The 72,089-nt window shown below is 37.5% G+C and overlaps 1 protein-coding gene and 1 pseudogene across 1 annotated transcript; both read left to right on the top strand.

Moving 5' to 3' along the window:
* The first annotated feature begins 7,681 nt into the window (after positions 1-7,681).
* LOC125197855 (uncharacterized) lies at positions 7,682-47,134 on the top strand (annotated as a pseudogene).
* Positions 26,587-37,334, top strand: LOC148927523 (uncharacterized). Its single transcript, XM_089070139.1, has 6 exons — positions 26,587-26,717; positions 32,956-33,260; positions 33,811-34,312; positions 34,442-35,082; positions 35,160-35,266; positions 37,096-37,334. Exons 1-4 carry the CDS (start codon positions 26,587-26,589, stop codon positions 34,512-34,514), a joined length of 1,011 nt encoding a protein of 336 aa, XP_088926265.1. The 3' UTR covers positions 34,515-35,082; positions 35,160-35,266; positions 37,096-37,334.
* Positions 47,135-72,089: the final 24,955 nt, after the last annotated feature.

The raw sequence follows: 72,089 nt of genomic DNA on the forward strand, positions 1-72,089 counted from the left end.
GCTATACATAAGCACAACTAATATCAAACTTAGTACACATTATAGCATACATGAGACAACTATCTCCGAAACTAGTCTCATAATTCTTGATCTCACTAAGCGTCAAACGACACTTGACTAGAGATAAGACAATTCCATCTTGAGAGGTATAAACCTTTTCATGGAATTTCTAATGCTTAAATGTTCCAAGCAATGTGTAGATATAGGATTCCTAAGAGAATCTCAACATTCTTTCTAGCAATCTTAAAAGGACTTAGATGCTAAGAATGTAATTAGTTTCTCTTAAATCATCTATCTTAAACTGGGTAGACAACCGGTTTCCTACGCCAGATGCCAATCTTAGTTGTTTGCAACTTTTGTAGTTTTCATCATCGTACAGTACCAATAATACCATACGTAATGCACTTTCAACTTCCTTGTGCTTACAGCACTGTTAAGGACACAAGTCAAATTCCAAATATTTGACAATTTTGATAAAACACATATACTCTGATTTAGATGCTTGCCTAAGACCACGAAGGTCTATATAAGCTTCCAATCATGCGTTTCTTGCCCTTAATTACATATCCCATTAGAATGTTCTAGTAGATGATTTCCTCAAGACTTCTATTTATAGAAGACTGTCTTGACAATCATAATACATACATTATAATTTATGTAAGTTCTAATAGACAATAGGATCGAATAAATCCTAGCACAATGATAGCGAGAAGATAATTCTCTTTGGGCATAACCCATTGTCATTGTCTAGCCTTTTAAGATCCATATTTACACTTGCAAATATACTAGCTCCCACTGACTGACACAGCCTATAGGTAGTTTTGCAAGTCTTGTAAAACATGTTGTCTATCTTAGATTGCAGTTTGGAATCTATCACATTTTCTAGGATGAATATCCAAATGAACCAATACTACATTGTAGTTAAAGGGATTATGTTCAAGTTGATCTAAGACTGAGTCTTTCGACACTCTTAGACCCATGAACTTGTTATGTTCCTAAGAACGCTCCCACTACGACCTGGTTCTTACAATCGTAGGTACTGAAGTTGATTTTATTAGTGCAAAAGTTTCTAATGATATGACTTCTTGGTAATGTGGAAAATCTGATAGCTCTCTCTATATTTTGAGAGTTATCACGTTGTTAGGCTTGTAGTTCATCTCTTGATCTTCATACAAGAATTATATCTTTGAAGATTACAGAACTTATAACCTTACCTCATTTAGGACAAACCTTAAAACATGCCTCAGTACACAACTCCAATTTCTTGGACACTTTTCCAACACGTGTTGGAACAACATTACACCTTGAGATGTGCTAGACTGGAGACGCTCTAGTCCACAACTCGTGTTTTGTAGAAGGTACTGATGTTGGTAGTTTCTTTAATGTTTATCCCATCAATGATAAGATTTTAATGAGTACAACTCATCACATAATCAAACTTGTCTTTGAAAGACTTCGATTCCTTCTTACATAACTATCCCATTCATTAGATGAATACTTGGATTCGTTAATGGAGATTAGACTCCCACTACTGATCATAACCCTTTGCTCGTCTCCTTATGTTGTAAACCATTGAGACTTGCTAGTCTTTCTATGTTGCACTTCTATAAGTATTCTGAATCTCTTGAAAAATCAAATGATTCTAACTCATAGTGCATCAAATAGACTTTCTCGACTCTCAAGCTATTTAACGAAATGTTAAAATCTTGATAGTCTAGATCAGTTCGAACAATTGCTAAGTATTTTCTTGGCCTTAAGAATAAGAGCCATAAATACTTTATCATTCAATGATTAAGAAGTTGATGTGTTTTTGAATACTCAACCTTGTCGCACATATATTATTTTAATACTATGATGCCTTAAGCATACCCCATAAAACAACAGTTGAGCATTAATAGCTCCCACTGCAACAAAAACCTAACTGGATCAAGATCTCTTACTTAGAAATTGCATTATCATGGAAGTCATTGTCCTCTTATAAATTAGGTCAATCCAACTCACAAAGCATCTTTTCTCGCTTTAAACAAACTTCGATGACAATCCAGACTCTCCCATTTCCATATCTAGTCTTTTGTTCAAATGAACTAGGACTTAAGAAAAATGCAGCCTTTATGAATTCGCCATCTATCATGTTACTTTCCTCTAATAGTAATACAACGACTATTATTTTGAAGATTTTCTACTTTCCAGTTAAACCTTCTTATAGTCATTTCTTGTTACTTTAGGCGATGACTTGTGTCAGAAACTATTTGAGTGATCAAAAGATCCTCAAAACATTCTGTCACTCTAGGATATTCCAATCGAATCATCTTGACAGATTCTATTGATATCCATCTTTCATCGTCATTAACCAAGACTTGTCGAGCTACTTAACGAAGTCTAGAAGAACAAAAAAAAATTGTGGAGTTGGTTGGGTTTATAAATAAGTGGGGATCGGATGAGAAGAAGAAGTTCGACAAAGTCTTACTTATCTGAGATTTGTATTGGGAAATGGTCTTTTGTTGGGAGTTGTAGTATGTGGGTACTTGTGCTTCTTATACTTTTTCAGCCACTTAAGCCTAAATTTTCCCTACCATCCAAAAAGTCACATTACAACCTTAATAATGTCCTTTTCTGATTTTAAATTCACTTTCACCATCTAGTAGAGGAGATATTTGATTTTGAGCAAGCCTATGGTAAGCACTACTTGTATTTTGATTTGAGAGTATTATTTCTATACATACAATTTTGAGAGTGAGATACACATACACATATCTCCAGAGAAGCATTAATCCAAGGTGATATACGAGTTAGTAGTACAAATGCACTCAATGGCTTGACTTGATAGAATTTGTATTTTGATATGGTCTTTTGTTCCATACTCTTTGAAACAATGATGATGTCTAAACCCCTTTAAATCCAAGTCTTCTTTTAGTTATTTTTTTTCATTGCTCGCGGACTAGCAATTAAAACAATAGCTCCCACTGCAACAAAAACCTAACTGGATCAAGATCTCTTACTTAGAAATTGCATTATCATGGAAGTCATTGTCCCCTTATAAATTAGGTCAATCCAACTCACAAAGCATCTTTTCTCGCTTTAAACAAACTTCGATGACAATCCAGACTCTCCCATTTCCATATCTAGTCTTTTGTTCAAATGAACTAGGACTTAAGAAAAATGCAGCCTTTATGAATTCGCCATCTATCATGTTACTTTCCTCTAATAGTAATACAACGACTATTATTTTGAAGATTTTCTACTTTCCAGTTAAACCTTCTTATAGTCATTTCTTGTTACTTTAGGCGATGACTTGTGTCAGAAACTATTTGAGTGATCAAAAGATCCTCAAAACATTCTGTCACTCTAGGATATTCCAATCGAATCATCTTGACAGATTCTATTGATATCCATCTTTCATCGTCATTAACCAAGACTTGTCGAGCTACTTAAAGGAAAATAGCTTGACCTTATTCCTCAAAGAGCTTGTCAAGTACATGCATAATGTATTCTCGAACATTCTTCGTGGAATTATGTCGAGGAAATGGAGGACATGAATCATTGAGTATAAACTCCAAGCTTTCAGCGATGAGAATTTTATCCATTTTCATTTCCGGTCTACATAACTTAGGCATTCGAGTTTTCTTTCTTTAAGGATCGCAGACAAATATTAAATGACATAATGACGATTTGGCAAAGAAACTTATTATCACATACTCATGCTCAATACATAATCACAAATAACCACAAAAACAATTATGTATCTTACAACAGCAAAATTAATAAATTGTATCCTCCTTTGGAGGTTAATACGCATTAAAATTTTAACAATTTTACTGGTCACAACACCGACGCATTAAATTGTATCCTCCTTTGGAGGTTAATACGCCTAATGTTGCCTAAGCACGACCATCAGATTTAGCATTACAGAATTTTATTTCTAGAACACACTCCCATAACAATGTTCATGTGCTGATAACAAAACCAAGTTATCTCATAAATTCTGATTGAACCCTGAAACTCGCAGTTCCTTAGGATTATTGTCCCTACTTTGCAGGTGGCAATAACATTGGGAACCACTTTCTAGTTCATTCTATTTATTATGTGAGAAGTCCGCCCTTATGAACTTACTGTTTTCGTAGGATTATTGTCCCTACTTTGCAGGTGGCAATAATATTAGAAAATCAGCTTCACAAAATTTGGCAGTCCAACCGATGGAGACCATATACAACGCACTTGTTGTAATCATCACTTAGATATTTTGTATGGTTTTTGCATAATTATCACATAAGTAGATAAAGCAGATAATCCACTTAACAATAGATAAACACCAAATAAACAGATAAATCCATTTAATGCATGGCATTTAAACACACGGGATAATTATCGACAATTATTTAATCTAGTCAAGGGAGAATCAATTAAATAATTAAGTTTTATATTGGATCATAATTATCCAAATTTATTTAGGATTTATGAAGATAGAGTTAACTATCTAAATCCATTTAGGATTATTCAAGATTTTATTTCGATAAAATCAAATCCTACAATTCAAGATAACGTTGATCTAAGATTATCATTATTTAAAACGTATTAGGATATTACTAGATAGAAACATTTCCATCATAATCCATAACATAAATAAAATCCATTCAACCAAGATTTATACAAATCTTATATCTATTTAGATTAGACATCATGAATATATCTAACATTACTTAGGATTTCTTAGATAAACAAATTTATCTAAATCCAATTAAATAAGGATTTTCTTATATATCATTAACATCCTAATCTATCTAGGACATACATCCAAAAGATAAGGATAACTTGGATTAATACTTATTTAATCCATCTAAGATTTGTCTTAATAGAATTAAATCTATTCAAATCCATAGGATAAAATAAATTAATATAAATGTTTATCCTAATTCATCTAAGATTTATCTTGGATTAAATCCATATAAATCCATAGAATACGATAATATTATATTATAATTGTTCAAATCTATCCAAGATTTATCTAGGAACAAATCCATACAAATCTATAAGATAAGAATAAAATATTATATTATCACTATCCAAATCCATCTAGAATTTATCTATGAATAAATTCATATTAACTCATAGGATAGGAATAAAATAATATTTTTATTATCTAAATCCAACTAAGATTTGTCTAGGAATAAATCCATACAAATCCATAGAATATAGATAAAAATTAGATTGTCATTGTCCAAATTTAACTAGGATTCATCTAGGAATTAAATCCATACAAATCCATAAAATAAGGATAAAATCTATAATTAATCCATGATTTAATACAAAATCAAATCTTATATAATATATAAAATCCACAAAAGATATATTCAAATCTTATTTCCAAATTAATATTGAATACTTTCCAAAAATAATTCTAAGGGTTAGGAAACCCTAATTTAAATTTGGAAAGCGAAGTCACGAGATAGACGATTCTTCGTGGCACATAGGGAAAACCCTAATCTAGCGCTATCGTTCTCCCACTCGAAATTCTCCGCTACTGCCTGCGTGACGATGTCGCTGCTGCGTCGTTCTCGTCACCGCTGCACGCGCCCGACCCTTGGGCTCCCACTCGAACAAAAACTGCTGTTGCTCGGAGACGTCGCTGCTGTCACAAAATCGTGCCCAACCCAGCCATCTCCGTCGACGTTCGAGCCCGGGAAACCCTCTCCGTCCAGGTTTGCTGCTGTGACGCTGCCCGCGCAGCGGCTGCCGCACATGTCGCCGCCAGCCCGCCGCTGCTGATGCGCAGCCACCTTCACGGTGCTGCTTCTAACGCGTACAGCCGTCGGGGATGACTCCAAATTGCCTCCGAATAAATTCGATTCAAGGTTCACGCAAAAGAAAAATATTTGCATACATGTGAAGTCATCAGCAATTTGATTCATGTGAAATCATTACGTAATTGGAGTTATCAAAGGAATGTAATCATTACTCAATTATTATATAGAAACTAGATTTACATTCCTCCGTCAAAGTTGTTTTCGTTCTTTTATGTACGGACTTTGTTTCCATATGAAATATCATATATACAACGAACATAAAACGAAAAATAATTGCATTCAAGCAATTCATGGAACATGAAATTAATCCACATAATTAGAGCAAAAAATTGGCTCTGATACCAATTGCTGGGGTTTATTGCCCCTTGCACAGCTGAAGACATGTACAAAACAAATAAATCAGACGTAGGATCTATTTGACCGATTATGCGATTAATCAATTCACATGTTAAACAGATAATTGCATGCTAGAACGCAAATAATTCATGCTCAAAGAAAGTAAATCCTAAAACATGAATTCTACGGTTTAGAGTTACCGATTTGATTCTCCAAAGAATCGTCGATTGCTCGCGCCTTCTCCACGTGATGATCTTCAATACTAGACCACGGATCTTCTCTTTGGTTCCCGAACTGTATCTCGATATCAGGGTGGACTGATCTTATCAAAATACTAGGACTCGAATAAAGAAGACAGAAGAAATCCTTATCCAATTAGGAGAGAAATTCGAACTCCTCTAGTTAGAGGGGGACGAAAATTATGAGTAATGATAATAATGAATGAATGATTTCTGTCTCCTTTATTCTCCTATTTATATTAAGTTCCTTTTGGGCCCAGACAGGGATCTATGGAAGGTTTTTACTAATTAAATTGAACCCACAATTTAATACAAGCTTATATTGGAATATTACGAGCAGCCACTACAGAAGTAATATTGAACTCTCCCCATCCAAATCCGAAATTACAAGTAATCCGGGTTTCCACTTTGTTTATTATTTATTTCCCGCGCTTAAGATATAAATGTCCATTAATTAATTAATGTCTGCTATGGACTTAATTAATTAACATCTTATTAATTCCAAGAGTAGACTTAGCAAGAAACATTTATTTATTATTCATAGAGCAATAAAACTCCCACTGGCCAGTTTTCCGAATAATAAAACCTTGTTCGAGCTCCTCTTGAGGACATTATCAAACGAGACTCACCTTGCACACGTTTCAACATAATAGCAATCCTAGCACCACTAGATATTAATCACCATTACCCAATATATCAGGATTATTGGGTTGCGAAAAACCCGCACCATTTGATAAGTCAAAGTAGTGCATAATCAATACCGTATGCTCAATGCTAACATATGTAGATTAAGAAATAGTATTTTATCAAGACCTAGTCTTTCAGTAGATAGCATAAAGACACGTCTTGCTGTTAGATCCGTTCAGTGGTATACCACACCAATGTCATCTTATTTCAGTAAGGCTTAGAAATATGCGGACTGACATTGCAACCTTTCACAATAGGTAGCCAAAGCCTATCTAGGTTGTGAAATTCTTCTTTTTCTTTTGCAAAGCATTGCATAGATCTGACCGTGTTACCTTAAAGTGGACGACGCCCACAACCGGTCTACTAAGCAAAAGACTTAGACTTTGTTTACTTCTTATGCATTTAAATGTTTGTAAAACATCTTATAAATGCACAAACAAACACAATGTAATAATAATAGTGATTCTATTCATGCGAGACTGCTCGAATCATACTGAATAGAGTTAAAAGTGGATTGTAGAGTTTTACGTATACAAGCAAGATTCTATTCGCGCGAAACTTGCTCGAAACATGCTTTTCAGTATACCAAACCTAACAGATCAAGACATCAACAACTTCATGAATGATGCTCTTGATCATCATCATTGTGATGACATAGTCAGCCATGAGAATGTTCCATTTCGTGTAGTTGGAAGAGGTGTGCCTAAGACCAACGACTCCACAAAGAAGAAACTTAGTTGGTTGCGCTCTCAAATTATTGGCGCCACGGCCGAATTCGAAACTACCTTTGGTCGGCGCCACGTCACTTACGCCGATCACACTGCTTCCGGTCGCCCCCTCCACTACATTGAGAACTATGTTACAACCAAATTACTTCCCTTCTATGGTAAGTACATCAATAATCATGGATAGATCATAAAACCTTAATTAATCAATGAGAGTGAATTCTTTTTGGTTGCAAATACAAGATTAGGGTAGATAAGTAGGGTTCACTAACACAAAGTTAGAGTATATAATTTTAAAATACTATCTTAGTGATAGATGATAGATAGTAACTATTTATGCAAATTTGTAAATTCAATAGTCGGAGATGATTTTTAATTGTTATCTTAGCGATATACTTATATAGTAACTAGTTGTACAAAATTGTAAATATAGGAAACTTTAAAATCCATGGTGGAATTCCTTTATATCACATCATGAGATAATATTACTATATTAATATGATATGATAATATTACATTCATCTATAAAAAAATACTTTATATTAGCATAGTGGATCAAACGAGTTTTAACATATTAGTAGTGGAAATTGGAACATAGACTGATAATAAAAAAATAGAAACTAATTTTAATAGCCATCTTAAAAAACGAAAATATAACTATTTTTCATAGGAAGTCGTATACGTATTTGAAAGCAAAATGAGTTGTTTTTACGATTAGGCAACACTCACACGAGCGACAGCTATGTCGGATACAACACCACAAAGATGGTGCACAACGCGAAAAGCTACGTGAAGAGATGCTTAGGAGGCGGAGAAGAAGACACCATAATATTCTGCGGGTCGGGCTCCACGGCTGCGATCAAACGCCTCCAAGAAGTCATGGGAATCGCCGTTCCTTCCATTCTAAGGGAGAGTGTTTTAAAATGCTTAAGCGACAAAGAGATATGGGTGGTCTTCGTAGGGCCCTATGAGCTCCATTCCAACCTTCTCTCCTGGCGGCAAAGCCTCACCGAGGTGGTGGAGATCGGCTTCGACCGCCATGGACACATCGACATGGAGGCTCTGACCAACAACCTTAGTCTCTTCAAGAATCAAAATCGCCAAATGCTCAGGTCTTTCTCCGCTTGTAGCAATGTCACAGGAATCGTAACCGACACCCGCGCCATCGCCCGCCTCCTCCACCAATACGGAGTGTTCGCATGTTTCGACTTTGCTGCCAGGTCAATAATTCATCTTTTATGGAATACTATAATTTTAAAGGTGGATTGCATCGTACATTAATCACTCTTCCACTAGACTGTGGTTACTATGTATTTATTTTATTTATGAATTATGTATCTTTGATGCAGTGGACCGTATACAAAGATTGAGATTAGATCGAGCAAAACAGATGGAGACGATGCAATATTCTTGATCCCATATAAGTTTTGAGCTTCAAAAATTGTGCCTGGCGGATAATACTTGTCGAGGATAATACGGTTAACCGAATCCATTTTTTCCCAAATTCAAGAACCGGAACCGAACCTTTTGCCGGTTCGGTTCCTCAAGGAACCGATCGGTTCGGTCTTCGGTTCCACCGAATGAACCGAACTAAGTGCAATACATTCAGTTCAAAGTATATTACGAAAAATTCCTACTGTATTTCCTACTGCAAATCTGCATGACTATATGTTAAAATTTAAATCATATTCATAGTATTCTTATTCCATAATTTTGCAAGTCAGATACGTTAGAATTTCAAAATAATTATAATCCAAAAGTAAACTATTATAGTTACAGTTTAAAACCACAATTCAACCGTGTACATATTACATGCGTACCTTTAAAGTTCGACCAACGGCGTCGAGAGAAGAGAATGGAAACGGAGTCGTTGCCTCCTCGATGAGAGCAGGCTAGCAGGGGTGTCGAGTGAAGAGAACGATTCCAGTGAGAGAGAGAGGTGTATGCAGCTGCGATTTTACCATGTATTACGATAGGGTTTTTAGCCTTTTACGATTTTCCATTTTACTCTTCTAAATCAATGTATAAAAAATATATAATCAAATAGTATTAAAATTAAGCGGTTATTCGGTTCTAACCTGTCGGTTCTCGGTTAGAACCGAGAACCGAGAATTGTGTAATCCCCCTAATCAAAACCGAACCCGGACCTTCTTTTTTCGGTTCTCGGTTAACCAAGAACCGACAAAATAAGGTTTGGTTCTCGGTTAACCGAGAACCGAGAACCGTTTTCCCATCCCTAGTTAGGGCGACACCACTCTTAAAGTGCCAATTTGACAACGTAGCATGCAATCTGTGATACATGATCAGGCTGGTTTCATGCATGTGTTATATGATAGAAATACACCCAATTTTGTATCTAAAGTGCAAATGTGAGCCAGGTGTGTGTGAAGTCTGCCATATTCAGAGAATGAACGGATCAGTTGGGCGGACGAACGAATTAAGGAATGAAGTCAAAAACTGCGGTGCTGATTTGATCAAGTCAGAATCAAACGGAACCAGCAGGAGTTATCTACATAGAAGATGGAGCTAAAAACCCCACCCCAAAAGCCAAGGGTGGGAATGACATTTCAAGAGGACGGTACTGATACGCTCAGATTTTGCACGGTTTTAAGGCCATTATTTGGCCCGTTTTTAAGGTCAAAGTTGCATTACATGTCCATTTATTGCATATTTTATCTATTTTGGTATTTTGACATGTTTTGTGAGAAATGTGCATATTTGAGCCTAAAAAGGGAGTCAAAACGCGAAAGTAGGAAATCTGGAGCTTCAGGTGGTGTCCGGCGACCGCCGTAACACTTTCAGCGACCGCCGTAGCTCATAGGCTGACAAAGACACGCCCGGAGACCGCCGGGAAGTGCGTGGCGACAGACAAAAAGAGTCAGAAGCTTCTAGACTACGCGCGGCGACCGTCGGCCAAGGTGCGGCGGCCCGCCACAAAAACGCGGCGCGCGACAGCTGTCTTTAAACTCAATTCTCCGGCGATCCTGAAGTCCGATCAGGGCTTTCTACTCACCATTTTCTTCGTCTTGAAACTATCTTGAAGATGGTAGAATCACCTCAATCCGAGTTCTGTGGAGAGAGTTATGGTCGTTTTACCAAAATCGCGCAAAGCTGCCAGCTGCAGTCTAGGCGGAAATTTGAAAAAGGAAAGAAGATATTACCTTGTAAAGCCAAATCTTTTCCTTCTACTATGGAGAACGACAATTACATCTTTCCTAATGCTTGGAGGAAACTTATTACCAAATTTAAATCATTCTCAAGAGTCAAGCCTATATATACCACATAACCTCATTCATAGAATTCCACCCTTTCATAGCCCCAAGGCTCCCCCCTCCATTCTCCAATCCTAATTCCTTCCTCCATCATTCCATCACCATTCTCGGAGATTGAAGCAAGGCAAGAGGAGCATGGAGACTTCAAGATTCATCCTTGGGTTTTGTTTGTTTATTTTATGTCTCGTACTTTAATTATTGTTTTAGTTCATCTGTCTATGGATTGCTAAACAATGTAATTTTTTGGTTTGATAGTATTTGACTTTTATGTAGTTCTTTTTATGTTTAATGTTTAGAACTCGTTTCTACTTGATTTTTCTTGAACTTTTGTTCGACTAATTGGTCGTTACCTTGATTATTGTCAATCTTTGATCGATGATAGCTTTGATTTGTTTATCTTATATGTTCATACAATAATTGTGACATGAGTATTGATTCATGATAGGGAGAGATCGTGGTAAAACTTGAGTCGGATGAACGTAGAACTAATTAGAATAACTAAAGAGTTAGTGAAATCATTATCCTTGAAATTCCTCTATTTGCCTAATTCTATCTTCTTTGCCCTTATTATTTTACTTTATTTAATTTTTTTTAGTTTAAAACCCAAAACTTTTGTTTCTCTAGATAGTATTTGACGCTTAGTACATGATAGCCAGTTGCAATTATATTCCCCGTGTTCGATATCCCGGTACTGACATTTAGTTGTACTAGATCTACCCTGTATATTTGCATGTATTTTTAGTGCTAATAAAAAGTGTATCAAGTTTTTGGCGTTGTTGCCGGGGAATATTCTTGCTTTAAGCCAATATTGTAGAAAGGTTGATAATATTAATTTAGAGTGTAATATTATTTAATTTTGGTTTTCTTTGTTTTGATTTTTTTGAGGTACATGGAGAGAAAGGAGCGCAACAATGGAGGTGTTCCAATATTAATTTATTTTTTTATTTTTTTTAGGTTTTAATTTTTATTTTCGTTTTTGAACAAAAAAAGTAACTTTTTCGTTTATTTTCGTTTTGCTTTAAAAAAATCTTATTTTTTCGATTTTTCGTTTTTCTTTAAAAAAAAAAAAACTAACTGGAACAGGGTTTGCGGTCGCCGCCTTAATTGCGGCGTCCCACCGAAAGAAGAACAGTAAGGACAAACCATCCACGGCGGTCCGCTAAACTGCAGTCAGTGACCGCCGCAGCGTTTCAGACGCGAGATTTTCACATAAGGTATGTTTCTTCCTTCCTTCTTTCATTCTTTTTCTTTCTAACCCTAGCATCCATTTTCTCCCTTCTCTTTAAATTCTATTTCTCCACATTATTCATACACACGCACTCCAAATTCACATCACTCAATTAAATTCTTTGGATTCTACCGAATTGTTCTTGTGCTCAATTGTCAACCAACGCAAGGTACGTCCTTCTTGTAATTTTTGAGCTTTGATCTTGAATACTTTCATTGGATGACTTTGTTGTTGGTATATATTTTGGTAGTTTACCATGGAGTTTGATGGGGGATGATATTCTTTTGATAATTTTTTGGTGAATTTGTGAGTTGGATTTATTGGAATTAATTATTGTTGGGTGTGCTTGAGTTAGATTTTTTATTTTTGTGGATGAAATTTGAATACCCCATTGACTTGATTGTTGATACGCATAGTTCATGTTCATAGCATTGTAAGGTTATTTTATCTTGCATGACTTGCGTAGATTTTTGAGATTATATTGTTTTGCATGTTCTAGGTCTTTTGTTGAAAATTCTTGCAAATTATTGGGGGATTGAGATCATGATGGGGGATGATTTTTGAATCAAGGTAGATTACTTGGTCTTGCATGTGATTATTTTTACACCTTGATTTGGTTTAAGTTTGGGGGATTGCCAGGTATTATGTGTTGTATCCTACTACAATTTTCTTCATTCTATGCGCACATTGCTAATTTGTAGGTACAAAGGCATCCCAAAGGAATTCCCACGATGGGGGATGAGTCATGAACTTCAAAGAACGTCAAGCTAAAGACGAAAATCATACGCTTGTTGGGAGGCAACCCAACCATTTATTTCCAGTTTTTAAAGTTGCTTTTTGAGTACTTTTTATTTTTTGTTTAGTTTTCATATTTTTGAAAAGTTTTCTAATAGTTTAACTTCCTGCTCCTGGGTCAGAAGGCTGTTGATTATGACAGACAGAGATTCGCCTTCTCCTAGGTAAGCATACTTCAGACCCGGAGGAAGATTCTTCAATTCCTTCTTTGGAGGGGGTACTTCAGGGGGTAATGGATTTTTCTCCATACCTTTCTTGACCAGCTTGTCCAACTCTGGCAACTTTTCCATACTGGCCAGTTGAACTGATTCCTTGGACCCAGGGGATCTTGCCTCGCCACAGAAATCCATTATTGCCTTTGTGATTTCTCCGTCAGATAGCCCTTGTCCCATAATTGCTTCACACCATCCTGCAACTTCTTTCCTCATGGATTCAGTCATTTCCGAGGTGTCCACCTGTTCCTGCAATAGTTTGGTCTCAAGAAACTCTTGGACCAGGGGGTTAATGACATCAACAAAATGGAGGTTTTCCACGTCTAGTGGTTTCCTCATAGCTTCATCAATGCTGAAAGTGAATTTCTCTCCGTTGTAATCCAAACAGATGGTGCCATCAAAAACATCGATTATAGTCTTAGCGGTCCTCATAAATGGTCTCCCTAAAAGAACGCCACTAGACTCAGCTGTTTCATTGTCACTCATGTTTATCACATGAAAGTCAGCAGGGTATAAAAAATTATGAACTTTTACTATCACATTTTCTAACACTCCTTCAGGGCTAATGCATGATCTATCAGCTAGTTGGATTACCACTTTCGTATCAGTCATTCTCGCTCCTACCAGTTTTTTGTATATGGAAAGCGGTAACACATTAATAGATGCACCTAAATCACACATTGCATGCTCGATTCTGACACCTCCTATAGTGATAGGTAAGGTAAACATACCTGGGTCAGTTTGCTTCGAATGCATTATCCTTTTCTGAATTACTGCAGATACATTCTCCCCGATCACGATCTTCCCGTCAGATTTTGCCTTGCCTGCAACGAATTCCTTAATGAATTTGCTGAACGGGGGGAGCTTCAAAGCCTCCAGGAACGGGAGGTTGATCTCCAGCTTTCCAAAGATCTCCATGAAATCCACGGGGTTGTCCTTTTTCTTCTTGGCATCTCCTCTGTAGGGAAAAGGTTTCACCCTCTTTATCGTGTTGATAGGATCTTCCTTAGAGGGTTCTTCCGCCTCTCCTTCTTCCTTTTTTTCAATTTCTTCCTCAGGCTCTGGGTCTAAGAAAAATGGGTCTGCCATCCGAGGTAACGATCCTCCCAAGTCACCGGCTTGAAGGTCATCCTCTGCTTCAACTTCTTCTTTTTGCTGGACCGGGTGGATAACATCCTCGCTCCTTGGCACTGACATTTCATCATTTTCCTTCAGCTTGGGTCCTTCATATGCTTTCCCAGATCTCAGGGTAACCTGGCTGATGTTTGCCCTTTCTGGTGGCTTCACTGAGGCTGGAATCCTTCCCTCATTCCCTCGCATGTCGCTCAGGGACGTTGCGATCTGAGATAATTGCTTCGACATCAAATCCATCGCGGCCTTGTGTTCCTGCTGGGCATCCTGGAGTTTGTGAACCACGTCATTGTTTGCCACCAAGTTGTTTTGCATGTGTTGTTGAGAATTCACTAGGTCATGGACCATATCATCCAGATTCCTCTAGGTCCGAGTGTTCTGTTGACTTCCACTTGGCCCTTGACCATGATTTGGTCCACCCCCTTGATGCGGGCGAAAGTTTCCTTGACCTCCTTGGTTATTGTTGTACTGATTCCCTGGCCCCTGATAGTTGTTGTTCCTCTGGTGTGGGGGTACATATGAGCTTCCCTGGTTATTTTGGTTCCTATTGTTCCAGCTGGATTGATTTCCTTGACCTCCTTGGCTCCAATTACCTTGTACTCCTTGATTCCAGTTGCCTTGCCCCTCTTAACTCCTTCCGGACCAGTTGGGTTGGTTCCCTTGGTTCCCTTGGTTTCCTTCCGAGTTAGTAATCTGGAGTTGAGGGTTTTGATTCCCCTCGGACCACCTGAAGCATGGATTGTCCCTCCATGGAGCTTCTTTGATTCTCCACTGGTTCCAATTGTTGCCTTGATTATTTTGGTTCCAATTTCCTACTGCATTTATATGGGCTGGACAATCCATCCCTCCTTGAGATCCGCAATAATTGTAACCATCCTCTGGACCCAGAGCTTGTTTTTCTTTCTCTGTTGGACCCGGTGAATCGTTCTTCCCTAGGGCAGTTAGGATAGTTTTCTTGAGCTGCTCCATTCTGACATCCATCCTTGCATCCACTCGGGCATCCACCCTTTCTTCATTGTGCACTGTGACTGCATCCGCATTCCCTCTCCTTAGAATGGTACGAGGTGAATCGTATGCCTTTTTTGCATCAATTAATCTTCCCAGTATCTCTCGGGCCTCGCTCACCTTCCTCTTGGTGAAATTTCCTCCACTAGCGCTGTTCATCAGATCTTTGGACTCAGGTTTCGCCCCTTCATAGAATAGATAGTAGGTTTCGGCTTCCATCATCCTGTGGTTTGGGCAAGCGTCGAGCAACCCCTTGAACCTGGACCAATACTGACTCAACGATTCATCATATTCTTGCTTACATTCTTGGATCTCCTTCTTGAGAGCATTCGTTTTGTTAGAAGGGAAGAAGTAATCCAAGAACTCCAACTTGAAGTCTTTCCACGTATTGATTGAGTCGGGTGGCAGCCTTAACAACCACGTGTTAGCCTCCCCCTTTAGCGCGAACGGGATCACGCGTAATCGATAATCCTCCTCTGTTGTATCGTTGGGTCTCTTCTGAATGCTGCAAAGCTTACTGAATTCATTGAGGAACTCATAGGGGCACTCATTCCTCCGACCCGAGAAAGTGGGGAGAATGCCCAGCACATTAGTTTTGATGTCGATCGCCCTCTGGCACTGGGTAGAGACGATGGCCTGGGCAGGCTCGCCATCTAAATGGGCAGTGAGCCAGCCGATCTCTGGGTCGTCGTCGCCTGCGTTGGCCATGCTCTCAACGCTTTCCTCCTCTGTTTCTGAGATTGACTTTGGTTCCTTCTTAACTGACGAAGTTGACTCCTCGTCGCTCTCCGAACTCAGGTGAACTGGATCCCCTGTTGTAAGCCCCGATCTGGTGGTAACTGGGAATATAGTTTCCTTGACCCGCCAACTAGTCTGGGCGCTTCTCCAACCAGGTGAGTTGTTCCAGTGTCCGAACCGGTAGCTCTTGTTCATAAACTGAAAAAAGAAACAAAAGAAAACATGTTAAATAAATTATTTACACCAAAACATTCGCAAGCACACTAATAACACCATGCATCCCCGGCAACGGCGCCATTTTGACAAGTCCCAGAAGTGCAGTGCAGGTTTGTGCTGTGTGTGATTTCACTCGATCTAACAGGTCCAGAGGATTCGACTAGACTTCAGAGGCTAGAAAACCGTGGAACTATCAGAAAGGGGTCGTTGGATGCACTCTGTCCCTTCAAAAACCTCAACCCACTATACTACAACTAGTACAGGGAAGTAAGGGATCGATCCCACGAGGAAGTAGGTGTTACGAAACTGCATTTGAGGATGTTTTGGAAAAGAAAGGGGTTGGCTGCTGCCACGCAATTTTTGTGGGTCGAGATCTTAAAACTACTGGGTCTGAGAGATAAGCGAAACTTTACTCTACCTATTGGGTCAAATAGATCAGGAGAACTTTACTCTACCTACTCGGTCTAAAGGATCAGAAGAACTTTACTCTACCTACTCGGTCTAAGAAACGAAAGCGTACGAAACATACATGACTCAGAAAAAATGAGATATTTTTAAGTTCTAAGACAGCTGGGGTAAACTTAACTAGACAGACTTTCCTAATTTGGGCAAACAAGCATAAAGCGAAAAGCAAGAAAAATTTCCTTAAACAACCAGGGTCTGGAAAAGCATGCAGAAAAGTAAAAGAGACAAAGTAGATCGTACTGACAGGTCTAGCAGATATGCAGAAAAAGTAAAGTACATGCAGAAAAGTACTGACATAAAGCAGATCTGGTTCTAACTACCAACAACTTCATCTTCTTCGGGAATCAAACGAGAATAGCAGATAAAACAGAGTTTTAAACACCATGAAAACAGAGCAAACTTTAGATCTAGACTTAAAACGAGAAATTAAAGCCTAAACTAACAGATCTACGCTACTGGACCTAAAGGATGCAAAAACAGAAAGTAAATAGCCATAATCATGCATAACGTAAACATCAAGCACCAAATATGCGAAACTCCAACTCCGAAACACCAAGATTCAACAAATCCAAACATCTTCATATGCAAATTCCCAACCTCCAACAACAAACAAGATCGAAAGCTAAAAACAAGAGATGAACATAAACTCAGAAATCAACAAGGTACTAAACGAAAGCAAATAAAATTGTTTCTTCGCCTCCACAAGGCGGTGTTACACAACAAAATAACAACGATGACGATGAGAACCACGGTGGCCAGAATCCTCCATGTCCAAGTGCGCAGCAGTCGAAGATGAAAATTTGAAGTAGAGAACTAGAACTAGAGCTAGGAGAGCGTAGCAGTGGCTGTTCACCGATTCTCTTCTTCTTCAAGGTTGAGCTCTTTATATATGTGAGGCTCTGATCCCTAGGGTATCCTCTCTGGTGATTTTACGCTCCTGCCCTTGAGTAAGAATCTTTAAAATAATTTGCTCTCGCTCCATTCTGCTCCTGTCGCCAACTTTTGATTCTCCCAGGTCTGAACGACGACTTCTGATTTTTGCTTCAATTTCATCTCTTTTGCATCTGCCAGGTCAGGTAACAACAACTCCTGGGTCCGACAGATTTACTACCCACCTGAACTCAATAACGCACATTAGCGCCCCAAATGCACAGAATTTTAACCCTAAACCGATGCATGAAACGAGCCTTATCAGTATGTTTTCTCTTTAGTAGTTCACTCACGTCCCTACCGACTCTACAAACTTATCTTACACTTTATTGTAAATAAGTTTGGGGGGGATGAAGTGGTGGACCGTGAGTTTAGGTTTTTGTTTTAGGGTTTTCTTTTTGTTTTAAAGTTTTTGCTTTTGTTTTTCAAAACCCAGTAGGAGAATTTTGTGTTCTAAAAATGTTTTCTTGAATCCATATCGTGAACTTAGCATGAAGAACTTAGAAACACGCATGCTTAGGGACACACTTTAGACCGAGTTGTCAATGATATTACATTCCATCTATGTTTAAGTGTGGCTTAACGTTTTGATTTGATGGTTTGGTGAAAAGGTGCATAATTAGTGAATTGCTTGTTCGCCTTGAATCATGCTTATACCTTGTGAGGATTTGAGCCTAATTTCTTTCTTGTGTGATTTATCTGCATTCATGTATATGTTTCTAGAACTTGCTCCTAGTCTGCCTAAGTTTACATAGTGTTTAAGTTGATTTAGGAGGATGATTGGCCGTCTTTTCTAGCCTACTTTTATACTCAAAATTTCCGATCCTCTCAAAATTTTAAAAAAATTTCCCATTGGAGCCGATTTTGAGCCTTTAAGCCTATTCTTTGGAAGCCAAAATAAGGGGGACAATTCCTTGGGTTAGTTAGCTTTTGTTATCTTCTTTTGTAAAGGAATAGGAGAGAAAATTAAAAAAAGTAGTGTGCTTAATTGTAAAGGAAAGTACAAGTTGTGAAATAGAAAAATTCCAAATATGTGCTTAATCTTAGAAAGGATGCTTATGAAAGAGGAAAAAAAGAAAGAAATAAAAAATATAAAAGGTTGTGAAAAGAAAAGAAAAAATAAAGGATTGGAAAGTGAGTTGAAGGGGAAAATAAAGTGTTGAAAGTGTCTTGGGTTATTAGAAAAGTGGAGTCACTTTAACTCTACTTGGGATATTTTACTTTTAGTCACTTTTTAGCCAAATATTCATCACCTACCAAAGAGCCTACATTACAACCAAAGATAAAGACCTTTTGGACTTTTGATGCTTAATCACATCTAGTAGATGAGGGATTAAACTTTGAGCAAGCCTATGGTAAACTTTGCATGATGCATGATTTGAGTGCTTATACACATTACCTTTATACACTTTGAGAGTGAGAGAACACTTCCCATCTTTGGAAGTTTGCCACATGTGAGTGCATGAATTCAAGGTCTTCCACGAGTTAGTAATGAAAGTGCACTAATAAGCCTTGCTTGATTTGATTGCGTTAATTCATACTTAATCTATTCTTTCATCTTTTGAGGCAATGACGACGTATAGTCCTTGTGCATTCCGTGCATCTATTCTTGTGTCTTTATTGTTTTGTTCGAGGACAAACAAAAATGTAAGTTTGGGGGAGTTGATACGCTCGGATTTTGCACGGTTTTAAGGCCATTATTTGGCCCGTTTTTAAGGTCAAAGTTGCATTACATGTCCATTATTCGCATATTTTATCTATTTTGGTATTTTGACATGTTTTGTGAGAAATGTGCATATTTGAGTATAAAAAGGGAGTCAAAACGCGAAGGTAGGAAATCTGGAGCTTCAGGTGGCATCCGGTGACCGCCGCAACACTTCCGGCGACCGCCGGAGCTCATAGGCTGACAAAGACATGCCCGAGACCGCCGGGAAGTGCGTGGCGACTGCCACAAAGAGAGCTTCTGGACTACACGCGGCGACCGCCGGCCAATGTGCGGCGGCCCGCCACAAAAACGCGGCGCGCGATAGCTATCTTTAAACTCAATTTTCTGGCGATCCTTAAGTCCGATCAGGGCGTTCTACTCACCATTCTCTTCATCTTGAAAATATCTTCGAGATGGTACAAGAATAACCTCAATCCGAGTTCTGTGGAGAGAGTTATGGTCATTCTACCAAAGTCGCGCAAAGCTGCCAGCTGCCGTCTAGGCGGAAATTTGAAGAAGGAAAGAAGATATTACCTTGTGAAGCCAAATCTTTTCCTTCTACTATAGGGAACGAAAATACATCTTTCCTAATGCTTGGAGGAAACTTATTACCAAATTTAAATCCTTCTCAGGCCTATATATACCACATAACCTCATTCATCCATCATCCATCATTCCATCACCATTCTTGGAGATTGAAGCAAGGCAAAAGGAGCATGGATACTTCAAGATTCATCCTTGGGTTTTGTTTGTTTATTTCATGTCTCGTACTTTAATTATTGTTTTAGTTCATCTGTCTATGGATTGCTAAACTATAGAATTTTGAGGTTTGATAGTATTTGACTTTAATGTAGTTCATTTTATGTTTAATGTTCAGAACTCGTTTCTACTTGATTTTTCTTGAACTTTTGTTCGACTAATTGGTCGTTACCTTGATTATTGTCAATCTTTGATCGATGCTAGCTTTGATTTGTTTATCTTATATGTTCATACAATAATTGTGACATGAGTATTGATTCATGATAGGGAGAGATCGTGGTAAAACTTGAGTCGGATGAACGTAGAACTAATTAAAATAACTAAAGAGTTAGTGAAATCATTATCCTTGAAATTCCTCTATTTGCCTAATTCTATCTTCTTTGCCCTTACTATTTTACTTTATTTAATTTTGTTTAGTTTAAAACCCAAAACTTTTGTTTCTCTAGATAGTATTTGATGCTTAGTACATGCTAGCCAGTTGCAATTATATTCTCCGTGTTCGATATCTCGGTACTGACCTTTAGCTATACTAGATCTAGTAATGTATACTTGCAGGTATTTTTAGTGTTAATAAAAAGTGCATCAGGTACCCTAGGGATCAGAGCCCTACGCCTCTCTATAAATAGGAAGCCAAGTGCGAGTAGGAGTGGGGGGGACACACACTTACACAGAGACACATTTAGAAATTCAGCTCTCTTCTAGGGCTGAAATGGTAGCTCATTTTATTTCATATTCCTGAATTCTGTCACGCACGCACTTGGGTTTTAGTTTAGTTTTGGTTGGGTAGTAGTTTTATCAAAATCTTAACTGTGTAACACCGTTCCGAGAAGGAACGAAAATACAATCTTTTCTTTCGTGTGTTTTTTATCCGTTCCGAGAAGGAACAAAAATACAATCTTTTATTTCATGTGTTTTTTATGCTACGATTTACTTTTGGTTGTCGTTGTTTATCGACTTGGATACTTTTGGAAGCTTTTAAAGTTATGATTTCAGTTTACCCAGCGTGTTAAGTTTCTTGACGCATGATCTTGCTTATTTTGAATCTTAGTAGTTGTTTACGATCTGCTCTTTGATTACTGAGAATTTCTGATTGGAAAGTTTGAGGATGTTTAGATCTGGTCGTTTGCAGTATGGTAGAGTAGATCTGAGTATGTTTATGTTGATGGAATGTTTGATAATATCTTATTTAACTTCGGAAGTTGTAGATCTGATAGTTAAATTGTGATTTCTGCATGATTATGGCTTATTTATTTGTTTACGTAGATGCAGTTTAATGTTTAGGGTAGATTTTAAATTACAAGTTTGTTAAGTTAAATTTTTTGAGCCACAAGTGCTCGGAAATGTTCAGATCTAATTATACTTTGTTTCATTTTGAATCTGTGAAGAAGATTTGGTTTTTAGAAAAATTTTACTTTACCGTACGTTTTGCAGGAGACTGACACTCGTTCACTTTATTCTGTTTGGCCATTTTCGGAAATTTTTGTATGAGTCGATCAAGTAGTTTTTAATTCCATTTAGCGAGTGGATCAGTCTAGGTAGCGTAGTCTCACAGTTCATTCAAATCGAGTAGTTAACTTAACCCACCCTGCGAAGCATGGCAGCAGTCATTCTCATTTTGTTCTCAACGAATGTAGAACACATCGTCTCTGTGGGATCGATCCTTACTTCCCTTTACTAATCTATAGTATTGTGGGTTAAGGTTTTGAAAGTCCTGAGTTCCTCCATTTGCGCACGAGATAAGTTGGAATTAACTTAAGTTGATAAGTTTGAATGTTCACCGGATCCTTTCACAGGTATCTGCAGGTGAAGACATACATCGATCAGCTGGATCAGTTTGACCTTCCGATTTGATCAGTCCACAATGACAGGAGAACTCATAAAACAACAACAAGGGATCGAACAATAATCACACTCATTCCACGAGCTTTCACATAGGTAAGCAATTTACAATACATAGGCGAGCAACATAAGGTTCCATGCAACAACAGTACTAAATCAAAGCACTACGGTGACACCATAGTTAAAATGACCATCTAAGCAAGCAATCTGCGGTACATAGGCAAGCAATTTGTGATACATAGACAAGCAACTCGAATATGGTTCCAAGCAATCTGCGATACATAGGCAAGCAAACCTGCCACGTGGCAGGCTAAGGTTGAATCCGCTCCTAAATCTAAGGGTCCTCATGTTAGAGTTTGTATACTAGAAATCACGTTTCAAGTGATTGAATACTGTAAAACTCTTATTTTATTTTCCAAGGAATAAAACAGATTATTTTTGTCATAATGTTGTTATGTTTTACATTTAATGGATGTTAATTGCATGTTTAAATGTATAAGTTAACTTAACAAAGTCTAAGTCTTTGTTTTAGTAGACCGGTAGTGGGCGGCGTCCACTTTACGATGGAATTAGACTATCCATCGTAAAAGGTTGCAATGTCAGTCCGCATATTTCTAAGCCTTACTGAAATATGATGACATTGGTGTGGTATAGCACTGAACGGATCTAACAGCAAGACTTGTCCTTAGGCTATCTACTGAAAGGCGAGGTCTTGATAAATATTTGTTTCTTAATCAATGCAAGTTAACATTGAGCATACGGTATTGATTATGCATTACTTTGACTTATCAAATGGTGCGGGTTTTTCGTAACCCAATAAACCTGATATATTGGGTAGTGGTGATTAATATCTAGCGGTGCTAGGATTGCTATTATATTGAATCGTGTGCGAGGTGAGTCTCATTTGATAATGTCCTCAAGAGGAGCGCGAAACAAGGCTTTATTATTCGGAACCTAGCTAGTTGGAGTTTAATTACTCTATGAATAATAAATAAGCATTTCCAGTTAAGCTTATATTAAATTGTGGGTTCAATTTAATTAGTAAAAAGTAAATTGGATGAGCCCATATCCAAAACCTTCCATAGATCTCAGTCTGGGCCCAAAAGGAACTTAATATAAATAGGAGAATAAAGGAGACAGAATAATCACAATTTTTATTCTTAAAATTTTCGAAAATTTCGCCCCCCTCATATTGAGCTGGTCGAATTTCCTTCTCCTCTGTGGAGTAGTTTTTCTGTCTCTTTTATTTAAGTCCTAGTATTCCGGTGAGATCACCCTACACTGATATTGGAGTACAATTCGGGAACCAGAGAGAAGATCCGTGGTCTAGTATTCAAAGCATCACGTGGAGAAGTCACTAGCCATCATCAATTCTTTGGAGAATTAATAAGGTATTATTTCTGCTCCGTAGAAAAGCATGTTTTAGGTTTCAATTGCACTTAAAGCATGATTAATTCAAGTTATGAGCATGATACAAGTAAGAATTACGAGAATAGATTTTGTCTAAATAATCTGCTAAATAGATCCGATTTTTATGTGATTATAATTCATGCACGCTTCCGCTGCCAGCTCCTTCACCTCATTGGTGGTAGGTTTTCATTTTAATTTGGGTTGTCATTTTAGTATAACCTATATATCGCAGATTGCTTGGAACCATATGATGAGTTGCTTGGCTATGTATCACATATTGATAGCATATGTACCGCGGATTGCTTGCTTAGATGGTAATTTTATCTATGGTGTCACCATAGTGCTCTTATTTCGTATCGCAGATTGATTGGAACCGTATGCCGAGTTGCTAGCCTACGTATCGTAGATTGCTTGTTTATGTATCGCAGATTGTTTGCTTAGGTTGTCAAGTTGTCGTTTTAACTATGGCATCACCATAACACACCCTTATATATATATATGTATATATATATATATAGGAATGTGTTAATATGACAACCATCTTTATTGTAACACCATACCACCATTTTAGGCCATTGGATCTGAAAATCGTGTGCTTGTCATGCTGCCACGTGTAAAAACACGGAGGGGTAAAATAGGAAATTTCTAATTTTACGTTACCAGATTGCAGTGCTGTTCATTGAACATTGCAGTCTTACCATAACAATATTGCAGTTTACCACGACTGCAATATCTAATAAGGTAGACTGCAATATCTAATACAGTAGACTGCAAACCCATGTTTTTTCACGAAACTTAATCCTAGGCGTCATAAATGAGATCTAACGGACTATATTGGTGGTATGGTGTTATCCTAACTATGGTGGCACCCAGTGCACCCCTATATAGGAGAGTGTTAGGGTGCCACCACCCCTTAAAATAACAACATACCACCATTCCTAGCCAATCATTTGTACATGTGGACGAATAATAATCTGCCACGTGGCCAGAAAAAAAAAATTTCAAGGATAAAAAAAGACGGCCAACAATATTTAATACCTTATACAACAATTTTTCTTGAAGAGCAATATCCAACACGTTAGACAGCAATCTATAGATTGTTGTCTACCGTATTAAATATTGTTGTGTAGCATTTATAATATTGTTGTATAAGTGGTGTCACAGTGTCATTTTAAGAGGAGTTGTCATTTTAACACAAACCTATACACACACATATATATATATATGTGTGTGTGTGTGTGTGTGTGTGTGTACATATATGTATGTATATATATATATATATACGGTTTTGATCTATGAAAACTAGATTTAAATACAGAAACGCAGAACAATATCATGCGTAGGGAATTTGTAGGTCATAGTTAGTTTATTTTTAGGTCATGCTAACAAAGCATGATGTAAAATGATCTTAACATGACATTAAAACAAAATCTTATAATATGACCTAAACCTGCTTAATTATGACCTTCCGTGTTTTTGGTTAATTATTAACCATTAGATCCTCTAATCCTAGGGCCAAGATTTGGGCTGCATTTCTGGATTTAAATGCATACTTGTTTGGATCATCTCCCTATATATATATATATATATATATATATATATATAGGGGTGCGTTAAAATGACAAGACTCTTAAAATGACACTGTGACACCACGCTAGACTGCAATATTATAAACGCTAGACTGCAATATCCAATACACTAGCGTATTGGATATTGCAGGCGGGAAAAATTGCAGTCTAGCGTATTGATACGCTCGGATTTTGCACTGTTTTAAGGCCATTATTTGGTCCATTTTTTATGTCAAAGTCACTCTACACGTCCATTATTTGCATATTTTGTCTATTTTGGAGTCAGACGGCGACCGGCGACCGCCGCGGATGTGTGCGGCGACCGCCGGCGCCCAGCGGGTAGATCAATGCAGCGGGCCGCCTCGTAAAAATGTGCTCGGAAGAGAAGTCTCGTCTGGCGACCGCCGAAAGATGTGCGGCGGTCCGCCGCCGAGGGAACAGACTCTCTGGACTTCACAGGTGCAAGGAGTTGGAGCAGGATTTCAAGAACATCAAGAACGACAAGGATTCAACCTACGGGTTTTATTTGCTTTAGTTTTATGTTCAAATTGTCTTCTCTTCAATCTATGTTTTTAGCTTATTCAATTATGTGTAAGTAAACTCATAGGATTCTAGGGATGTGTTAGTAACGACTTTGGTTATACAAGTTCCGTTTTCTATTTAATATCCGTTTTGTTTTTACTTTGTTTCTTCCCTAAGTTAATCTTGATGCTTCATGATTGAGTGACACAATCGTGTATGATTTAATATAACTTGCTTCATAACTGTGACATAGTTCTAGCGAGTTAGGTCCACTTAGTAGACACTACAGCTAGCTTCCTTTAAAACGGCATTATTAATTGAGAGTGAGGACTTTTCAAGGGTCTTAGGAGCTTTTTGGAGTTACGTGTTAGGATTGACAACCCTAATCTTGTAATCAACGTTTGTTTCGCATGAGCATAATCTAGGTGACTCGTTCTATCAAAGTAATAACTGTGCTAGGGTATTGTAGTTGGAATTTTGTATAACCATAACTGTGAACACACATCCCTGGGATTCCCTTATCTATATTTTCTTTCTCTTGATTTATTTGCATTTTATTTGATCTATGCTCTTATTTGCTTTTAGTTTTCCAAAAGTTTTCAAAATCCAAATGTTTTTCCAAATAGTAATTGAGTCTCAGTAGAGGATAGACACTTTTTGTTCGTCTTCCCCGTGTTCGATATCCGGTACTGACCTTTAGCTATACTATATATACTCTGTATACTTGCAGGTTTATTTTGTGCTAATAAAAAGTGCATCAAGTTTTTGGCGCCGTTGCCGGGGAAGACAATTCACTTTGGAGTGATATCTTCAAACGGATAATTTTGCTACTTTGGGCTTTAATCTCTTTCAGTTTTTTTAATTTTAGTTTTATTTCGTTTTTGTTTATGGTTCTTGTAAGATTTGTATGCGAACGCGCTCTAGGAAGGACAGCCTAGAAACGCTCGATTTAGAACTTGAGAGAACTCGTAGGAAAATAAGAAGTGAAAAAGGATCAGGAATAATGGGTGACCGAACAGACATCGAGAAACTGCAGGAAATGGTGAAGCTACTGATGGATGAGAGAGATGCGGAAAGGGCGGCCTGGGAGGCCTTGGAAAAGAAGAATCAGGAGATACAACCCGTGATGAACATGTTCCAATCATGAGAATATGATTACCTTTTCCGAAGGACCTCGTATTGAAGCTAATAATTTCGAGTTACGCATGCCCCTTATTCCAAGGGTTGAGCAATCTCCTTTTCCAGGTAGGGCCACAGAAGACGCGAACCGCCATCTCTCCCAATTTGTGGAGATCGCAAACACTCTCAAATTGAACGGTGTCGACGACGACGCCATAAGGGTAAGACTCTTTCCCTTTTCATTAACTGATTCTGCTAAAGAGTGGTTTGAATGTATGCCCATAGAAAAGGTCTCCACATGGAAGGACATTGTAGCTGCCTTCCTCGACAAGTATTATCCGCCAGGCACAATTTTACTACTTTATTTTTTTTTTCAAATTGATTAGTTGTCTTTTGTTGCTTTTATTTATGTTTTAGGGTAGATTTGCATTGCTTTAGACCTCCGTGAGTTGCATTGGTTTGGTTGTTGTGGAATTGAATTTGAACTTGTTCGAATTCTCGTTTCTTGGGGTAAAGACTAGTTGTTAATGATAAAAACATCATCCATCTTATAAACCATCATGGTCTTTGACTTAAGAGTTTGAGTGATAGGAGCATAAGTTACGAATTGTTTGTTTGCCTTGATTCATGGTATTACCCGAGTGAGATTTGAGCCAAAACTTTGGCTCTGTGTGATTTTATCATATGCTTGTTGTTGTTTCTAGAACTTGCTCCTAATCATATTAAGTTTACATAGTGAATGTGAATTTAGGAGATGACGTTAGGCATTCTTTGTTTTCCCCTTCACAAGTGTATATATTTTTGTCTTAGTCCCTAGTTAGCCCTCCTAGCCTAAAAAGTGTCCCAATGTCAAATAATTGTTAAGTCACCGTCAAGAGTGATAAGCCTACAAATTTGGAAGCACATATGGGGAGTTGTAAAAAAAAATTAATGGAGGTATTAGCTAGACGAAGTCTAGAAGAACAAAAAAAAATTGTGGAGTTGGTTGGGTTTATAAATAAGTGGGGATCGGATGAGAAGAAGAAGTTCGACAAAGTCTTACTTATCTGAGATTTGTATTGGGAAATGGTCTTTTGTTGGGAGTTGTAGTATGTGGGTACTTGTGCTTCTTATACTTTTTCAGCCACTTAAGCCTAAATTTTCCCTACCATCCAAAAAGTCACATTACAACCTTAATAATGTCCTTTTCTGATTTTAAATTCACTTTCACCATCTAGTAGAGGAGATATTTGATTTTGAGCAAGCCTATGGTAAGCACTACTTGTATTTTGATTTGAGAGTATTATTTCTATACATACAATTTTGAGAGTGAGATGCACATACACATATCTCCAGAGAAGCATTAATCCAAGGTGATATACGAGTTAGTAGTACAAATGCACTCAATGGCTTGACTTGATAGAATTTGTATTTTGATATGGTCTTTTGTTCCATACTCTTTGAAACAATGATGATGTCTAAACCCCTTTAAATCCAAGTCTTCTTTTAGTTATTTTTCTTCATTGCTCGCGGACTAGCAATTAAAACAATAGTTGAGCATTAATAGCTCCCACTGCAACAAAAACCTAACTGGATCAAGATCTCTTACTTAGAAATTGCATTATCATGGAAGTCATTGTCCCCTTATAAATTAGGTCAATCCAACTCACAAAGCATCTTTTCTCGCTTTAAACAAACTTCGATGACAATCCAGACTCTCCCATTTCCATATCTAGTCTTTTGTTCAAATGAACTAGGACTTAAGAAAAATGCAGCCTTTATGAATTCGCCATCTATCATGTTACTTTCCTCTAATAGTAATACAACGACTATTATTTTGAAGATTTTCTACTTTCCAGTTAAACCTTCTTATAGTCATTTCTTGTTACTTTAGGCGATCACTTGTGTCAGAAACTATTTGAGTGATCAAAAGATCCTCAAAACATTCTGTCACTCTAGGATATTCCAATCGAATCATCTTGACAGATTCTATTGATATCCATCTTTCATCGTCATTAACCAAGACTTGTCGAGCTACTTAAAGGAAAATAGCTTGACCTTATTCCTCAAAGAGCTTGTCAAGTACATGCATAATGTATTCTCGAACATTCTTCGTGGAATTATGTCGAGGAAATGGAGGACATGAATCATTGAGTATAAACTCCAAGCTTTCAGCGATGAGAATTTTATCCATTTTCATTTCCGGTCTACATAACTTAGGCATTCGAGTTTTCTTTCTTTAAGGATCGCAGACAAATATTAAATGACATAATGACGATTTGGCAAAGAAACTTATTATCACATACTCATGCTCAATACATAATCACAAATAACCACAAAAACAATTATGTATCTTACAACAGCAAAATTAATAAATTGTATCCTCCTTTGGAGGTTAATACGCATTAAAATTTTAACAATTTTACTGGTCACAACACCGACGCATTAAATTGTATCCTCCTTTGGAGGTTAATACGCCTAATGTTGCCTAAGCACGACCATCAGATTTAGCATTACAGAATTTTATTTCTAGAACACACTCCCATAACAATGTTCATGTGCTGATAACAAAACCAAGTTATCTCATAAATTCTGATTGAACCCTGAAACTCGCAGTTCCTTAGGATTATTGTCCCTACTTTGCAGGTGGCAATAACATTGGGAACCACTTTCTAGTTCATTCTATTTATTATGTGAGAAGTCCGCCCTTATGAACTTACTGTTTTCGTAGGATTATTGTCCCTACTTTGCAGGTGGCAATAATATTAGAAAATCAGCTTCACAAAATTTGGCAGTCCAACCGATGGAGACCGTATACAACGCACTTGTTGTAATCATCACTTAGATATTTTGTATGGTTTTTGCATAATTATCACATAAGTAGATAAAGCAGATAATCCACTTAAAAATAGATAAACACCAAATAAACAGATAAATCCATTTAATGCATGGCATTTAAACACACGGGATAATTATCGACAATTATTTAATCTAGTCAAGGGAGAATCAATTAAATAATTAAGTTTTATATTGGATCATAATTATCCAAATTTATTTAGGATTTATGAAGATGGAGTTAACTATCTAAATCCATTTAGGATTATTCAAGATTTTATTTCGATAAAATCAAATCCTACAATTCAAGATAACGTTGATCTAAGATTATCATTATTTAAAACGTATTAGGATATTACTAGATAGAAACATTTCCATCATAATCCTTAACATAAATAAAATCCAATCAACCAAGATTTATACAAATCTTAAATCTATTTAGATTAGACATCATGAATATATCTAACATTACTTAGGATTTCTTAGATAAACAAATTTATCTAAATCCAATTAAATAAGGATTTTCTTATATATCATTAACATCCTAATCTATCTAGGACATACATCCAAAAGATAAGGATAACTTGGATTAATACTCATTTAATCCATCTAAGATTTGTCTTAATAGAATTAAATCTATTCAAATCCATAGGATAAAATAAATTAATATAAATGTTTATCCTAATTCATCTAAGATTTATCTTGGATTAAATCCATATAAATCCATAGAATACGATAATATTATATTATAATTGTTCAAATTTATCCAAGATTTATCTAGGAACAAATCCATACAAATCTATAAGATAAGAATAAAATATTATATTATCACTATCCAAATCCATCTAGAATTTATCTATGAATAAATTCATATAAACTCATAGGATAGGAATAAAATAATATTTTTATTATCTAAATCCAACTAAGATTTGTCTAGGAATAAATCCATACAAATCCATAGAATATAGATAAAAATTAGATTGTCATTGTCCAAATTTAACTAGGATTCATCTAGGAATTAAATCCATACAAATCCATAAAATAAGGATAAAATCTATAATTAATCCATGATTTAATACAAAATCAAATCTTATATAATATATAAAATTCACAAAAGATATATTCAAATCTTATTTCCAAATTAATATTGAATACTTTCCAAAAATAATTCTAAGGGTTAGGAAACCCTAATTTAAATTTGGAAAGCGAAGTCACGAGATGAGACGATTCTTCGTGGCACATAGGGAAAACCCTAATCTAGCGCTATCGTTCTCCCACTCGAAATTCGCCGCTACTGCCTGCGTGACGATGTCGCTGCTGCGTCGTTCTCGTCACCGCTGCACGCGCCCGACCCTTGGGCTCCCACTCGAACAAAAACTGCTGTTGCTCGGAGACGTCGCTGCTGTCACAAAATCGTGCCCAACCCAGCCATCTCCGTCGACGTTCGAGCCCGGGAAACCCTCTCCGTCCAGGTTTGCTGCTGTGACGCTGCCCGCGCAGCGGCTGCCGCACATGTCGCCGCCAGCCCGCCGCTGCTGATGCGCAGCCACCTTCACGGTGCTGCTTCTAACGCGTACAGCCGTCGGGGATGACTCCAAATTGCCTCCGAATTAATTCGATTCAAGGTTCACGCAAAAGAAAAATATTTGCCTACATGTGAAGTCATCAGCAATTTGATTCATGTGAAATCATTACGTAATTGGAGTTATCAAAGGAATGTAATCATTACTCAATTATTATATATAAACTAGATTTACATTCCTCCGTCAAAGTTGTTTTCGTTCTTTTATGTACGGACTTTGTTTCCATATGAAATATCATATATACAACGAACATAAAACGAAAAATAATTGCATTCAAGCAATTCACGTAACATGAAATTAATCCATATAATTAGAGCTAAAAATTGGCTCTGATACCAATTGCTGGGGTTTATTGCCCCTTGCACAGCGGAAGACTTGTACAAAACAAATAAATCAGACGTAGGATCTATTTGACCGATTATGCGATTAATCAATTCACATATTATACAGATAATTGCATGCTAGAACGCAAATAATTCATGTTCAAAGAAAGTAAATCCTAAAACATGAATTCTACGGTTTAGAGTTACCGATTTGATTCTCCAAAGAATCGTCGATTGCTCGCGCCTTCTCCACGTGATGATCTTCAATACTAGACCACGGATCTTCTCTCTGGTTCCCGAACTGTATCTCGATATCAGGGTGGGCTGATCTTATCAAAATACTAGGACTCGAATAAAGATGACAGAAGAAATCCTTCTCCAATTAGGAGAGAAATTCGAACTCCTCTAGGTAAAGGGGGACGAAAATTATGAATAATAATAATGAATGATTTATGTCTCCTTTATTCTCCTATTTATATTAAGTTCCTTTTGGGCCCAGACAGGGATCTATGGAAGGTTTTGGATATGGGCTCGCCCAATTAGCTTTTTACTAATTAAATTGAACCCACAATTTAATACAAGCTTATATTGGAATATTACGAGCAGCCACTACAGAAGTAATATTGAACTCTCCCCATCCAAATCCGAAATTACAAGTAATCCGGGTTTCCACTTTGTTTATTATTTATTTCCCGCGCTTAAGATATAAATGTCTATTAATTAATTAATGTCTGCTATGGACTTAATTAAGTAACATCTTATTAATTCCAAGAGTAGACTTAGCAAGAAACATTATTTATTATTCATAGAGTAATAAAACTCCCACTGGCCAGTTTTCCTAATAATAAAACCTTGTTCGAGCTCCTCTTGAGGACATTATCAAACGAGACTCACCTTGCGCACGTTTCAACATAATAGCAATCCTAGCACCGCTAGATATTAATCACCACTACCCAATATATCAGGATTATTGGGTTGCGAAAAACCCGCACCATTTGATAAGTCAAAGTAGTGCATAATCAATACCGTATGCTCAATGCTAACATATGTAGATTAAGAAATAGTATTTCATCAAGACCTAGTCTTTCAGTAGATAGCATAAAGACACGTCTTGCTGTTAGATCCGTTCAGTAGTATACCACACCAATGTCATCTTATTTCAGTAAGGCTTAGAAATATGCGGACTGACATTGCAACCTTTCACGATAGGTAGCCAAAGCCTATCTAGGTTGTGAAATTCTTCTTTTTCTTTTGCAAAGCATTGCATAGATCTGACCGTGTTACCTTAAAGTGGACGACGCCCACAACCGGTCTACTAAGCAAAAGACTTAGACTTTGTTTACTTCTTATGCATTTAAATGTTTGTAAAACATCTTATAAATGCACAAACAAACACAATGTAATAATAATAGTGATTCTATTCGTGCGAGACTGCTCGAATCATACTGAATCGAGTTAAAAGTGGATTGTAGAGTTTTACGTATACAAGCAAGATTCTATTCGCGTGAAACTTGCTCGAAACATGCTTTTCAGTATACCAAACCTAACAGATCAAGACATCAACAACTTCATGAATGATGCTCTTGATCATCATCATTGTGATGACATAGTCAGCCATGAGAATGTTCCATTTCATGTAGTTGGAAGAGGTGTGCCTAAGACCAACGACTCCACAAAGAAGAAACTTAGTTGGTTGCGCTCTCAAATTATTGGCGCCACAGCCGAATTCGAAACTACCTTTGGTCGGCGCCACCTCACTTACGCCGATCACACTGCTTCCGGTCGCCCCCTCCACTACATTGAGAACTATGTTACAACCAAATTACTTCCCTTCTATGGTAAGTACATCAATAATCATGGATAGATCATAAAACCTTAATTAATCAATGAGAGTGAATTCTTTTTGGTTGCAAATACAAGATTAGGGTAGATAAGTAGGGTTCGCTAACACAAAGTTAGAGTGTATAATTTTAAATTATTATCTTAGTGATAGATAGTAACTACTTATGCAAATTTGTAAATTCAATAGTCGGAGATAATTTTTAATTGTTATCTCAGCGATATACTTATATAGTAACTACTTGTACAAAATTGTAAATATAGGACACTTTAAAATCCATGGTGGAATTCCTTTATATCACATCATGAGATAATATTACTATATTAATATGATATGATAATATTACATTCATCTATAAAAAATTACTTTATATTAGCATAGTGGATCAAACAAGTTTTAACATATTAGTAGTGGAAATTGGAACATAGACTGATAATAAAAAAATAGAAACTAATTTTAATAGCCATCTTATAAAATGAAAATATAACTATTTTTCATAGGAAGTCGTATACGTATTTGAAAGCAAAATGAGTTGTTTTTACGATTAGGCAACACTCACACGAGCGACAGCTATGTCGGATACAACACCACAAAGATGGTGCACAACGCGAAAAGCTACGTGAAGAGATGCTTAGGAGGCGGAGAAGAAGACACCATAATATTCTGCGGGTCGGGCTCCACGGCTGCGATCAAACGCCTCCAAGAAGTCATGGGAATCGCCGTTCCTTCCATTCTAAGGGAGAGTGTTTTAAAATGCTTAAGCGACAAAGAGATATGGGTGGTCTTCGTAGGGCCCTATGAGCTCCATTCCAACCTTCTCTCCTGGCGGCAAAGCCTCACCGAGGTGGTGGAGATCGGCTTCGACCGCCACGGACACATCGACATGGAGGCTCTGACCAACAACCTTAGTCTCTTCAAGAATCAAAATCGCCAAATGCTCAGGTCTTTCTCCGCTTGTAGCAATGTCACAGGAATCGTTACCGACACCCGCGCCATCGCCCGCCTCCTCCACCAATACGGAGTGTTCGCATGTTTCGACTTTGCTGCCAGGTCAATAATTCATCTTTTATGGAATACTATAATTTTAGAGGTGGATTGCATCGTACATTAATCACTCTTCCACTAGACTGTGGTTACTATGTATTTATTTTATTTATGAATTATGTATCTTTGATGCAGTGGACCGTATACAAAGATTGAGATTAGATCGAGCAAAACAGATAGATACGATGCAATATTCTTGATATTATAAAAAATAAAATGTAGCGGCGGAATTTCCGCCACTGCCAGATTATTTCGGCCATTGTTTTACAAATATGAAATTAAATTAGGGCTCAATTAGATTTACACTTACACATTCAATTCACTGCACCGCCCTAAATTCTCCCAGCCGTTCCCGTAGCCATTCCATCCTGCCACCGCCGTTCGCCGCAGTCGCCGCTCCAGATCCGCCACCGCCGTACGCCGCATTCGCCGCTCCGGATCCGCAACCGCCGTTCGCCGCATTCGCCACTCCAGATCCGTCACCGCCGTTCGCCGCAGTCGCCGCTCAAGGTCTACCGCCGCAGTCGCTGCTCCAGCACCGCCGTCGCCACTTCATCCCCTTCGCCTCCGTCGCCACTCCAGCCCTGCTCCGCCCCGTCGTTGTCGCTCCAGCCTTGCTCCAGCCAAGGTCTCAGTCTTCTCCCTTCTTCTTTCAATTTGTCGTGTGTTTGACCTAATTAACATTATTGGTTAGATTGAGCCTCCAAATCATAAGTTTAGGATGTAGCTATCAATAATCTAATAGCTTCAAATGCCACATTGGTTGTTCCTAACAGGTATTATCATTTTCCCTTTTGTGCAATTATAGCTTCTTTAAGCTAGTCTATTCCTAATGATGCTTGTTTGTGTTAAGGTGTTAAAATGCTATCACTTTTAGTTTGAGGAGAAGCTTGAGGGCGTTTGCGTTGATTATGCAAAGAGCATTTGGAGGAAGCCGGAATCGGTTGATTCTCCACAGAGGTTCGTGTGTGCGAACCATTTTGAATTCATTGTGGTTTGTTGATATTATTGATTGTTGAATTTTTTCTACATTTTGATAGAACTAGCCATGGAATTATATGGAGTATATCATATTTATGAATGATAGTATGTTTATATCAATTGGTCTATGTGATGATGCATACAGAAGTCTTGATTCATTATGCTGAATGTGCTGGCAGATTAACATATGCTTGTAGTTTGTGTTGCTCAGTACAATATGCGTACTCCTCATTTCTTCTCCCATGCACTATGTGTTGTGTGTGTGTTTTTCTCTTCTTCTTTCTTGAGTTATATCAGTGTGTGTTGTGTGTGGACATGTTTATACTTTTGTAAGTTTTGGTGATGAATAAGTGGTGTGTGTGTATGGTGAAGTATGCGTGTGTCTATTATATTTTTATGGAGAAAGTTTGCACGTTTTATTCACCATGTTATCATTCACATTAAAGCATTACCATAAATTAATTACTGAATTAAAATCTTAGACTTACTCTCAACCTATTAAAGAAAAAGTGAAAAAGTGAATATAGGATTTATATACTATAATCTTTGATACTAAATCTCTAGGTGCTTTTCAAAGACAGTGTTTCTGCCTAAATTTGTACAGATAAACTTGCCACTAATCTGAACAAGTCCAAAGATTAATCCATTTTGAAATTAGTGAAGTTGCAATAATTTGGTGGATGCGATATGATGAGGGAGATAATACCACATTAAATCATGGTTTATAAGGTTTTAACTACCTTCCAGCTATATAGATATGGCTGATTTTTTCTTCTTGATGTAAACGAAAGAGCATCTGCTTATATTATTCTAAACTTCATTAGGTAAGACCCATCTTCATCAAGTAAATATCCATTGAGAATGTGGAATGAATAAATACAGTGACTTTTTATTACTAAGAATGAATAAATAAATACAGTGAATTTTTACTCGGAAGTGGAGACCATTTTTACGAGTGAAATCAGTTTGAATGTTCATTTGCTTTCTGCTGCTGTTTTTTTTCCTTTGCTTTTTCTTTCTTTATTCTATTATTCCCCCAATTTTTTTAATGATGCATGTATTAAATATAAATACAGTGAATTTTTATTAATAAGAATGAATAAATAAACATAAAATTTTCGTTCATCCTTTATTAGTTCATATGTTATTTATGAAATTTACTCATATTTATTCATATATCAAATCTGGTGAACATGAGTAATATGCATAAATTTGAATATATATACATTAATTTTATTATTGAGATATTAAAAAATAGGTATTAAACTTTCGCTCTTAATGAAGTTCGGATCTTACTTTATTCGCTCACCTGTTATTCATGAAATTTATGTGTTTATTCATGTGTAATTCATATCCATCTTCGATTGATATGACTGACTTTTTTATCTTATGTTTCAGCCCCTTTTCATGGAATTATAATGCACTTGCTTATTATCATGTATTTTGTGTCTGAGTGATAACTGAAAAGAATGAAATCTGACTTTGCAATCTCTGAATATCTCAGACGACTTATTAATCAGGGATAAATAATTTGTCTGATAATAGGTTGTTGAAGTTTTACTTAGACTGGAAGTGGTAATTAGAGAATCCTAAATTTGGTAATTTATTAGCCAACATATACAGAATGATTTGGTTGATTAATATGATGGATTTTTGAAATCAGCCTTGTCTAGCTCTGTAGGATTCATAGGTTTGATTTTTATGCTATTAGATTCTTTTGATTAAAATATTCAAGTTTAGGTTAATTACCCTTTAATATCATTGGCAAACACTAGTTTTAATGCTAATGTGTATGTGTGTGGCTTCAGGAGGCGGCTCAAAGATGAACAGATAATTTTGATCCAAGATTTGGAAAGGAAAGAGACGAAGTTCATGGGACTGGGAAGAACAAGATTATAGATGATAAATTTGCCAAAAACCCCACTATTTTGTAGACTTAGAAGCTACATTTTGTTATTTAAATTTGCACCACTAAGTTTTAGAATTTGCACTGATGCTCAATATTATTAAACGTTGGTGTTATGAGTAATATATGAGTATTGATGTATCTATTGTTATTTTTACTACGAAAAATCTATTGATCTGTTGAAAAATTATCATAATAGGTGGATAAATAATAAAATAAATATAATCAAAATCTGTGAAAAACTTTAGTGGCGGATCCATTTTGCCATTAAATAGCAGTATATGTAGTGGCTTAATAGTGACGGAACAGTGGCGGAATTCAGTGGCGGAAATAGTTTCCGCCACTAATAATGGCGCCCCAAATCCGCCACTAATCAGTGGGGGCGGACAATTTTCCGTGGGTAATCCGCCACTAAACAGCAGTGGCGGAAAATTTCCGCCACTGATATTTTAGCGGCGAATATATTGCCGCGGTTCTGTTCCGCCACTAAATCCGCCACTAACACCTTTAGTGACGGAAAATTGCTATTTACTGGCGGATATTTCCGCCACTAAAATGCGTTTTTTTTGCAGTATTGCAAAAATTCTGAAACTTTGTGTTTTATCATTTAAATTTTGAAATGTATGAACAAACCAAAATTTGACAAAAAAAAAATCGTGATTTATTTAGCTTTTTTTTCTATTATAGAAATTTGAATGTATTATTATTATAATAGTAAGAGATCCTAATATCACTTAAGATTGAAAATTTTGAACTCAAATGGGTCACTAATTCACTATAATCATTTATTGCGCAGTTAACCATTTTTTTTAGGTAGGACGCGATTTACTTTTATTAATTAGTAAGTGACCAATACTATTATAGATACACATATAAACTATGAAGTGGGTAGTAGCCTATTAATTAATAACTAGTTTTAACCCACGCGCACTATGCGCGACTTAGAATATTTCGTACTATTATTTTGATATTATGAATAAATAAAATAAAATAAGTGACAATATCATTACATAAGATTAAAAAATAAAATAAGTGACAATAAATAAAACAATAATTCATAAGTTATGGAAATTTTTTTTCCTATTTGTAAACTACCTTAAAAGTACATTAATAAGAATAGCAAAATAAAGAAAATAAATAGTAAAACAAAAACCAAACACTCACTATCAGCGCGCATTGCAACTCCTCTCCCTGCTTATTTATTATACACGAAAGGCCGAAACTATCGTTGACTCTTTCCCTCGGCCTTATTTTCTTCTCTAGTCTCCAATTTGATAATTATGTACGTGCGCATATAGAATATGATATTTTATATTCTTCGTCTTCTTTCCTCCCTTTCGCCATTTTGTTGACTTTGAGTATTTTCTTTGCATGAAACCTATCGAATTATCGTTGACTCTTTACCCCAACTTTATTCTCCTCCTTAATCTCCAAACTAATGATTTATGTAGTGAGAAAAAAATTGGGATATTTTATGTTCTTCATCTTCTTTGCTCCCTTGTTCCATTTTGCTGACTTTGGATGTTTTTTTTTGCATGAAACCTATGAAAGTAGGCGACGAACGTACAATTTCAGCTTCAAAATATTACAGATAGTTAGCTTCTGCGATTTCTTTATTTGAGAAAAAATCACTATTATAGCTAAGATGAAAAATATTCAAACAAAATTAAAAAAAACAAAAAATAATAACAATAAAAAAAAACTTAATTATGAACTAAAACATTCAAATAGAGAATGGTCCTCAAAATAAGATTTAAAAGTGCTATTTTCTTTTCACCTTCTCTTACACAACCCTCTCTCCACAACTTCCGACTCGCGTCTTCGGTTCTTCGCCTTTTACAGGACTATATCTTCACCGCCTCCGTCTCCATTAACTGTTGCAAAAGAGCTCCCGTCGTCGATCGCTGAAGTTGAATCCTTTGAGGAGCAATTTTGAAATTTATCTAATGTTTGCTTTGAAAAGATAATTCTACAATGAAAGAACATGTATTTATAGATAAAAACTTAAGGCTACCAATAATCCTAGAAACAAAAATGCATTTGTTTAGGTAATCCATAATAATTAAAATGAATATTAATTTATGATTTAATCAATTGGATACATTTAGTCATAGATTTGAAAAGTCAAAAAACGCATAGAAAACTCCTCATAAATCATTAAATAGAATTATTTAGTATACTATAATCACATTATAATCGGCCGTTACATATGAGGTTACATTATATTATTAATGGTATTACTTCAAAAGTCTATCAATTTTAATCTTTTCCCCCAACCATCGGCAGTTACATATTCCTACATTATTTTAATTATTTTATAAATGACATTTACTTTAGGGAGTCATTATGTGATTTTAATAAAACGTTATGTAACATTTTATAACCATCACCCAAAATTTCTAAATTTCAAGATATTGCCCAAAACTTATATATAATTCAAATAATGACCAAAACTCGTCTTTTATATATGTATAGATTTAATCACCTTGGCAAAATAATTGTAGCATGCATTTTTGTGAATCAGGACACCCTATACCTAGACGATATAGAAGAAAGAGAAGACGCTGGAACTCCACAAAACATCCAAAAAGTAAGAGCTGGCTTAGCTTTTTGAATCAAAGATTTCATAGGTTATAAAGCCATAGAGATGTTAGAGAAAACACAGATTGAGAAAGCAGTGCAACGATTGATTAGCAATCCCAACATTGTGATATTAGGCAGCACTGTTGTGAAGAGACAAGCCATCTTATCTTTCCGCGTACATACTTCATCCCCGAGCAAGAGCAGAGGCAAGCCTCTCAATGGCTCTTTCGTCGCAAAGCTTCTTAATGACCACTTCGGCATTCAAGCCCGCGGAGGCTGCACCTGTGCCGGCTCCTACGCTCACACTTTACTCAATCTTGAAGAGCACTGCTCGCTTGCCATGAGATCCTTCATCAAAGAGGTGATTTACTCAGATAGTCTATGTTTTTCATTTATTAGAATACCTTGATTTTCCTTGTCTTATACTATAATTAATGAAGTCTTATATTGTTGGCTTGAAATTTGCAAACGTATACTACATTGGAGAATAAAGGAAGTTGGAAGCACTATACCTAGTTATTGTAACCCCAATTAGTTTGAGACATTTTGATAGTGACACAAAAACAAATACGTAAAGGCTTGGTCCAAAACGGACTATATTAAACTAATATGTGATCTCAGAGTTCAGGTGGCTTGGGTCGAGGACTTGGGTTGAAGTCAGGCCCAGGATGACTCGGGGTAGAGTTGGACCTTTTATGACTGGATGTGTCGACTGCATTCAATATGTGGTATAGGATTAAAGAGAGGTTTGTTGAGTTGCAAACTCATACCCACATCGGGAATGAGGAAAGTTTGAAGCAATATATAAATGATGTCCAACCCAATTAGTTTGAGGTCATTTGAGAGTGACCCAAAAACAAATACTTCATCTGTCCCTTAAAAATAGAAATTATTTCCAGTTTGAGTCGTCTCTTAAAAGATAGAAACTTTCTAAACTTTACCACTTCTTCTCTTTTACTTTACCAATTGTGCATTAAAACACATGTCATTTTAAGAGTTTCTATTTTGCAAGGACGGAGGTAGTATATGCGGTTTGGCCCAAAGTGAACAATATCAAACTAATGTGTAGTCTAGTAGTATGCGATCCTAACATATATACATATATAATGTTTTCTCTCTTTGATGTAGGGATTGTTAGGTTTGGTATTCTGAAAAGCATGTTTCGAGCAAGTTTCGCGCGAATAGAATCTTGCTTGTATACGTAAAACTCTACAATCCACTTTTAACCCGATTCAGTATTATTCGAGCAGTCTCGCACGAATAGAATCACTATTATTATTACATTGTGTTTGCTTGTGCATTTATAAGATGTTTTACAAACATTTAAATGCATAAGAAGTAAACAAAGTCTAAGTCTTTTGCTTAGTAGACCGGTTGTGGGCGTCGTCCACTTTAAGGTAACACGGTCAGATCTATGCAATGCTTTGCAAAAGAAAAAGAAGAATTTCACAACCTAGATAGGGTTTGGCTACCTATCGTGAAAGGTTGCAATGTCAGTCCGCATATTTCTAAGCCTTACTGAAATAAGATGACATTGGTGTGGTAGCACTAAACGGATCTAACAGCAAGACGTGTCTTTATGCTATCTACTGAAAGACTACGTCTTGATAAAATACTATTTCTTAATCTACATATGTTAGCATTGAGCATACAGTATTGATTATGCACTACTTTGACTTATCAAATGGTGCGGGTTTTTCGCAACCCAATAATCCTGATATATTGGGTAGTGGTGATTAATATCTAGCGGTGCTAGGATTGCTATAATGTTGAAACGTGCGTGAGGTGAGTCTCGTTTGATAATGTCCTCAAGAGGAGCTCGAACAAGGTTTTATTATTCGGAAAACTGGCCAGTTGGAGTTTTATTACTCTATGAATAATAAATAAATGTTTCTTGCTAAGTCCACTCTTGGAATTAATAAGATATTAATTAATTAAGTCCATAGCAGACATTAATTAATTAGTGGACATTTATATCTTAAGCGCAGGAAATAAATAATAAATAAAGTGGAAACCCGGATTACTTGTAATTTCGGATTTGGATGGGGAGAGTTCAATATTACTTCTGTAGTGGCTGCTCGTAATATTCCAATATAAGCTTGTATTAAATTGTGGGTTCAATTTAATTAGTAAAAAGCTAATTGGGGGAGCCTATATCCAAAACCTTCCATAGATTCCTGTCTGGGCCCAAAAGGAATTTAATATAAACAGGAGAATAAAGGAGACATAAATCATTCATTATTATTATTCATAATTTTCGTCCCCCTCTACCTAGAGGAGTTCGAATTTCTCTCCTAATTGGAGAAGGATTTCTTCTGTCTTCTTTATTCGAGTCCTAGTATTTTGATGAGATCAGCCCACCCTGATATTGAGATACAGTTCGGGAACCAGAGAGAAGATTCGTGATCTAATATTGAAGATCATCGTGGAGAAGGCGCGAGCAATCGACGATTCTTTGGAGAATCAAATTGGTAACTCTAAACCGTAGAATTCATGTTTTAGGATTTACTTTCTTTGAGCATGAATTATTTGCGTTCTAGCATGCAATTATCTTTTTAACATGTGAATTGATTAATCGCATAATCGGTCAAATAGATCCTACGTCTGGTTTATTTGTTTTGTACAAGTCTTCCGCTGTGCAAGGGGCACCAAACCCCATCAGGATATGTTGGAATAAAGCCCGGATGGACAAGAGTGAGCATCCCATATTACATGTCGGAGGAAGAAGTGGACTTCATTCTAGGAGCCATCAAATTCATAGCTATGTACGGCCAGAGATTCCTGTCCTGTTACCAGATCAACTGGACAAAGGGGACTTGGACTTTCAAAAAAATCTCACACAAAGATCAATATAGCTCATCTTTAGCAAGCATGATCAAGGCATTAAACATGGAACACAATGTGAAACAAGCAAATAGTACTCCCTCCGTCCCAAGGAAGATGACCCCTTTCTTGAGCGGCACGGGATTTTATGCAATTTTATTTTGTGTGTTAAGTGGAGAGAGTAAAGTAAGAGAGAGGGAATAAAGTAGGGATAAAGAGATTTCCATTTTAAGTAATGGGTCATCTTGATTGGGACAAACCAAAAAGGAAAGTGGGTCATCTTCATTGGGACGGAGGAAGTATGAAACGAGATGTGGCCTTGAAATACAAGAACTACATGGAAACTGCAAAGAAAGTGGCCTCCCTTTCAACCAAATTTCCACCGCACAGAGAAACTCCACAAGAGATAGATATGAATCTTGTGCCTTTTAGAGTTTAGATTAGTACTTAAATATCCATGGTTAGATATCACTACAAAAATAGATATAATTAATACAAAAATGTTTTATATAGTCATTAAACTCTTGAAAATGCAAACATGTTTTATGAAACTTGATTATCATCTTTGTTGTACAACAAATTGGACTATGCCATCAGGTGACTATGAAGCCTTATTCCACCTGATCGGGTAGAAGTTCCTAGACTCTCCCTGTGCCCCCACCCAGTCGAGTAGCAAAGTTGCACATCTGGCACTCGAGCGGGTTCGACTCTCTGGCCTCCTTTGCGTTGTGGGGTGATCTCACAGCTCCAATCCAGTCAGGTGTCATTGTGGGATGTTTAATTAACTAAACATCACTTCCTAAATTCCTATGCCAAAATAGAAATGTCTCAAATCTCAATCAGGTCGCGACGGAGGAAGTACTTCTCTATGTTGTCGACGGTTTTTGATGAAATCTATTGTAAGAAACGCCACATTCCATCATTTGGATCCCAACCAAAATAGGTCACCATATTGCCTTGTGCAGGAGGAAAATTTCTAAGTTTTAGATTCATAGCATAAACGACGTCGTTATGTGTTATCGTTGTTTTTTCGGTGTAGATAAATATGATTGTCACATCTTCGCGCGTTTTATTGGAAAAAAGACATATTGAGATGATTCCAAAATTTTGAAACTTGGTAATTTCTCATTCTAATTTTTTTGAAAAGTATGAACAAACCAGAATTTGACAAAAAAATTATTATTTATTTAGCTATTTTCCCTACTATAGAAATTTAAATGTATTACTCCCTCCGTCCCATAAAAGTTGAGTCGTATTCCTTTTTAGTCCGTCCCAACAAAGTTGAGTCATTTTCTTTTTTAACTAAAGACAAACATCTAATCACTCTTATTTTATTCCATCATTTACTTTACTCTCTCTTATATTTCCTACTTTTTTCATCTCTCTTATTTATTTAATATAAATTCTTAATCTCCGTGCCCAAAAGTTTTGTCTCAACTTTTATGGGACGGAGGGAGTATTATTATAATAGTAATAGAATCATTATATCACTAAGATTGAAAATTTTGAACTGAAATGTGTCACTATTATCATTTATTGCGCAGATAAAGGACGCAATTTACTTTTATTAATTAGTAAGTGATCAATACTAGTACAAGTACACATATAAACTATAAAGTGGGTAGTAGCCTATTTGTCCCATTTTTTCATTTTTGTCCGTCTCCCAAAATTTGTCTCATTTCACTTTTTACCATTTTTGGTAGTGGACCTTATATTCCACTAACTCATTCCTACTCGCATTTTATTATAAAACTAATACTTCCTCCGTCTCATTGAAGATGACCCACTTTCCTTTTTAGTTTGTCCCAATTAAGATGACTCATTACTTAAAATGGAAACACATTTATCTCTACTTTATTCTCTCTCTCTTATTTTACTCTCTCCTCTCAACATACAAAATAAATTTGCATAAAATCCGGTGCCGCCCAAGAAAGGGGTCATCTTCCTTGGGACGGAGGAAGTATATAAAAGTAGGACTCATAATCCACTAAATTTTTCTTCGTCCCACTTTAGGAGTCCCGGTTTACCATTTTTGGGTGTCCCACTTTAGAAGTCCCGGTTGGAATATTCCATAAATGGTATTAGGTCACATTCCACTAACCTTTTTCCACTCACATATTATTATAAAACTAATATAAAAAGGTAGGATCCACATTCCACTATCTTTTTTCACCAACTTTTCTTTACATTTCTTAATACCCGTGCCGAACTCAACCGGGACTCCTAAAGTGGGACGGAGGGAGTATTACATTTCTTAAAATCCGTGTTGGATCAAAGTGGGACAAATTTTGGGGGACGGAGTTAGTAATAGTTTGATGATCACATTGGCAAAATGATTGTAGCATGCATTTTTGTAATTTAGGACACCCTATACCTAGACGATATAGAAGAAAGGGAAGACGCTGGAACTCCACAAAACATCCAAAAAGTAAGAGCTGGCTTAGCTTTCTGGATCAAAGAATTCATAGGTTATAAGTGCTTCAAGTTTAGCAGCTAGCTGCACACGATAATTATAAAGCATTAGAAAATGGAAATAAAATAACTCCCAATTTAAAAGCAGGCACCATTTCCTCACATTAGGCACAAGATCATGTTGATATCTGTAGAAGGCCTTCCCAAAAGCCGTCATTCCGGCCAGTTTGAAAAATCAAGAACTCAGCACGTCTGGAAGCTTCTAATTTGGCTTTTTCGGAAATCCAGCATAAATTATCAATTCCAAATACCTCTTCCTCAATTACTCTGGCTGCACAAATGAATAATCAGTACCACGTCGAATAGGTATTCTATAAACCTTATACAGCTGTCTTGATTTGACACAAAGCTAGATCACTTTTGAGGCAACTACACAAAATGTTTTGATACGGTACCTCAACCTGTGGAAGAGACACCAGCGATGGCACGATCGGATGAGTGAAGGGAGGTACAACAACCGTCCATCGCGACTTCAAAGCCGAAGAGGAACGTGCATCCGCTGGAGAAGCTAGGCGACTTCGTTCCTAGATAGTGAACTAGATAGCAAGTTATTTTATGTTTTATTATTTCTTTAAATATTGGTATTTTTGCTATTTTATTTTTGTTAAGTGTCGAGCGTAATTATAATCTCCGTTTCGGGTTTTCTTTGTTGGTTTTTTTCCGGGATGATTAGGAGGTCGAACCAACCCTAGGGTCCTTAGTCTATAAATAGGGCTTTTGTTCATAATCTTGATATGAATGAAATATACGATTTACCCAACTTCTCGTAGTCAAACATCACAAACCCTAGACTTCGAGCTGGCGGGAGAGTCCCGCGCACAACCGAATCTTGTTTCTGCCGACCCTACGATTGGGCGCCGGAGAGTTCTTTCATCGTCGAGCAAGAATCGTCGACGAACGTTGAGGGAAAAGACCTTAACATATGGTGCTTTAACTTACATACTCATGAAACGTTTCAACAACAATGGAAAGGCAGTTTGGGGCTCCTCAAGGCCTGACACTTTTCCGAACGTTTCTTCGCGTCGGCAGTTCACGGTGGGCCGCCGCGACTAGGGAGGTTTTCACCGCCCTACTGTGGAGGAGAGTGAGTTCGATGGGAAATTTGGGGATGACCTACACAACGATGAACCTGTTGGTCTCAAAATTGACCGATTGCTAGATCGGTTCGACAAGTTTGATCTGTGGCGGGATGAGACGGATCGAAGGTTCGAAAATCTTGAGTTGTGCCTATCGCGCGATGCAAAACCTCCTTTAGGTTTTGAGGATGAAGAGGATTTGGAGGACGAGGGGAATCGTCGGCGGAGATCGTGGGATAAGGGTTCTAGAGCCCGAAACCCTAATTTTGGTAATCAGGAAGACTGGACGGAGAACCGTGGCCTTTGCGATCCCAGGAGCCGCACTGGAGCCGGTTGTGACCAGCAGAGTACTCGCCCCTCTCGAAACCAATTTGGTGGGTATGATCAATCCTTTGATCGTCCAGTTTCTTGTTAGGACCACTCCCCCAACGTTTCCAATCTCACATGGCGGGGTATGACAAGCCAGACCGGAACAAAATGCGGCCACCACATTTCGATGGAACTGGCACCACAAATTGGATCTCCAGGGTCCAGTATTACTTTGATCACCTGATGATGCCCGAAGCACAACGATTACATTATGCCGTCATGTTGTTTGACCTTCCAGCGTCTGAGTAGGTATTCAACTATTGTGCCAACAGCGATTTTGTAACATGACAGGATTTTTTGGAGGATGTGCGACATCGTTTTGATTGTCAGAGCTTTAAGAAATACTATCGATTGATTGCGAAGTTGACACAAACAGGAACGGTGTTGAATTATCATGACACGTTCGAGAAATACCTCAATCATGTTAAGGGAGTTTCTGAGTTCGATTTTTTCAAGCTATTTGTCGCAGGGCTCAAGCCGGATATGCAGGAACGCTTGCAGTTGCATCGGCCATCGTCCCTCGTGGCTGCTATGGCCCTGGCGATGGAGCTGTCAAATACACTGGCTGATCGCGCAATTCAGCACCAACCTTCAGCGAATCCGCGTCGCCAATGGTAGGGCAGAGACAACCGAGTGCAATCGGGATTCTTCCCCACCCAGCAGTCATCCCAACCGCCGGCTCCCTCAGGTAAAACTTCGGGTACTGCAGGAAAAGCAGGGGACGTGCCCAAACCACCGTTAATCTGGGTATCGCAGGCAGAGAAAGCCGAACGCTCCAGGAAGGGCCTTTGTTATTATTGCCCTGAAAAATGGGTAGGGGGTCATGTGTACAAACACCACTTGTTGTGTTATGGGGAAGAGGATGACGTCCTTGAGGAATTGGAGGGAGTAAATTTAAGTATGGAGGAGACAGTGGCAGCAGATGTGTCCCATGTTCACGCCATGAAGAACAGCCAGCGATCTCAACATCTGAAAGTGACGGGTCTGATCCAAGATCAGGAGGTATGTATCCTTATTGATTTGGGAAGCGACCGAGATTTTCTACATCCTAACATTGCGGAAGGCTTACATCTACCGCTGTCACCCATTCCCCTTTAGGGTGTATGTGGGAAATGGCGAGGCGTTGCTTTATACACATATTTCACGCCACACGAAGCTTGTTGTTCAGGGTACGGTTTTCATGGTGGATCTACACATCTTACCGGTTCATGGTCCGGATGTGATTTTGGGAATGGATTGGCTCGAATCTCTGGAAAAATTCACTACAGACTTCGCAGGGAAAACTTTGGAATTTCGGCTGGGAGACAAGACGATTCTATTAGAGGGGATACTTCCTCCACCACGTCGGATCAATCTCTAGTCACTATTCTCTTTATCGTCTTCGGCCGACACCTTGGAATATTACGAGATTTTTCTATTGGAATCCGAGCAGGCAACAGCAAGCGGGGACAAACAGGAGGAGTTCCTGCGAATCTGCCGCAGAGTGTGACGAAGGTATTGGAGACTTTTAGGCCAATTTTTACCGTGCCTACAGGGATTCCTGCGAATCTCAACGATCATCGCGTGCACCTCCTTTCGGGCACCCGACCTATTAACGTAACGCCTTATCACTACCCTTATTTTTGAAAAAAATGAAATTGAGAGACAGGTGAAAGAAATGCTAGAGCAAGGCATTATTCAGAGGAGTAATAGTCCTTTCTCGTTGCCAGTGCTCCTCATCCGTAAGAAAGATGGAACTTTTTGTTTCTGCATAAACTATCGTGCGTTGAACAACGCCACCGCGCCAGATCATTTCCCGATCCCAACGGCGGATGAAATTTTTGATGAATTTGGCAAACATGAATTTTCACGAAATTGGACTTGCGATCGGGATACCACCAAATTCGAATGCACGACGAGGATATTTTTATAACGGCTTTCCGCACTCATGACGGCCATTTTGAATTTATGGTGATAACTTTCGGGCTAACAAATGCCCCATCCACTTTTCAGGCAGCAATGAACTCTATTTTTCAGTCGATGCTTCGGAAATTCGTCATTGTATTTTTTGACGATATACTTGTCTACAACCCGTCGGTAGAGACTCACAGCGAACACCTGGCGGCGGTTCTAGGGGTTTTGCAGCAGCACAGTTTCTTTGTAAAACTGTCTAGTGTTCATTCTACAGCTCTACAGTGGAGTACCTTGGCCATTTGATCACGGGGGGATTATTGAAGGCCGGTCCATGGAAAATTGAGTCTATGACCGCATGGCCTAAGCCGAAGAATGTGAAGCAACTCAAAGGATTTTTGGGCTTAACAGCCTATTATCGCCGTTTCATTGCCCAGTACATTGTGATTACAGCTCCTTTGACCAATTTACTCAAGAAAGATGCCTTTGAGTGGTCAACCGATGCAGATCCCAGTTCCCAGGATTTGGGCATAGGCGCGGTCTTACTGCAGGATGGCCATCCTATCACGTATTTCAGTAAAAAATTGGGATCCCACCGACGAGTCGCGTCAACTTATCACATGGAGTTGTACGCTATTGTTGAGGCGATCCAAAAGTGGCTCCAGTATTTGTTGGGGCGGGAATTTATTATTCAGAGTGATCAGAAAAGTTTAAAGAAACTACTGTTAGGTTTGGTATACTGAAAAGCATGTTTCGAGCAAGTTTCGCTCAAATAGAATCTTGCTTGTATAAGTAAAACTCTATAATCCACTTTTAACCCGATTCAATATTATTCGAGCAGTTTCGCACGAATAGAATCAGTATATTATTACATTGTGTTTGCTTGTGCATTTAAGATGTTTTACAAACATTTAAATGCATAAGAAGTAAACAAAGCCTAAGTCTTTTGCTTAGTAGACTGGTTGTGGGCGTCGTCCACTTTAAGGTAACTACAGTCGGTTCTATGCAATGCTTTGCAAAAGAGAAAGAAGAATTTCACAACCTAGATAGGCTTTGGCTACCTATCGTGAAAGGTTGCAATGTCAGTCCGATTATTTCTAAGCCTTTCTGAAATATGATGACGTTGGTGTGGTATAGCACTACTGAATGGATCTAACAGCAAGACGTGTCTTTATGCTATTTATTGAAAGACTAGGTCTTGATAAATAACTATTTCTTATTCTACATACGTTAGCATTAAGCATACGGTATTGGTTATGCACTACTTTGACTTATCAAATGGTGCGGGTTTTTCGCAACCCAATAATCCTGATATATTGGGTAGTGGTGATTAATATCTAGCGGTGCTAGGATTGCTATTATGTTGAATTGCGTGCGTGGTGAGTCTCGTTTGATAATGTCCTCAAGAGGAGCTTGAACAAGGTTTTGTTATTCGGACAACTGGCCAGTGGGAGTTTTATTAATAAGTTTTTTTTGCTGAGTCCACTCTTGGAATTAATAAGATGTTAATTAATTAAGCCCATAACAAACATTAATTAATTAATGGACATTTATATCTTAAGCGCGAGAAATAAATAATATAAATAATGGATACCCGGATTACTTGTAATTTCAGATTTGGATGGGGAGTGCAATATTACTTCTGTAGTGGCTGCTCGTAATATTCCAATATAAGATTGTATTAAATTGTGTGTTCAATTTTATTAGTAAAAAGCTAATTGGAGGAGCCCATATCCAAAACCTTCCATAGATCCCTGACTGGGCCCAATATGAACTTAATATAAATAGGAGAATAAATGAGAGACATAATTAATTAATTAGTAGTAGAAATTTTCGTCCCCCTCTGTTTTTAGAGGAGCTCGAAAATTCTCTCAGGTCTCCTCCGTGAGATTTTTGTCTTCTTTATTCGAGTCCTAGTATTTTGATAAGAACAACCCACCTTGATATCGAGATACAGTTCGGGAACCAGTCAGAAGATCTGTGGTCTAGTATTGAAGATCATCACGTGGAGAAGGCGCGAGCAATCGTTGATTCTTTTGAGAATCAAAATCGGTAATGATGGGATCCCAAGAAAAACCCAAATTTTAGGTGATTGATCTAATATTTTTGTGAAGTAGATTTTCTATTAATCAATAAAAGGAAACCCAACAAGAAATAAGGAAACTAAGATGAACAAAGAAGGAAATAACAGTGGATAGGGTGGAAATTGGGATACATAGTCATTGATGAAGTAAGCTAAGGCACTTACAACATAACTAACATGCATCCATGGCTAGATCTTCAAGAGAACCACAAACCTTAAAGCATACTTCTACTTGATCCATGCTTGAACTAGCAATTGATGGAAATCCCATGCTTGAACTAGCAATTGATGGATTCAAGCAACCTAAATCTAGGAATTGGATAGAAACCCTCTCCAAGAGGAAGCAAAGCTCTCAAGCATCTAATTTCATCAAAGTCTCCTTGCAAAAAAAGGAAAAATACTATTTATAGAAAAGGCCCAAAATTCTAGAAAAATGGCCCACAAAATTTAAGTTCGGGTGATTCACCCGGTCGGGTGAATTGCAGGATGCAAAACATCCGCCCAGGTGTTCCTTGTGGAGCTCCCTGCCTTTTCTGCGCGACTTCTGTAAAACAGTCATAACTCCCTCATCCGGACTCCGATTGGGATGTGCAAGATACCCACGTGAATCTGTTTCCAAGACGAAGACAATGTTGGCAGGTTCATAGCTTTCGGATATCATCTCGATAGGAAGAATATTGATTGAAGCCAGCTGCAGTTGCACGGTTTCCATGTTCGTATCAGGTAACCCTAAACCGTAGAAATCATGTTTAGGATTTATATTTTCTAAGCATGAATTATTTGCGTTCTAGCATGCGGCTATCTGTTTAACATGTGAACTGATTAATCGCATAATCGGTCAAATAGATCCGTGTCTGATTTATTTGTTTGGTAGAAGTCTTCCGCTGTGCAAGGGGCACCAAACCCCATCAACTACACCAACAGATTTTCCAAACTCCGGATGAGCAATCATACATGCGCAAGCTGATGGGAAAATCGAGTACAAGAAAGGTAGCTCGAACAGAGCAGCCGACGCGTTATCGCGCCGCGACGAGCCGGTGGCAGACGATGAGGAGGGCAATGAGGGCTCTGATCTGGAATTGGTGGCTGAGGCAAGTAGGGACTGCGAACTGTTGACGACTGTCGTCCAACCGGTTCCTTAGCTTTTGGAATCGCTGCGCCGGGAAACCGCGTCCTCCCCTGATATGAGGGAAATCTCGACGGTTCTCATTTGACGCTGGTGGATGGGTTAATATATTATAAAAGAAGGATTTTTGTAGGATCTAGATCTTCTGCCCGCACCCCGATCCTAACAGAGTATCTTAGCTCACCGTCGGCAGGGCACCAGGGGTTTGAAGGAACACTCAGACGAGTGACATCACAATTCTACTGGCCGAAAAAAGATGTCCGAAAATTTGTAGAGGCTTTTGTGGTCTGCCAAATGACTAAGTATTCCACTCAGAAACCTGCAGGTTTGTTGCAGCCCTTACCGATTCCTACACAGGTTTGGGAGGATGTTTCCATGGACTTCATCACAGGACTTCCGTCGTCACGAGGATACACGAAAATTATGGTGGTGGTGGACAGTACTTAAGGGCATTTACTGCCGACCGCCCGACGAAGTGGGCAAATTATCTACCTTGGGCGGATTTGTCCCATAATTGTTTTCATCATGCTGGATTGGGTGTGTCGCCTTTCAAGGCACTTTATGGCCGTGAGCCTCCAAGTTTGGTCTTTGCGCCGCCATCCACGGCGACTCCACCGTCGGTGGTCGAATGAGGGAATCCGTAGTGATTTAGAGCGGGCACAGTAGAGAATGACGGAATCGGCGAATAAGCATCGCCGTGATGTGGAGTTTAAGGTAGGCGATAAAGTGCTTCTGAAGCTCCAACCGTATAGGCAGCATTCTGTGGCTCGCCCGTAGTCGGCGAAGTTAGCATGCCGCTATTATGGACCTTTTTGAGGTGCTGAAGCGAATCGGGAGCCTTTTGATTTGATTCGGCGCAGGTGTCCAAATGTTCTCCTTGAGGACAAGGAGGTCGCTATCTAAGGGGGCATTGATAGGGTACCTCAACCTGTGTAAGAGACACCGGCGACGGCACGATCGGATGAGCGAAGGGAGGTGCAACAACTGTTTATCGCGACTTCAAAGCTGAAGAGGAACGTGCGTTCGCCGGAGAAGCTAGTCGACTTCGTTCCTAGATAATGAACTAGATAGCAAGTTATTTTATGTTTTATTATTTCTTTAAATATTGGTATTTTTGCTATTTTAATTTTGTTAACTGTCGAGCGTAATTATAAGCTCCGTTTTGGATTTTCTATGTTGGTTCTTTCCCGGAATGATTAGGAGGTCGAACCAACCCTAGGGTCCTTAGTCTATAAATAGGGCTTTTGTTCATAATCTCGATATGAATGAAATATAATATTTGCCCAACTTCTCGTTGTCAAACATCACAATCCCTAGACTTCGAGCTGCCCGACAGGAGATTCCTGCGCACAGCCGAATCTTGTTTCCGCCGACCCTACAATTGGGCGCCGGATAGTTCTTTCATCGTCGAGCAGAATCATCGACGAACGTTGAGGGAAAATACCTTAACATGTTTGCAAGCTTTTTTCTCATTTTTTTTCTTGATTTCACCTTCAGCACCCTTTGCACGAGTTTACACCATTTTCCTGCACATTTTACAACTAATTTGCGCATAATTTCTGTTTAAACACGGTAAACTGGCAAATAACCAAGGCACAAAACTCGACTTATGGTAGACATAAATTATTAGAGCATTTACTATGGAAGGGCCCTTATTTTTTATTATTTGCACGTCAACATTTTATCTCACTTGTTCTTGAGGGCCTATCTCCCTGCAATGGAAGGACCTATCAAGGGCCTATCCCACTTTCCATTTTATTTTCCACGTCATCAATATTTGTATATTTCAATTTTAATTGTTTCATTCAAATAAAATACGATAAAATGGTAAATAAGAATAATTTCAAGACAAATAAATTATAGAAAACATACTTAATTGAAAAAAACTACAGAATATAACCAACAAAAAAAAATACAAATAAAAACCTAGAAAATAATGACTCAAGCGTCGTCGTCATTGGAAGCCAACCCAATTGTTTATTCAGCTGGATGATAGTTTCCACATGTCCTCCTTAACCCGATCGTCTGGTTTATCTCGGTATAACTTGTAGCACTTGTGCAGCGTACCGTAGCCGGCAACTCTTGTATCACCATCCCTGTCAATGTCGGTCGACTAGGAGGCACTCCCCTTGGTCTTTCCCTTCCCCTTTGTCGCTGCCATCACCGCTTCCACCGACTCGGTCAAGTCGGTTGGCGTCGGTCCGCTGCTGCTCAAACTCTGGGATCCAACAAGCCTCGTCCTCCTCGAGCCTTGCGCCATTGCCGCCTCAATTCCCGCTAAGATTTTTGTTTGATCATTCAGTTTCATGTAGGCTTCCCAGTGATTGAATCCCAAGCTATTGACGGTGCTCGTGAACTGAGCTTGCGACAACTCCCACACGTCGTCGTAGCTCATACCTGTAACACCCGCGGTTTTCGGATAATAATTTTTTTTTCCGTTTTGAATATGATATGGTGATTAAAAAGACATTTCTGAAATATAATATTTAATTTCTCACGGAGTGAGGAAATAAAAATTTTAGGTCACACGAATAATATGCTTGAGCACGATGAATTCTTTTGGTTCTTCTGTGAACTTTGTGAAATACGAATATTGGTTTAGTAATCAAGTGGATATGATGATTAGTTGTTGTAGTACTTGGCGTAACACCAGGGTACTTACTGTTGGTTGTGCAAAGGGAAGTGCGTACATTGAATAAATATTCATACTTTTGTAGTGTGAATCGAATTGTTTACGAGAATATTCTCTCTTTGTTGGAATAGTTTAAAGTACTATGCGTAGTATGTTGCGGAATGGATCGAGGATCGAATGTGGAATTAATATTTGGAACAACATTGAATATTAACAAACTTACGGAGGAAGTAATTCATTAGCATGTCACATCATTTTAGTCACCAAAATTAAGCCTCTTCGCCAAAGGCATTATTTGAACAAAATGAAATCAAATAACATCAATCGAACTCCCTCTCGCTAATTAATCCAAAACACGATAAGAAAGAAGGAATTTAAGGGACGGAGAAAATGAAGTATGTTATTTTAAGAATATCGATACTCGCTTAAATCAAAATACATGTTTATAAAAATAATTATTTTATATATTTACTATCTTGTTCGACCCCACGATATTTAGTTCCTAGATCCCCCATTGAACCTCGGTAATCAAAAATTCAGGATTTGGAAGATGCAAATTGTGTATATAGCATAGTTTTATCGATGTAAAATAAGTAATTTATATTCCCTCCATTTCATAGTAGTAGAGTCATTTTTCCATTTTGGGCGTACCATACTAGTAGAGATATTTCATTTTTTAGTAAAAGTAACGCATTTTCCCACTCATTCTCTATTATCTCAACTTTTTCCTCTCTCCTTCTTTATTATCTTTTTGTTGAATACTCTATCCGACTCTTGAAAGATGACTCCTTCCTTGGGTGGCACGAGATTTTATACAACTTTATTTTGTATATTAAGTGGAGAGTAAAATAAAAGGAAAAGAATAAAGTACAGATCAAGGTATAACCAATTTTAGGATTAAAGTGTAACCAATTTTAGTAATGGGCACAGATGAAGCCATGGTGGGGGCAAGGGGGCCCTTGGGCCCCTCAGCTATATGTATTGCACCTATAATACTGATATTTATGCCACACTTAAAATAAGAATCGGTGGCGGAGTTGGATTGAAACTCAGGCACAATTCCATTTGATCCGAGTTTGAATACCCTTTTCTACATTTTTTACTAGAATATTTTAGATTTTACTTTCTCTAGAAATTTTATATAATCTTTCTATTACTTTTGTATAAATAATCTATGTAATCATATAGACCGATTTTTATATACTTAAGAATATAGGAGTGTATTTTTTCTTTAATTCAACAAAATAATATCGGTTTCAATGCTATACTCTTTATTAGAAATATTTATTCCTTAATTATTTTGATACCGCATTGCAATTGTATATCTAAATTTCTACTATTCATCCTCTAAATATTTTCTCATTATCCATCTCGTCTGTACAACTCTCTGTTATTCATGTTGAGGTCGTTTCCGTGTCCTTGACACTGAAAACAATCAACAAATTTAAACAACAATTTGGACCAACAAGATTAAAATCCTAGCTCCGGACTGGTAATGGGTCATCTTAGTTAGGATAAACCAAAAAAAAAAAGTGGGTCATCATCAGTGGGACGAAGGGAGTACATTACACACCTTTTCTTTATCTCCTTATTGGAAAGAAATGCATCCACTTATGAAACGAAGGACGTATATAAAATGCAAATATTGTATGGGTATATAATGCAATATCTAATGCATTATGATGCAGTCTAAGATTTATAAACTGTATGAAATTAGAAACGGAAATAAAATGGGGAATTAACACATTCAAAATAAGTTTTCTAACATGCAAAAATTTCATGTGTAAAATGGAATACTTAAGGCATAATGATGCAATCTGAGAATTATAATATACGAAATTATAATTTGCAAATGTAATGCAAGAATATTACAAAAATTGTTGATTGCAAATTTGGGATATAGTTTATATAATGATAATAAAATTAAAATCGATATGATCTTCTGGGATTTGTTTTCATATAATTTGTGTAGAACAGATAATGACGTGAAGATATAAATCATTTGGAAATAAAAGACTTACCTTATAAATAAAACACTACCATAGGATAAAATCATAACTGATTAAAATGACGCTCTTTTTTTACCCTTTAATATAAAGGATAATATGCCACGTGGAAAATTGTGGTGAGTAAGATTTCTAACTAATGGAGGATAATGAAATTATGTTGTCACCGTAAATGTAGTTGTCAAATTAATACATCCCTATGGGTGTGTTAGGGCTAGGGATGGGGATTCGGTCGGTTCGGTTAGAATCGAACTGATAAGTCGGTTAACCGAATCTGTTTTTTCCCAAATTCAAGAATCGGAACCGAACCTTTTGTCGGTTCGGTTCCTCAAGGAACCGATCGGTTCGGTCTTCGGTTCCACTGAATGAACCGAACTAAGTGCAATATATTCAGTTTAAAGTATATTACGAAAAATTCCTACTGTATTTCCTACTGCAAATCTGCATGACTATATGTTAAAATTTAAATCATATTCATAGTATTCTTATTCCATAATTTTGCAAGTCAGATACGTTAGAATTTCAAAATAATTATAATCCAAAAGTAAACTATTATAGTTACAGTTCAAAACCACAATTCAACCGTGTACATATTACATGCGTACCTTTAAAGTTCGACCAGCGGCGTCGAGAGAAGAGAATGGAAACGGAGTCGTTGCCTCCTCGATGAGAGCAGGCTAGCAGCGGTGTCGAGTGAAGAGAACGATTCCAGTGAGAGAGAGAGGTGTATGCAGCTGCGATTTTACCATGTATTACGATAGGGTTTTTAGCCTTTTACGATTTTCCATTTTACTCTTCTAATCGAAACCGAACCCGGACCTTCTTTTTTCGGTTCTCGGTTAACCAAGAACCGACAAAATAAGGTTCGGTTCTCGGTTAACCGAGAACCGAGAACCGTTTTCCCAGCCCTAGTTAGGGCGACACCACTCTTAAAGTGCCAATTTGACAACAACGTAGCATGCAATCTGTGATACATGATCAGGCTGGTTTCATGCATGTGTTATATGATAGAAATACACCGAATTTTGTATCTAAAGTGCAAATGTGAGCCAGGTGTGTGTGAAGTCCGCCATATTCAGAGAATGAACGGATCAGTTGGGCGGACGAACGAATTAAGGAATGAAGTCAAAAACTGCAGTGCTGAGTTGATCAAGTCAGAATCAAACGGAACCAGCAGGAGTTATCTACATAGAAGATGGAGCTAAAAACCCCACCCCAAAAGCCAAGGGTGGGAATGACATTTCGAGAGGACGGTACTGATACGCTCAGATTTTGCACGGTTTTAAGGCCATTATTTGGCCCGTTTCTAAGGTCAAAGTTGCATTACATGTCCATTTATTGCATATTTTATCTATTTTGGTATTTTGACATGTTTTGTGAGAAATGTGCATATTTGAGCCTAAAAAGGGAGTCAAAACGCGAAAGTAGGAAATCTGGAGCTTCAGGTGGTGTCCGGCGACCGCCGCAACACTTTCAGCGACCGCCGTAGCTCATAGGCTGACAAAGACACGCCCGGAGACCGCCGGGAAGTGCGTGGCGACCGACAAAAAGAGTCAGAAGCTTCTAGACTACGCGCGGCGACCGCCGGCCAAGGTGCGGCGGCCCGCCACAAAAACACGGCGCGCGACAGCTGTCTTTAAACTCAATTTTTCGGCGATCCTAAAGTCCGATCAGGGCGTTCTACTCACCATTTTCTTCGTCTTGAAACTATCTTGAAGATGGTACAAGAATAACCTCAATCCGAGTTCTGTGGAGAGAGTTATGGTCGTTCTACCAAAATCGCGCAAAGCTGCCAGCTGCAGTCTAGGCGGAAATTTGAAAAATGAAAGAAGATATTACCTTGTAAAGCTAAATCTTTTCCTTCTACTATGGAGAACGACAATTACATCTTTCCTAATGCTTGGAGGAAACTTATTACCAAATTTAAATCATTCTCAAGAGTCAAGCCTATATATACCATATAACCTCATTCATAGAATTCCACCCTTTCATAGCCCCAAGGCTCCCCCCTCCATTCTCCAATCCTAATTCCTTCCTCCATCATTCCATCACCATTCTCGGAGATTGAAGCAAGGCAAGAGGAGCATGGAGACTTCAAGATTCATCCTTGGGTTTTGTTTGTTTATTTCATGTCTCGTACTTTAATTATTGTTTTAGTTCATCTGTCTATGGATTGCTAAACAATAGAATTTTTTGGTTTGATAGTATTTGGCTTTTATGTAGTTCTTTTTATGTTTAATGTTTAGAACTCGTTTCTACTTGATTTTTCTTGAACTTTTGTTCGACTAATTGGTCGTTACCTTGATTATTGTCAATCTTTGATCGATGATAGCTTTGATTTGTTTATCTTATATGTTCATACAATAATTGTGACATGAGTATTGATTCATGATAGGGAAAGATCGTGGTAAAACTTGAGTCGGATGAACGTAGAACTAATTAGAATAACTAAAGAGTTAGTGAAATCATTATCCTTGAAATTCCTCTATTTGCCTAATTCTATCTTCTTTGCCCTTATTATTTTACTTTATTTAATTTTGTTTAGTTTAAAACCCAAAACTTATGTTTCTCTAGATAGTATTTGACGCTTAGTACATGATAGCCAGTTGCAATTATATTCCCCGTGTTCGATATCCCGGTACTGACATTTAGTGCTAATAAAAAGTGTATCAAGTTTTTGGCGTTGTTGCCGGGGAATATTCTTGCTTTAAGCCAATATTGTAGAAAGATTGATAATACTAATTTAGAGTGTAATATTATTTAATTTTGGTTTTCTTTCTATTGATTTTTTTGAGGTACATGGAGAGCAAGGAGCGCAACAACGGAGGTGTTCCAATATTAATTTATTTTTTTATTTTTTTTAGGTTTTAATTTTTATTTTCGTTTTTGAACAAAAAAAGTAACTTTTTCGTTTATTTTCGTTTTGCTTTAAAAAAAATCTTATTTTTTCGTTTTTTCGTTTTTCTTTAAAAAAAAAAAAACTAACTGGAACAGGGTTTGCGGTCGCCGCCTTAATTGCGGCGTCCCGCCGAAAGAAGAACAGTAAGGACAAACCATCCACGGCGGTCCGCTAAACTGCAGTCAGTGACCGCCGCAGCGTTTCAGACGCGAGATTTTCACATAAGGTATGTTTCTTCCTTCGTTCTTTCATTCTTTTTCTTTCTAACCCTAGCATCCATTTTCTCCCTTCTCTTTAAATTCTATTTCTCCACATTATTCATACACACGCACTCCAAATTCACATCACTCAATTAAATTCTTTGGATTCTACCGAATTGTTCTTGTGCTCAATTGTCAACCAACGCAAGGTACGTCCTTCTTGTAATTTTTGAGCTTTGATCTTGAATACTTTCATTGGATGACTTTGTTGTTGGTATATATTTTGGTAGTTTACCATGGAGTTTGATGGGGGATGATATTCTTTTGATAATTTTTTGGTGAATTTGTGAGTTGGATTTATTGGAATTAATTATTGTTGGGTGTGCTTGAGTTAGATTTTTTATTTTTGTGGATGAAATTTGAATACCCCATTGACTTGATTGTTGATACGCATAGTTCATGTTCATAGCATTGTGAGGCTATTTTATCTTGCATGACTTGCGTAGATTTTTGAGATTATATTGTTTTGCATGTTCTAGGTCTTTTGTTGAAAATTCTTGCAAATTATTGGGGGATTGAGATCATGATGGGGGATGATTTTTGAATCAAGGTAGATTACTTGGTCTTGCATGTGATTATTTTTACACCTTGATTTGGTTTAAGTTTGGGGGATTGCTAGGTATTATGTGTTGTATCCTACTACAATTTTCTTCATTCTATGCGCACATTGCTAATTTGTAGGTACAAAGGCATCCCAAAGGAATTCCCACGATGGGGGATGGGGGATGAACTTCAAAGAACGTCAAGCTAAAGACGAAAAACATACGCTTGTTGGGAGGCAACCCAACCATTTATTTCCAGTTTTTAAAGTTGCTTTTTGAGTACTTTTTATTTTTTGTTTAGTTTTCATATTTTTGAAAAGTTTTTGCAGGTTCTGACCATTACGTGGCGACCGCCGCATGCGCAGCGGCAGTTTGCCACCTGCTCGCTGGAACAATCTAACGATGTGCGGCGACCGCCGGACAGGCCGCGGCGGCCCGCCACCTGGGCACAGTCTCCAGTGCGATTTTTCAAATTTTTTGGATTTTCGCCTCTTCAAGCCTCTACGCGAAATTTTTCAAGGTATGTTTTCTCTTTAGTAGTTCACTCACGTCCCTACCGACTCTACAAACTTATCTTACATTTTATTGTAAATTAGTTTGGGGGGGATGAAGTGGTGGACCGTGAGTTTATGTTTTTGTTTTAGGGTTTTCTTTTTGTTTTAAAGTTTTTGCTTTTGTTTTTCAAAACCCAGTAGGAGAATTTTGTGTTCTAAAAATGTTTTCTTGAATCCATATCGTGAACTTAGCATGAAGAACTTAAAAACACGCATGCTTAGGGACACACTTTAGACCGAGTTGTCAATGATATTACATTCCATCTATGTTTAAGTGTGGCTTAACGTTTTGATTTGATGGTTTGGTGAAAAGGTGCATAATTAGTGAATTGCTTGTTCGCCTTGAATCATGCTTATACCTTGTGAGGATTTGAGCCTAATTTCTTTCTTGTGTGATTTATCTGCATTCATGTATATGTTTCTAGAACTTGCTCCTAGCCTGCCTAAGTTTACATAGTGTTTAAGTTGATTTAGGAGGATGATTGGCCGTCTTTTCTAGCCTACTTTTATACTCAAAATTTCCGATCCTCTCATAATTTTAAAAAAATTTCCCATTGGAGCCGATTTTGAGCCTTAAAGCCTATTCTTTGGAAGCCAAAATAAGGTGGACAATTCCTTGGGTTAGTTAGCTTTTGTTATCTTCTTTTGTAAAGGAATTGGAGAGAAAATTAAAAAAAGTAGTGTGCTTAATTGTAAAGGAAAGTACAAGTTGTGAAATAGAAAAATTCCAAATATGTGCTTAATCTTAGAAAGGATGCTTATGAAAGAGGAAGAAAAGAAAGAAAAAAAAATATAAAAGGTTGTGAAAAGAAAAGAAAGAATAAAGGATTGGAAAGTGAGTTGAAGGGGAAAATAAAGTGTTGAAAGTGTCTTGGGTTATTAGAAAAGTGTAGTCACTTTAACTCTACTTGGGATATTTTACTTTTAGTCACTTTTTAGCCAAATATTCATCACCTACCAAAGAGCCTACATTACAACCAAAGATAAAGACCTTTTGGACTTTTGATGCTTAATCACATCTAGTAGATGAGGGATTAGACTTTGAGCAAGCCTATGGTAAACTTTACATGATGCATGATTTGAGTGCTTATACACATTACCTTTATACACTTTGAGAGTGAGAGAACACTTCCTGTAACATCTCGGAATTTAGAACCCTAATTTAAAGCCCTAGAATTAATTATTTGATGACATGGAGTCGTGAATGCATTTATTTCATGGGATGCCTTGGCCAAGTCGAGCCTAGGAGTTTTGTTGAAAGTTTGAAAAGTCAAACTATTTGATTTAATGATGTGGCATGTGATATATTAAGTTATGAGATTATGTGGCAATTTAATTGTTTATGGGTGAGTGAGAATATTAGAGGAAAATTTCCATAAATACTTGTCACCCTAATTCTTGTAATTTTCGAACCCTAGCCCCTTGGAGAAGGAATTTCTATTTTTCTGGAATTTATTTAATCCTTGGGATATTTATCCAAATCAATTCCAAGAGCCAATTATTTCCTTGTTTAGTGATGGAAAAGTCGAGCCCCCTTATTTTTCTAGTGATTTTCGAAAATCACTATTTTTGGGAAGGAAGGAATTATTTTATTTTATTTGACTCCCTACTTGATTTCCTTCCATACCTAGAATTTAATTATTCTACCAAATCTTTCCATACTTCAAGAGATCTTGCTTTACCTTATTTTAGTTAATATTCCAAAAATCCATGCCTTATTTAAAAAGGCTAGAAATCGCCCCTTACCTTGTTGCATGGAGAATTTTCCTTATTTTTATTTTGCTCCATGATATTTTATTCTATATGGAAAAATACCAAAACAAAATCATGGCTAGTTGGAGAGCCTCATTTTTGAAAATTATAGGGATTTGCCCTAGGATCTATTTTTGTTAATTCTTCTTCCCTACTTCACAATATTATTTTATTTTATTTTAATTAATTGGGAGAATGAGATCTTACCAAATATTCTATTCTAATTACCTAAAGATCTTGTTGAGCACTATAAATAAGAGAAACATCAACCCTAGCCCCCATAATTTTCGGCCCCCACCCCCCCACACACTCTCTCAATTTTTCTTCTACATTACTCCATTAATCCTTCATCCTTTGAGAAGAAATTGAAGTTTAATCCAAGAACTTTGAAGAATCAAGGCTAATACTTGTTTTCTACCGATTGTTTTTCGCTAAAAAGGTATTTTTGTTTAAGAGGTATGTTTGTTCTTCTTCTACCTCTTCTTTTTCTTCTTCCAACCGATTAATCGGTCTTCTTGAACCCTCATGCATCTTGGTTGAGTGAAAGAGGGATAAAAAGGGATGTGGGGACATGTGTATGTGTGTGTGTCGTGTGTGTGTGTGGCGTGTGTGTGTGTGTGGCGTGTGTGTGTGTGTGTGTTGATGTGTTGTGTAGTGTGTGTTTGATGGTTAAATCTTCGTGTGCGATAAACATGATCTTGATTAATTAGTAATGATAAGATAAATCGTTGGGAAGAGGGAAAAGTAATGAGACATGCATGAGTAAGAGTAGTATTGAACCTAATTCGTGATATGTGCCTATGTGATTAAAAGGTGAAACTTTGGTTGCGAAGCCGGATAACGGAAAAGCGAAACTACTTGAAAACTAAGCAATCGAGGTGGGCTTTACTCTAAAAACTCTCTTTTATTTTATCAAAATGTTGTTCGGGGTTATAAGGGTGGTTTAACTGTTATGCCATGCCTATGTTTGTTTAAATGTGATTGTTGGATATGCTTATACGAATTCGGGTCTGAGTATGGGCCGCAAGCCCTACCAGGCTGTGTACACAAAGGGATCGAGAGCCGTCCTTGCTAGTCGGCCGGTCTCGTGGGCGAAAAGTGTGGCCACACTTTCGTCGCACCATGGAATGTTTGTGATTGATAATTGATGAGAAAATGGGAGGTTATTTTGACTGGCCAGTCTATGAAAATATATTTTGTGATACTCGTGATATTCCTTTTATAACTGCTTAAAACTCGAGTTCACTTGGTAAGGGTGGCATAACTTATAAAATGTTTTGGCAACGAGCTCACTGAGTATTTCAAAATACTCAGCCCTGCATGTGTTTTCCTTATGTGCAGGTTGAATGACGACGAGTGGTGGCGGGTGTTGAGCAGATTAATGAATTAAAAAGGATATGTTGAACTTCAAGCGTAGTTGTGTCTTCATACATAGCTATACTATCTCTTGGTCGTTTTCCGCTGAATTTTTGATACACTCTAGAATTTCTTTTTGGAATATTTGCATCTTGCCTTCGGTTTGAAGCCTTAGTCTTTCCTTGTGATTTTGACTTGGATATGATGTCGTACTCTCGAGATTTTGATCGTGATTTATGATACTTTTCTTTCCTCTAATCATCTAGGTTAAGTTGTTGCATTTAATACTCTGATATCTCTTTCAATTCTTTTGGTCAACACTCTTTAAATGAAACCCTAGTCTATGTTTACTTCTTTAGAGTTGGTTTAGGGTAGCAGCCGCCGCATTTATTGTACCCTAGGAGGGCGGGCTGTTACACTTCCCATCTTTGGAAGTTTGCCACATGTGAGTGCATGAATTCAAGGTGTTCCACGAGTTAGTAATGAAAGTGCACTAATAAGCCTTGCTTGATTTGATTGCGTTAATTCATACTTAATCTATTCTTTCATCTTTTGAGGCAATGGCGACGTATAGTCCTTGTGCATTCCGTGCATCTATTCTTGTGTCTTTATTGTTTTGTTCGAGGACAAACAAAAATGTAAGTTTGGGGGAGTTGATACGCTCGGATTTTGCACGGTTTTAAGGCCATTATTTGGCCCGTTTTTAAGGTCAAAGTAGCATTACATGTCCATTATTCGCATATTTTATCTATTTTGGTATTTTGACATGTTTTGTGATAAATGTGCATATTTGAGTATAAAAAGGGAGTCAAAACGCGAAGGTAGGAAATCTGGAGCTTCAGGTGGCGTCCGGCGACCACCGCAACACTTCCGGCGACCGCCGGAGCTCATAGGCTGACAAAGACACGCCCGAGACCGCCGGGAAGTGCGTGGCGACTGCCACAAAGAGTCAGAAGCTTCTGGACTACGCGCGGCGACCGCCGGCCAATGTGCGGCGGCCCGCCACAAAAACGCGGCGCGCGATAGCTATCTTTAAACTTAATTTTCCGGCGATCCTAAAGTCCAATCAGGGCTTTCTACTCACCATTCTCTTCATCTTGAAAATATCTTCGAGATGGTACAAGAATAACCTCAATCCGAGTTCTGTGGAGAGAGTTATGGTCATTCTACCAAAGTCGCGCAAAGCTGCCAGCTGCCGTCTAGGCGGAAATTTGAAGAAGGAAAGAAGATATTACCTTGTGAAGTCAAATCTTTTCCTTCTACTATACGGAACGAAAATACATCTTTCCTACTGCTTGGAGGAAACTTATTACCAAATTTAAATCTTTCTCAGACCTATATATACCACATAACCTCATTCATAGAATTCAACCCTTTCATAGCCCCAAAAAGGGGAGCCTTCATGGCTCCCCCCTCCATTCTCCAACCCTAATTCCTTCATCCATCATTCCATCACCATTCTTGGAGATTGAAGCAAGGCAAAAGGAGCATGGATACTTCAAGATTCATCCTTGGGTTTTGTTTGTTTATTTCATGTCTCGTACTTTAATTATTGTTTTAGTTAATCTGTCTATGGATTGCTAAACTATAGAATTTTGAGGTTTGATAGTATTTGACTTTAATGTAGTTCATTTTATGTTTAATGTTCAGAACTCGTTTCTACTTGATTTTTCTTGAACTTTTGTTCGACTAATTGGTCGTTACCTTGATTATTGTCAATCTTTGATCGATGCTAGCTTTGATTTGTTTATCTTATATGTTCATACAATAATTGTGACATGAGTATTGATTCATGATAGGGAGAGATCGTGGTAAAACTTGAGTCGGATGAACGTAGAACTAATTAAAATAACTAAAGAGTTAGTGAAATCATTATCCTTGAAATTCCTCTATTTGCCTAATTCTATCTTCTTTGCCCTTATTATTTTACTTTATTTAATTTTGTTTAGTTTAAAACCCAAAACTTTTGTTTCTCTATATAGTATTTGACGCTTAGTACATGCTAGCCAGTTGCAATTATATTCTCCGTGTTCGATATCTCGGTACTGACCTTTAGCTATACTAGATCTAACCATGTATACTTGCAGGTATTTTTAGTGCTAATAAAAAGTGCATCAGGTACCCTAGGGATCAGAGCCCTACGTCTCTCTATAAATAGGAAGCCAAGTGCGAGTAGGAGTGGGGGGGGGGGCACACACTTACACAGAGACACATTTAGAAATTCAGCTCTCTTCTAGGGCTGAAATGGTAGCTCATTTTATTTCATATTCCTGAATTCTGTCACGCACGCACTTGGGTTTTAGTTTAGTTTTGGTTGGGTGGTAGTTTTATCAAAATCTTAACTGTGTAACACCGTTCCTAGAAGGAACGAAAATACAATCTTTTCTTTCGTGTGTTTTTTATCCGTTCCGAGAAGGAACAAAAATACAATCTTTTATTTCATGTGTTTTTTATGCTACGATTTACTTTTGGTTGTCGTTGTTTATCGACTTGGATACTTTTGGAAGCTTTTAAAGTTATGATTTCAGTTTACCCAGCGTGTTAAGTTTCTTGACGCATGATCTTGCTTATTTTGAATCTTAGTAGTTGTTTACGATCTGCTCTTTGATTACTGAGAATTTCTGATTGGAAAGTTTGAGGATGTTTAGATCTGGTCGTTTGCAGTATGGTAGAGTAGATCTGAGTATGTTTATGTTGATGGAATGTTTGATAATATCTTATTTAACTTCGGAAGTTGTAGACCTGATAGTTAAATTGTGATTTCTGCATGATTATGGCTTATTTATTTATTTGTTAAGTGCTCGGAAATGTTCAGATCTGATTATACTTTGTTTCATTTTGAATCTGTGAAGAAGATTTGGTTTTTAGAAAAATTTTACTTTACCGTACGTTTTGCAGGAGACTGACACTCGTTCACTTTATTCTGTTTGGCCATTTTCGGAAATTTCTGTATGAGTCGATCAAGTAGTTTTTAATTCCATTTAGCGAGTGGATCAGTCTAGTTAGCGTAGTCTCACAGTTCATTCAAATCGAGTAGTTAACTTAACCCACCCTGCGAAGCATGGCAGCAGTCATTCTCATTTTTTTCTCAACGAATGTAGAACACATCGTCTCTGTGGGATCGATCCTTACTTCTCTTTACTAATCTATAGTATTGTGGGTTAAGGTTTTGAAAGTCCTGAGTTCCTCCATTTGCGCACGAGATAAGTTGGAATTAACTTAAGTTGATAAGTTTGAATGTTCACCGGATCCTTTCACAGGTATCTGCAGGTGAAGACATACATCGATCAGCTGGATCAGTTTGACCTTCCGATTTGATCAGTCCACAACGACAGGAGAACTCATAAAACAACAACAAGGGATCGAACAATAATCACACTCATTCCACGAGCTTTCACATAGGTAAGCAATTTACAATACATAGGCGAGCAATATAAGGTTCCATGCAACAACAGTACTAAATCAAAGCACTACGGTGACACCATAGTTAAAATGACCATCTAAGCAAGCAATTTGTGATACATAGACAAGCAACTCGAATATGGTTTCAAGCAATCTGCGATACGAAATTGCTGATAATCATTCAATCTGCGATACATAGGCAAGCAAACCTGCCACGTGGCAGGCTAAGGTTGAATCCGCTCCTAAATCTAAGGGTCCTCATGTTAGAGTTTGTATACTAGAAATCACGTTTCAAGTGATTGAATACTGTAAAACTCTTATTTTATTTTCCAAGGAATAAAACAGATTATTTTTGTCATAATGTTGTTATGTTTTACATTTAATGGATGTTAATTGCATGTTTAAATGTATAAGTTAACTAAACAAAGTCTAAGTCTTTGTTTTAGTAGACCGGTAGTGGGTGGCGTCCACTTTACGATGGAATTAGACTATCCATCGTAAAAGGTTGCAATGTCAGTCCGCATATTTCTAAGCCTTACTGAAATAAGATGACATTGGTGTGGTATAGCACTGAATGGATCTAACAGCAAGACTTGTCCTTAGGCTATCTACTAAAAGGCGAGGTCTTGATAAATATTTGTTTCTTAATCAATGTAGGTTAACATTGAGCATACGGTATTGATTATGCATTACTTTGACTTATCAAATGGTGCGGGTTTTTCGTAACCCAATAAACCTGATATATTGGGTAGTGGTGATTAATATCTAGCGGTGCTAGGATTGCTATTATATTGAATCGTGTGCGAGGTGAGTCTCATTTGATAATGTCCCCAAGAGGAGCGCGAAACAAGGCTTTATTATTCGGAACCTAGCTAGTTGGAGTTTAATTACTCTATGAATAATAAATAAGTGTTCCATGCTAAGTCCACTCTTGGAATTAATAAGATATTAATTAATTAAGTCCATAGCAGACATTAATTAATTAATGGACATTTTAATCTTAAGCGCGGGAAATGAAAGATAAAACGGAAACCCAGATTACTTATAATTTTGGATTTGGATGGGGAGAGTTCAATATTACTTCTGTAGTGGCTGCTCGTAATATTCCAGTTAAGCTTATATTAAATTGTGGGTTCAATTTAATTAGTAAAAAGTAAATTGGATGAGCCCATATCCAAAACCTTCCATAGATCTCAGTGTGGGCCCAAAAGGAACTTAATATAAATAGGAGAATAAAGGAGACAGAATAATCACAATTTTTATTCTTAAAATTTTCAAAAATTTCGCCCCCCTCATATTGAGCTAGTCGAATTTCCTACTCCTCCGTGGAGTAGTTTTTCTGTCTCTTTTATTTAAGTCCTAGAATTCCGGTGAGATCACCTACACTGATATTGGAGTACAATTCGGGAACCAGAGAGAAGATCCGTGGTCTAGTATTCAAAGCATCACGTGGAGAAGTCACTAGCCATCATCAATTTTTTGGAGAATTAATAAGGTATTATTTCTGCTCCGTAGAAAAGCATGTTTTAGGTTTCAATTGCACTTAAAGCATGATTAATTCAAGTTATGAGCATGATACAAGTAAGAATTACGAGAATAGATTTTGTCTAAATAATCTGCTAAATAGATCCGATTTTTATGTGATTATAATTCATGCACGCTTCCGCTGCCAGCTCCTTCACCTCATTGGTGGTAGGTTTTCATTTTAATTTGGGTTGTCATTTTAGTATAACCCCATGTATATATCGCAGATTGCTTGGAACCATATGATGAGTTGCTTGGCTATGTATCACATATTGATAGCATATGTACCGTGGATTGCTTGCTTAGATGGTAATTTTATCTATGGTGTCACCATAGTGCTCTTATTTCGTATCGCAGATTGATTGGAACCATATGCCGAGTTGCTAGCCTACGTATCATAGATTGCTTGTTTATGTATCGCAGATTGTTTGCTTAGGTTGTCAAGTTGTCGTTTTAACTATGGCATCACCATAACACACCATTATATATATAGGGATGTGTTAATATGACAACCCTCTTTATTGTAACACCATACAACCATTTTAGGCCATTGGATCTGAAAATCGTGTGCTTGTCATGCTGCCACGTGTAAAAACACGGAGGGGTAAAATAGGAAATTTCTAATTTTACGTTACCAGATTGCAGTGTTGTTCATTGAACATTGCAGTCTTACCACAACAATATTGCAGTTTACCACGACTGCAATATCTAATAAGGTAGACTGCAATATCTAATACAGTAGACTGCAAACCCATGTTTTTTCACGAAACTTAATCCTAGGCGTCCATAAATGAGATCTAACGGACTATATTGGTGGTATGGTGTTATCCTAACTATGGTGGCACCTAGTGCACCCCTATATAGGGGAGTGTTAGGGTGCCACCACCCCTTAAAATAATAACATACCACCATTCCTAGCCAATCATTTGTACACGTGGATGAATAATAATCTGCCACGTGGCCAAAAAAAAAATTTCAAGGATAAAAAAAGACGGCTAACAATATTTAATACCTTATACAACAATTTTTCTTGAAGAGCAATATCCAACAAGTTAGACAGCAATCTATATATTGTTGTCTACCGTATTAAATATTGTTGTGTATCATTTATAATATTGGTGTATAAGTGGTGTCACAGTGTCATTTTAAGAGGAGTTGTCATTTTAACACAAACCTATACACACACACATATATATATATATATATATGTGTGTGTGTACATATATATATGTATATATATATATACGGTTTTGATCTATGAAAACTAGATTTAAATACAGAAACGCAGAACAATATCATGCGTAGGGAATTTGTAGGTCATAGTTAGTTTATTTTTAGGTCATGCTAATAAAGCATGATGTAAAATGATCTTAACATGACATTAAAACAAAATCTTATAATATGACCTAAACCTGCTTAATTATGACCTTCCGTGTTTATGGTTAATTATTGACCATTAGATCATCTAATCCTAGGGCCAAGATTTGGGCTGCATTTCTGGATTTAAATGCATACGTGTTTGGATCATCTCCCTATATATATATGTATATATATATATATAGGGATGTATTCAGGTCAGAACGCTAAGTATAAGTAAAACTCAAAACACTTGCAGTCCATTGGATCTTATGATCTAACGGTTAGATTAATGCCACGTGTCATCTAATGATGTAGAATTTTAGACTAATAATGTAGCTCGGATAATAATGTAGCATTTTAGTTTAATAATGTACAGTTTTAGTCTTACAATGTACATTTCTAGTCTAATAATGTACCTCGGCTAATAATGTAGATTTTTAGTATGATAATGTAACTAATCACAACCATCCAATCTAATGATCCAAGGGCTGTGATTAGTGCTGTGTTTTACACTAAGATGCTGTAAGGACCCTAACACACCCCTATATATATATATATATAGGGGTGCGTTAAAATGACAAGACTCTTAAAATGACACTGTGACACCACGCTAGACTGCAATATCATAAACGCTAGACTGCAATATCCAATACACTAGCGTATTGGATATTGCCGGCGGGAAAAATTGCAGTCTAGCGTATTGATACGCTCGGATTTTGCACTGTTTTAAGGCCATTATTTGGTCCGTTTTTGATGTCAAAGTCACTCTACACGTCCATTATTTGCATATTTTGTCTATTTTGGAGTCAGACGGCGACCGGCGACCGCCGCGGATGTGTGCGGCGACCGCCGGCGCCCAGCGGGCCACCTCGGAAAAATGTGCTTGGAAGAGAAGTCTCGTCCGGCAACCGCCGAAAGATGTGCGGCGATCCGCCGCCGAGGGAACAGACTCTCTGGACTTCACAGGTGCAAGGAGTTGGAGCAGGATTTCAAGAACATCAAGAACGACAAGGATTCAACCTACGGGTTTTATTTGCTTTAGTTTTATGTTCAAATTGTCTTCCCTTCAATCTATGTTTTTAGCTTATTCAATTATGTGTAAGTAAACTCATAGGATTCTAGGGATGTGTTAGTAACGACTTTGGTTATACAAGTTCCGTTTTCTATTTAATATCCGTTTTGTTTTTACTTTGTTTCTTCCCTAAGTTAATCTTGATGCTTCATGATTGAGTGACACAATCGTGTATGATTTAATATAACTTGCTTCATAACTGTGACATAGTTCTAGCGAGTTAGGTCCACTTAGTAGACACTACAGTTAGCTTCCTTTAAAACGGCATTATTAATTGAGAGTGAGGACTTTTCAAGGGTCTTAGAAGCTTTTTGGAGTTACGTGTTAGGATTGACAACCCTAATCTTGTAATCAACGTTTGTTTCGCATGAGCATAATCTAGGTGACTCGTTTATCAAAGTAATAACTGTGCTAGGGTATTGTAGTTGGAATTTTGTATAACCATAACTGTGAACACACATCCCTGGGATTCCCTTATCTATATTGTCTTTCTCTTGATTTATTTGCATTTTATTTGATCTATGCTCTTATTTGCTTTTAGTTTTCCAAAAGTTTTCAAAACCCAAATGTTTTTCCAAATAGTAATTGAGTCTCAGTAGAGGATAGACACTTTTTGTTCGTCTTCCCCGTGTTCGATATCCGGTACTGACCTTTAGCTATACTATATATACTTTGTATACTTGCAGGTTTATTTAGTGCTAATAAAAAGTGCATCAAGTTTTTGGCGCCGTTGCCGGGGAAGACAATTCACTTTGGAGTGATATCTTCAAACGGATAATTTTGCTACTTTGGGCTTTAATCTCTTTCAGTTTTTTTAATTTTAGTTTTATTTCATTTTTGTTTATGGTTCTTGCAAGATTTGTATGCGAACGCGCTCTAGGAAGGACAACCTAGAAACGCTCGATTTAGAACTTGAGAGAACTCGTAGGAAAATAAGAAGTGAAAAAGGATCAGGAATAATGGGTGACCGAACAGACATCGAGAAACTGCAGGAAATGGTGAAGCTACTGATGGATGAGAGAGATGCGGAAAGGGCGGCCTGGGAGGCCTTGGAAAAGAAGAATCAGGAGATACAACCCGTGATGAACATGTTCAATCATGAGAATATGATTACCT

This window comes from Salvia hispanica, chromosome 4 (genome assembly GCF_029641045.1).
Source record: "Salvia hispanica isolate PSC_SH4W2 chromosome 4, Shi_PSC_v1, whole genome shotgun sequence".
NCBI classification, from domain to species: domain Eukaryota; kingdom Viridiplantae; phylum Streptophyta; class Magnoliopsida; order Lamiales; family Lamiaceae; genus Salvia; species Salvia hispanica.

What these genes read in the sequence shown, in the direction of transcription:
- LOC148927523 (XM_089070139.1), top strand. Translation starts at nt 26,587, where the DNA reads ATGGGTGACCGAACAGACATCGAGAAACTGCAGGAAATGGTGAAGCTA. An exon ending in CAAATTACTTCCCTTCTATG is followed by an intron (nt 33,261 to 33,810) that starts GTAAGTACATCA and finishes TTTTACGATTAG; the next exon opens with GCAACACTCACACGAGCGAC. An exon ending in TGTTTCGACTTTGCTGCCAG is followed by an intron (nt 34,313 to 34,441) that starts GTCAATAATTCA and finishes TCTTTGATGCAG; the next exon opens with TGGACCGTATACAAAGATTG.